This window comes from Callospermophilus lateralis, chromosome 18, assembly GCF_048772815.1.
Source record: "Callospermophilus lateralis isolate mCalLat2 chromosome 18, mCalLat2.hap1, whole genome shotgun sequence".
Classification (NCBI taxonomy): domain Eukaryota; kingdom Metazoa; phylum Chordata; class Mammalia; order Rodentia; family Sciuridae; genus Callospermophilus; species Callospermophilus lateralis.
In genome coordinates, this window is record NC_135322.1 from 12,258,846 (window position 1) to 12,323,955 (window position 65,110).

At 50.4% G+C, this 65,110-nt stretch overlaps 4 protein-coding genes across 7 annotated transcripts; 1 reads left to right on the plus strand and 3 right to left on the minus strand.

Moving 5' to 3' along the window:
- Window positions 1-12,150: 12,150 nt before the first annotated feature.
- Window positions 12,151-30,577, minus strand: Dedd2 (death effector domain containing 2). Of its 3 annotated transcripts, none has more exons than XM_076838414.2 (6): window positions 30,377-30,577; window positions 28,935-29,075; window positions 27,966-28,332; window positions 26,411-26,533; window positions 22,358-22,498; window positions 12,151-13,377 (listed from the first exon to the last, which is right to left on the minus strand). In XM_076838414.2, the coding sequence occupies exons 3-6, from the start codon at window positions 28,291-28,293 to the stop codon at window positions 12,986-12,988; spliced, it is 984 nt and encodes a 327-aa protein (XP_076694529.1). In that variant the 5' UTR covers window positions 28,294-28,332; window positions 28,935-29,075; window positions 30,377-30,577; the 3' UTR covers window positions 12,151-12,985. The 3 variants fall into 3 exon arrangements, with proteins under 3 accessions (XP_076694529.1, XP_076694531.1, XP_076694530.1); XM_076838416.2 differs by lacking the exon at window positions 30,377-30,577 and adding an exon at window positions 29,793-29,871; XM_076838415.2 differs by lacking the exon at window positions 30,377-30,577 and adding an exon at window positions 29,636-29,676.
- A 153-nt stretch (window positions 30,578-30,730) lies between these two features.
- Znf526 (zinc finger protein 526) lies at window positions 30,731-40,089 on the plus strand. Its single transcript, XM_076839440.1, has 3 exons — window positions 30,731-30,814; window positions 32,679-32,775; window positions 32,866-40,089. The coding sequence occupies exon 3, from the start codon at window positions 32,883-32,885 to the stop codon at window positions 34,905-34,907; it is 2,025 nt and encodes a 674-aa protein (XP_076695555.1). The 5' UTR covers window positions 30,731-30,814; window positions 32,679-32,775; window positions 32,866-32,882; the 3' UTR covers window positions 34,908-40,089.
- Window positions 37,712-48,271, minus strand: Gsk3a (glycogen synthase kinase 3 alpha). Of its 2 annotated transcripts, XR_013089309.1 has the most exons (12): window positions 47,588-48,271; window positions 45,777-45,964; window positions 43,451-43,534; window positions 43,167-43,277; window positions 41,376-41,506; window positions 41,176-41,282; window positions 40,146-40,243; window positions 39,969-40,064; window positions 39,382-39,568; window positions 38,947-39,039; window positions 38,210-38,398; window positions 37,712-37,919 (listed from the first exon to the last, which is right to left on the minus strand). XR_013089309.1 is itself a non-coding variant. In XM_076839441.1 (11 exons), the coding sequence occupies exons 1-11, from the start codon at window positions 47,877-47,879 to the stop codon at window positions 38,325-38,327; spliced, it is 1,461 nt and encodes a 486-aa protein (XP_076695556.1). In that variant the 5' UTR covers window positions 47,880-48,271; the 3' UTR covers window positions 37,712-38,324. The 2 variants fall into 2 exon arrangements, 1 of the variants encoding a protein (XP_076695556.1); XM_076839441.1 differs by having other exon boundaries at window positions 37,712-38,398.
- Window positions 48,272-52,612: 4,341 nt separating this feature from the next.
- Erf (ETS2 repressor factor) lies at window positions 52,613-59,550 on the minus strand. The gene is made up of 4 exons (XM_076837998.1): window positions 59,411-59,550; window positions 54,637-54,871; window positions 54,156-54,271; window positions 52,613-54,055 (listed from the first exon to the last, which is right to left on the minus strand). The coding sequence occupies exons 1-4, from the start codon at window positions 59,430-59,432 to the stop codon at window positions 52,776-52,778; spliced, it is 1,653 nt and encodes a 550-aa protein (XP_076694113.1). The 5' UTR covers window positions 59,433-59,550; the 3' UTR covers window positions 52,613-52,775.
- Between the last annotated feature and the right edge of the window lie 5,560 nt (window positions 59,551-65,110).

Consider the following 65,110-nt stretch of genomic DNA (forward strand, 5'->3'; position numbering starts at 1 on the left):
TTTTATGTGTGTGTATGTGTTGTTGTGGATTGAACCCAGAGCCTTGCACATATTAGGCAAGCACTCTACCACTGAACACCCTAAGACCTTTTTTAACAATTTTGAGATAAGATCTTGCTAAGTTGCCAAGCTGGCCTCAAACTTGCTAATCTCCTACCTCAGCCTCCCATTTAGCTAGGAATCCAGGCGTGTGGCACCAGACCTAGCAATGGATACTCTCAATTATGTGTGAGTGCATCTGAACGTATCTCTAGACAGATGCTTATGTTCACCAATGCAACTTGTCTTTTCATGCATCTGTGGCCACCTGTGTGTGTGTGTGTGTGTGTGTGTGTGTGTGTACGTCTTAGTGTCTTGCTCACAAGTTTGGGGTTTCTTTACAACTGGGGTTGAAGGGGGTAAGGTAAGGAAATGGAGGGGCTGGGGTTGCGGCTCAGCAGTAGAGCACTCGCCTAGCATGGGAGATGCCCTGGGTTTGATCCCCAACACTACCTAAAAATAAATAAAGATATTGTGTCCAACTACAACTAAAAAATGTTTAAAAAAAAAAAGATAAGGAAATGGAGGCACACAAAGAGGAAGGGGAGGAAACTGGAAAAAAAGAAAGGAAGTGGTATAGAGAGGAGGGGAAAAAAGAAAAAGCATGGTAACTGGTACCAGTAGTTCCGAGTACTAGGGAGGCAGAGATCAAGGCCAGACTTGCAGCACAGCACTAGCAGTACCCTACCCCACCCCAAGTCGAGAGGTGGTGGGGGGACCTGTAGGGGAAGAAGGCCCTGAGGATGTAGGCAGATGGAGTGAGGGGAGGGGAGAAAAGAGGAGAACAGGGACTGGAGGAGAATGGGCGAGAGAGAAGGGAAAGGAAGCTTGGGGAAGGAGGAAGGTAGATGATTAGGGACTGATAAGAATGGTGAGATGAGGGTGAGGGTGAAGCGGCCTGGGAAGAGTGGACAGGAGGAAGAGTGAGAAAGAAGGAGAAGGCCAAGGGAAAGAATCAGAGACAGAGGATTTTCTATTCTTTATAAAATTCAGAGATTCCCACTCTAAGGACCTCCTTTTGGAAAATGTTTGAGTGGGGGAGGGGCACGAAGGAAGAGGATGAAGGGAATTGAAAAAGAGAAAGGAAAAGAAATCCAGTGGTGAAACAAGCTGGAGTGTGGTGCAAAGGCTGCCAGCATCTCGATATGGGCTTCCTTCTGCCCACTCCAGGTACCGAAGCCCTCCTGGGTCTGCTCTCCCCAGGACATTCAGTTCAGCTCTATTTAAGAAACATGTATGAAGCCAGACCCAGTGGTGCATGCCTGTAATCCCAGCAACTCAAGAGGCTGAGGCAGGAAAATCTCAAGTTTGAAGCCAGCCTCAGCAGTTTAACAAGGCCCTAAAGAGACCCTGTCTCAAAATAAAAAAATAATTTTAAAAAAGGGCTGGGGACATGACTCAGTGGTTAAGCACACCTGGGTTCAATCCCCAGTACCAAAAAAATAAATAAATAAATAAATAAGTGAAGTGAAAGAAGCTAGATGTAGACCTTACTATAGGGCTCCATTTTTATGAAATTCCAGACAGAACAAAACTATTGTGTTAGAAAAGTTCAGTGGTTGAAAGGGCTGGAGTGGGAAGAGGGGACTGGTAGGCAAAGGGACAGGAGGAAGCCTGTCGAGTTAATGGAAATGTTTAATAAAATGATTGTGATGGTGGTTACACCAAACTGTGTATGTGTGTGTGTGTGTGTGTGTGTGTGTGTGTGTGAACTCATCAAACTAAACACTTAAAATTGGTGAATTTTTTTTATCTTTCTTTTAAAAATTTTTTTTGATTGTAGATGAACAATGCCTTTATTTATTTAGCTTTATGTGGTGCTGAGGCTCAAACCCAGTGCGTCACACATGCTAGGCAAGTGCTCTACCGCTGAGCCACAACCTCAGCCCCAAATTGGTGAATTTTATTGTATGTAAATTACACCATAATAAAGCTGACCACAAATAACCAAGCAATCACAAATCAGAACATAAAGAGAGGGAGCTGGGGATGTGGCTCAGTGGCAGAGCACTTGCCTAGCACATACAGGGCTACAGGTTTGATCCCCAGTACCACACACAAAAAAAGGGATGTCATCTATGGGAACCAAGAGAAGATGGAAAAGGCTGAGCATGGTGGTACATGTCGGTAATCCCAGCAACTAGGGAGGTTGAGACAGAAAGATCACAAGTTCAAGGCCAGCCTTGGCAGTTTAGTGAGACCCTCAGCAACTTAGAGAATCCTTAAATAATGGACTAGGGATGTAGCTTAGTGGTAAAATGCCCCTGGTTCAATTCCTACTATCCCCACACACACTGAAAAAAGAGAAAGTGGAGAGGACAGTGAGGGAAGGCCTCTGTGAGGAGGTAAAGACTGAGATTAGACCTGAAGGTTAAAGGGGAGTAAGTAGAGGAAGTGTTTCCATGGAGGAAGGGCTTTCACAAAAAAGCAGATGAGACCTGAAAAAGATTTCAGTATGTTGTGGACACAGATGCAAAGTAGAACTAACAAGAAATGGGAGTAAAGAAAATCAAGGCCCCAAATATGAAACTATGGCTATTGGAAATACCATTTTGAAATAGCCCCATCTGCATACTAAAGGCCCACTGGATAGAAACAGTTCTGGGAATTTCTAATCCATCCCCTTTCTATTCCACAGAAAGAATTTCCTTTTCCTTCCCCTTCCCAGAACTTCTTCCCTACTCCCTTCACTCGGAAATGTTCTCCGCACTAGGAAACGGACTCTGCTATGAACCAATACTTGCCCACATCTTCTCATCTTGTAGCTAGCTGGCCTCAGTGAATTCCTCCTCCCTGGATTCCATGTGGCCACTGCCCCCTGGTGGCTGGAGCAATTCATTACTGGGGATGAAAGGACAGCTTGATCCAAGACCGTCCATCTCCACCCTTCCAGAGCCCAGTCCAGGCCACTTCAATCACTGTCCCTGCTCTCGATCAGCCTACACCTTGCTAAATCTAACAGACACTTCTCGATACCTGACCCTCCTTCTCTGCAGCATATGGCAAACCGATCTAATGAAAAATCCTCTTGGCAACTAAGAAATTTCACTCTTGGTTCAGTTGTCTGCTGCTCTCCCAAGGTGAATCATCCCTTCCTACAATAGCTTTCTTGATGCTGGTAATACTAAATTTGTCTCCAGTTTAGCCCTTTCTCCTAAGTTGCAAACCTGGCAGCCATCTCCTGGAGGTTCCCAAAACACTTCAAAATCAACACACCCAACCCGAACATGTCACTTTCCCCATCCCACTCCCAGACCTGGGTTCCCTCTGCCCATGGTAACATCTCCATCCAATCTGGTATTTAAGTCAGAAAATTGGGCCCCATCCTTCACCTATGTTTCTGCATCATTTCACATCCAGTCAAGATACAAAATTCCATCTAATTCATGTATCTCTTTAACATTAAAATGAATCTTATATTGCAAATCATCAATACTTTTTTTTATTAAAAACAGCAATTCTGGGCTGGGGTTGAAGCTCAGTGGTAGAGCACTTGCCTCACATGTGTGAGGCACTGGGTTCAATTCTAAGCACAATAAATAAATAAATAAATATCCATCATCAACAACAAAAAAACAGGCATTCCATGGAGTTCAGCCTCATACTTTCAAAACCATCTCCTCTTCTCTTAGTTCAGGCCTACACAGCTCCAAGCTGGCCTCCCAGTCTCCAGTCCTGCCTTTCTAGTCCATCTTCCATTAGCCACCAGGGTGATCTTTCTATAATATGGCTCTGATCAAATCACTCTTTTGCTTCAAATTCTTTTTCTCCTGTTGCTGACAGGACAAAAGCCAAACTCCTTAGCCCACTTTCAAGTTGCTTCCTGATATTGGGTCCCCTACCCCTCCAGTCACCACCCACTATGCACCCTATAGTCCAGCCACACCAGACCACTACCACTTCCTTGAATCTGCCTCCTTTTACCTTCTGGCCTTTGCACATGAGGTTCCCTATAACTGGAATGTCCATCCCACTCTTCTCTCCCTGACTAACTTCTATTCAACTTCAAGAACCAGCTCATATATCATACTCTATTGTAAATCTCCAGGTGATAGATTCATCCATTCAATACACGCAGCTTGAGGACCTATGTATGTACAACTTCCATGGAAGGTGCTGAGGACACAAAGGGGAATGGGATCCAGTTCTTGCCATCAAGGGTTCATGGTCCACTAAAAGAGAGAAATACATATAAAAAACACAATCACACAGTCTGCTGGGACACAAAACTAGCCTGGGGGAGTTTTCTTGGGTTTTAAAGGGGAAATGGTCCTCTCAAAGAGCAGAAGAGGGCATTAAAATCAAAGAGGACAGCATGAACAAAAGCATGCACGTGAGGAAGAGTGGGTTGTGTGCAGGCAGGCGGCTGGGGTTGCTAAAGCGTAAACCGTAAACCGTAAGAGAGAGATGCTGCTGGAGAGGCTGGCTGGGGCCTGCTCATTAAGCATCTTTTGATCACAGAAGCCATGGGGAGCCACTGGAGGGTTTTGATCCAGGGAAGCTTTGCATTTTTGAGAGAATGCATTCGAGGGGACAGGAGTGGGGGCAAGAAAAAACTGGGAAGCTGCTGCAATGGCCTAGGTAATGGCCATTGTCAATGTAAAAACTGATTATTTTACCATTGGTTTCAGGGGCATAAAGGAGACAATAGATTTGAAAAAATAGAGGTTTGTCAAATCAGCAGGGCTTGTTTGTTTATGAGGGTGAGGAAGAGGGTGATGTCTAAGAAGATGGCCACAGTTCTCATTTGGATGAATGGATGGATGGAGGTGCCATTCACAGAGGTGGGAGAAAATAGGAGGAGGCACAGAACTTATTCAACCAAGTTCTTTTTTTAACCAATTATGTCTGAGGAGACTATGGACGTACTCTGATCCAGCAAAGAGTTAATTAGATTGATTCTGTAGTCTATATTAGGAAATATTCACATGCAGAATATCTTAAAGAGAAGTCTGAGCTGAGGATTTGGACATCATCAGCATAAAGTTGATAGCTAAAATCATGAGAGTCAATGAAAGCATATATAAAATGTGAAGGACTGTGGGCCAAGGGAGTCCAGAGGAAGACCACATTTCAAAAGTGGTCAAAGGAAAAGGAGTTTTAAAGAAGCTGTCAAGGGGCTGGGGCTATGGCTCAGTGGTAGCGCACTTGTCTGGCCTGTGTGAGGCACTGGGTTTGATTCTCAGCACCATATATAAATAAATTTAAAAAAAATAAAGGTCTATCAACAACTAAATATATATATATATAGTTTATATATATATAAAGAAGCTATCAAGGAGGAAGGGAAAGAACCATAAACATGCTACATCGTGGAAGCTATGGTTAGCAGTCTTTTCTTAGAGGGTTCCTAGTGACCCTGTCTTCTGGATCATTCCTGAGATGAGGTTATATAAAGAGTAAGGGGCCTGGGAATATAGCTCAGTGATAGAACAAATGCCTACCACGCACAAGGACCTAGATTCCATCCCCCAGCACTGCCACAAAAAAAAAAAAAAAAGACTGTGTCTCTCTGTCTCTCCTTCCATCCCTCTTTGTATTAGATCATTTGGTCTGGGGAAAACTATATTTTACTAGTCCCCAATAACTCAAGCCTTCAGAAGAGACAATAACCCTCAGCTAATTTGCTCCTGGGTTCCTGATTCACAAACTATGAATAATAAATGCTTGTTGTTTTGAGATGCTAAGTTTTGGGTTGATTCATTATGCAAAAGTCAAGGAAGGAGGGCTGGGGTTGTAGCTAGGTGGTAGAGCACTTATCTAGCATGTGTGAGAGGCACTGGGTTAGATTCTGAGCACTGCATATATATAAATAAATTAAAGTCCATCAATAACTAAAAAAATATATTTTTAAAAAAATCAAGGAAAGAGGCCAGGTGAGTGGCGCACGCCTGTAATCCCAGCGGCTCAGGAGGCTGAGGCAGGAGGATTGTGAGTTCAAAGCCAGCCTCTGCAATTCAGTGAGACCCTGTCTCTAATAAAATACAAAACAGGGCTAGTGATGTGGCTCAGTGGTTGAGTGCCCCTAAGTTCAATCCCTGGTACAAAAATAAATAAATAAAATAAATCAAGGAAAGAAATATTGCCAACATAATAATACTGGTCAGGAGAATCTAAAACCATGCACAAAAACAGAAATGAGCTGGGTACAGTGACAAATGCCTATAATTCCAGCAACTTGGGAAGCTCAGGCAAGAGGACTGCAAGTTCTGAGACATCTTGGTAACTTAGTAAGACCCTATCTCAAAGTTAAAAATAAAAATAGCTGGGGATGTAGCTCAGTGGTAGAGTACTCCTGGTTTCAAACCCAGTACTTGGAGGAAAAAAAAAAAAAAAAAAAGACAGAAATGCCCTTGGATTTGGCAAGAGGTCATTAACACACCTAATATGAATGGTTTCAGTCAGTTGAGACTCACATGGGAGGTGAAGGCTGTGGCTGGCTGGTGAGAAGAACTCCACTGTTGTGGACATCCATTTTTTTCTGCCTGCCTAGCATCCATTTTCCCCACCATCTATCACAGCTCCCTGACTTTTCTCTGAGTAACCATCATGGCCTACAGAATACATTTCCATGAGATTGTCCATCAAGAAGCCCAGCTGTCCACAGGCCATCTGGAGGCCACATGATTCAAGTTGCACCAATCAGAAGCTCTCCCTGGAATTTGAATTGTGAGCTTACGTGACAGGAGGCCCAAACCTGGCTGGAGCTGATTCATGCTGCAGCCAGGGCCCTAAGGAAACTGCCATTCTTTCCTGCTACTTTGATTCTCACTACTGCCCTGGTTTCAGTCTTTTCTGAGGCCTGGTTCTTCAGTCCCTCACTTTGTTGTGAGTGCCACCCTCATTTCCTTCTAATAAATTTCTTTCCTGTTTAATGTAGCAGGAGCCAGTCTCTGTTGCTTGAAGCTGAAGAACCCTAACTCATACATGTTCTTTCAAAAATTTGGGATGAGATAAGGAGGAAAACAAAGGACAAGCACTAGAGGAGCACAGAGTAGAGGGAGGCAGTTTTTCTTGTTTTTGTTTTTGTTTTTTCCTGTGAGTTTTTAAGATGGTAGAAATTTTATTTGCTGAGAAGGAGGAGGAAGGAGAGAAAAGGGTATAGAAACAGAGAAGGGAAGAATAGGAATAATATTCTGAGGAGTCATGATGGGATGTGCAATGCACAAGTAAAGAGGTGGGACTACAACAGAGCCTGAAAAGCTAAAGCAAACATGGGTGTGGGTACTCGCAGTTTGAATAGGAAGCTGAAGGACATCTCGACTCATTTGCCTCCATTTTATTTGTTGAGATTGAAAGAATAGGGTTGGGAGGGATAATAAGGGACAACAGTGATTGAGATGGGAGCCAACCAAGAAATTAGGGTGAACTCACAGGTGCCACTTTGTCACCATTTTTATCTTTATTTGGTTCTTTCTTTTTTTTTGGGGGGGGGGGGTTCAGGGGGACGGGTACTGGAGATTGAACCAGTTAAAGGCACTTAACCAATGAACCACATCCCCAGCCCATTTTTATTTTTTATTTTGGGACAGGGCCTAAATTGCTGAAGCTGGCTTGGAACTTACAGTCGTCCTGCCTCAGCCTCCTGAGCCCCTGGGATTCAAGCGTGTGCCACTGTATCTGGTGCCATTATTTTTCATTGAGCCAAGTTTACCTCCCTGGATCAGGACTGGGCAATGCTGTCAGATGAGACAGAAGGGTAAATACAGAAGGGAACTGAGAGCGTGTGCTGCTTATTTTCCATTTACCCTCCACCCTTCTCCTCCCATATGGATGGCATCATCTGGGCTCCCTTGCCCTCAAACTTCTAATTAGGTTCTCCCTAAGAGAGGCACTGGCAGGGCATTAGAAAGTGGGAAAAGAAAGCATTCTGGATAAATCTTCTACTCCCAGCTCTGTCTCTTGGTTCTGGCAGTGGCTGTGCACCGCCCTCCCACAATTGCCGCTCTTCTCAGGTGTGTTCCGTGGCTCTCACAGAGCTCAGTAATACCCTTTCTTTTCCTTGCCCCTTCAGACCTAAGGGTGGTCATAGTTTCCTGCTGCCTAACCTCCCTTGTTGGTTCCCTCAACCCTGCCCACACCTCTGCAAATGGTCCCTTCATTAAATTATCTTCAAAATCTCAGCTGTGGTGCCTTCTGTTTCCTGCTGGGACCCTGACTATTAGAATGTCAGTGGGAGAGATCAGATGGTTCACTCCGAGGTTCTGGCTGGGCAGGGAATGGAGAGAAGCCAGGAGGGGTCTGGCAAACTGGCAGACCACAAAGGGATCAATGGAGTGGAACTCCCTATGAGTTGATGCTACAGGTGTGATAGCCATGAGGATCCGTCAGACATGGAAGGCAGGTGCTGGGATCAGAGAGCAGAATACTAGATTTTGAAGGTAGGAAGATGGTACTGGGTTGTAGTTAAAACCAGGGAGATTTAATTTGGGACTCAGAATCCTATCTTAGAACCTTGGCTCTGCTAGTTTACTAAATGTGTCACTTTGGCAAGTGACTTCACCCCGAATGTGTATCCTCTTTTGTAAAATAAGAATAGTGATACCAAACTTGCAGGTTTGTGCAAGGGATAAACACATTATACAATGTCTGGTACAGTGCCTGGCATGTGGTGTAAATACTCAGTAAATGTCCAATAAGTATGCTAGACTCAGTCCAAGGTGTGATCATGGGAGTGGATGGCTGGAATGGGATGAAGGTCACCAGGGATGAGGTGGAAAGAGACTGTGTGGCTAGATAATTGGAAAGATGGATCATCACAAAGAAGTTAAATATCCCAGCAGGACAACACGGGTTTGGGTAGAGAGGGAAACTCTTGGCCATGCTAGCCACTTATAAACTCTCAGGTTCCTCATTCAAGAAAGAGAAAAAATTAATCATTGAGGAGAAGAAATACAAACCACAGTGATACACTACCACACATCCTCCAGATGGTCAAAATTTAAGCATCTGAAAATATCAAGTATTGGTATCAAGCATGAAGCAAAGGCAACACTCATTCATTTTTTAAAGAATATTTTTTAGTTGTGGATGAAAACAATAACTTTATTTATTTAAATATATTTTTTTAGTTAAACATGGGCACAATATCTTTATTTTGTTTATTTTTATGTGGTGCTGAGGATCGAACCCAGTGCTTCACATGTGTGAGGAAAGTGCTCTACCACTGAGCTACAGCCCCAGCCCTCTCATTCAGTTTTGGTACACTGGTACAGTCACTTTAGGAAATTGGTTTAGAGCTGAATCTGGTGACACATGCCTATAATCCCAGTGACCCTTGAGGCTGAGACAGTTCAAGGCCAGCCTCAGCAACTTAACAAGGCCCTAAGCAATTCAGTAAGGCCCTGTCTCAAAATTTAAAAAGGGCTAAGGATGTGGTCTCAGTGGTTAAGAACCCCTGGGTTCAATCCCCAGTACTCCCCACCACCACCAAAAGAGAGAGAGAGAGAGAGAGAGAGAGAGAAAAAAAAAACAAAGAAAGTGTTTTCAGGTGGTGGTGGGGGGGGAGTGGCTGGAGGTTGTGACCAGGAAAGAGCCTATGACCAAAAGGTGGCCAAGGGTTCCCGAGATGCTCAGATGTGTTTCTTGTTGTAGGGGGCACGTGTGTTTTACATTAATATACAGTTAGTCCTCTGCACTTTTAAAAATATTTCATAACTAAAATGTATCTGGGAGGTGTTGATTTCGCAACAGGGAGATTCCCAGCCCAGAAACTCGCCGGGTGACCCTCCTCCACGGGCTCCTCCAGCTCACTCATGGCTCTGACCATTCTGGGCGGTGACCTACTGGGTCCCCTTCTGGCTCAGCACCAGAGAGCTGCACCCAGGCTAGAGTTACCAGAGCCCACAGCGGAGCCCAAATCAGGTCTGGCTCGCGCACCCCCAGGACCATTTGCTGCCAAGCTCCAGTACACCTCCTGTCACCACCCTACATCAACTGTCAGGGTCCACGTCTCCTCTCCCGTTCCTGCTGCCCGCCAAATAAGGGGTGGCTGATTCTGCTCTTCCACTTACCTGTCACTCTGTCCATCTGTCTCTCTACATCCCATTCAGGAACATTCCCCAAGGCCTTCAAAAGGATTCCTCTCGGCCTCGAATGCCCCCTCTGGGCCATTCTTCTGAATTCCTATGCCACCTTCAGGGACCTGCCCTGGGCTCCGCTCCTCTGAGGAACCACGGCCCACCTTCCTCGGAGCCTCCACACGCCCCTATTTTCCATGGCCCCAGCCTATCCCCACCCTGCTCCACAGACTCCTGTTTCTTGATTTCTGAAACTCTTTTGGTCTCTTCATGGCCTAAGGTCGACCCACCCGCGAGGTGCCACTGGCTCTATCAAGCCTAAGTGAGCTCCATGGCGCCCGCGCTCCTGAATGTTCTGGAGGCGCGAGGCGTTGCCTCAAGTTTCCCGCCACTGAGGCACTGCGCCTGCGAGGGTTCCCACCTCACGGTTAGACTTTTCCTGAGCACGTGCTAGCTAAAATTGGTGCGCAGCAGCTGAAAAGGGTGGAGTTGAAGAGATTGGAGTGGGCAGGGCTTAGAGGGTGGAACCTAATCAGGGGGCGGAGCCTGAAATGTGCCCAGCTCGGGGGGCGGGGCCAGTCATTCAAAAGAGAGAGCGGGGAGTCCAGCCTCATGCATTTGAAGGAGAGGTGCATCCTGGACTTCATAAAGCCCCAGAAGTTGGGAACCTGGCAGAGGTTATAGCAAGCAGCTGCTCTGCTCCCACCTCCAAGCAGAGGAGAGCTTCAAATTCTAGAAGATTGTGGAATAATTCCTACACTCCTCTGATCAGAGACCCCATTCCCAGGAGGGAAGGGTGGGAGCAAGGGAATGGCAGTCCAATCTTAGTGCCTTCATTAAGGTAGAAATACTCAATATTTCCGTGTGTATCTATTCCTCAGGCACGTCACTTCCTAAGCCAATTTCTAAAAAATGCATATAAAATCCCCACAAGGTAACTATTAAATAGACCATGAGTGAGCTCCCAGTAGAAATATGCTTCCTCCAAGAGACTATCAAAGCAGGGCCTGAAACTGATCACACAGGAGTTGGCCAGACCAACCCGGATTCCTGGTGAGGACTCAACTCCTAGGCTTGTCACTCCATCCTGTGCATTGACATAAGTCAATGGTTCAGGAAAGGTTTCAAAGTGTCGTCAGGGGTACACTACCCCATGAAAAGTCAGCCCTTAGAAATGCCTACCCACCCTCCCCCTAAGATGACTCACCCAGGGCCTCCTCTCTCTCAAGCTTAGGCAAGGGGATGATTGGCTCCTCAGGGTCCACAACAGAGCCCAGCTCAGGACCTGACACACAACACATATAGGACCATTTGCTGCCAAGCCCCAGGTTCCCTTCCCCTGACAGGAAAACCTGGGTATTGTGTAAACTGGAGTTCCTGAACCCGTTCCATAGGTGATGGGGAAGGCTGGAGGCCACAATCTCAGTTACAGCCACATAGGAGGAAGAAGTCCTTGTCCTCAAAGAGGAAGAGACACCCAGGTTACGAAAAGGTGAATGCCCAGGCATGAAGGATAGAGCCACAGAAGAGATTCTGAGCAGAGAACCCCTGGCTACCTGTCCTTTTATGTTTCTAAACCTTGGGGCTCCACCAGCCTCGAGGGTAGCTGGTTCACCTCACCATGCTAGTTGTGAACTGCTGGGCACAGTGGCACATGCCTGAAATCTCAGCAGCTCAGGAGGCTGAGACAGGAGGATTGAGAGTTCAAAGCCAGCCTCAGCAACTCAATGAGACCTGTCTCTAAACAAAATACAAAATAGGGCTGGGGATATGTGGCTCAGTGGTTGGATGCCCCTGATTTCAATCCCCGGTATCAAAAAAAAAGAAGAAAAAAAAAATCCTGAGAACCCCCCAACAAGGGCATACAGGAACAAAGCATGTGTGAACAGGTGAACAGGGTGGGGAGTTTATGACTCCAAGGCAGTATATTCCCTTCTTTGACAGATGAGGAAACTGAAGTCCATAGAGTGGGTCAAACCTATGGTTGCAGCTGGCAGATAATCCAACAGCCTGGTCATCCTCCAGCCCATACAGTGGGCCAAGAACACTCCTTCTCCCAGTACATCAAGAAAGAGTCCTAGAGAGCCTGATGCCCACCTATGCCCTTTCCAGGGCAGTTTTATTGGTGACATTTGTAAAAGGTCTTCCCATCAGCCCCCAAGTGTTTGCTTTCCCTTTCCAAGAAGGTGACTGATTCTGGCCCTGGCCCCAAAGACAACAGCAGACCTTGATCTGATGCTGCTACAAAACCCAAATGACACTCTGGGTAAGGGTCCAAGGGCGAGTCTGGGCCTAGCTCTGGGGAGCAGGAGAAAGAGAAGAGAGCTGGGTCTGTGTGGGGACACCGGGCAGAGCCCTGGCTGGCTGAAGATGTGTGGGCAAGGTGAGCAGGCCCCATGGGCACCCCAGCTCCAGAGCCCACTAGTGTGACTGAAGCCCAGGTAGGGGCGGTAAAATCAAAAATCCTGAGAAAGAAGCCCTTAGGCCAAAAAAGTATGTGGAGCAGGCCAGGGCAGGGGCCAAGGAAGATTTCCGAGGGGGCAGTGTGTGAGTTTGGATGTGTGTGTGCACTCATGCACATGTGCGCAGACAGCCCAGGGCCACAGACACTATGTGCAAGGGGGGCTTTGGTGAGTGTGCAGCTCTGCCCCCCACCCTTTGGAGCTCTGTAGGCCTGAGCCCTCAGCCTCCCAAGGCTAAGGGAACACACCTGGGGGTGGAGAGTTTGGGAAGGAACTTGGCTGGAAGTGGTTTAGGCCTCAGAACCCACATCCTGTAGGAGAGGCTGTCAAGGGGCCTGCTGTCCCGCTGCAGTCCTTAGAGCTGCTGGAGTGACAGTCTTATAGGGGCAGAGATGGTCATCTTCTCAGGGGGAAAGATGGTCCGGAGACTCGGAGGAGGTGGGATCAGTCCTGCCTGATCCAAGATCAAGAGGCCTCCATTGGGCGTCGTCCCCCCTCCTCTTCCATCAGCAACAAGCGGCGCCGGCCAGCCTCATAGTCAGCCTCGTCCACACTGACCAGCAGGCGGACAGCCTCCCGGCCCACGGCCTCACGCAGGGCCTCAGTCAGGAACACGCCCCGCAGGGCCTGTAGCAGGGCACCACTCAGATAGTCACCCCAGAAGGCGTCCAGATAGGAGAGCTCTGAGAACTTGATGTCACACACCACAGAGCCCAGGTCCCTTGAGCGCAGCACTGCAGTGGCCTGCCCAAACACGTCCAGCTGTCGTGCCAGTGCCTGGGGTCTCCGGGATGCCACGCCTTGCTCCAAGGCAGGCCCATGCTCACAGTACTCTGCTCGAACCCGGAGCCGTATGTCTGTAGGGGAAGGAGGGATCTGTCAGTGGGTGCTCACTGCCCACCACCCTGGCACCCTTCATCCCCTCCCTTCAGCCTCTTCCGGCAGGCCCTCTGCCCTGCCTTCTTCCAGAAGCCATACCTAAGGACTGTGAAGTTATAACCAAAATCACTTTGCTCCTTCCCAGATATAGGGTCCTTGCTACTCCCCAACCACCAGCTTTCTCCAGCTGAGCCCTGCCTCTCCCCAAGCCAGGGGTGCTCTCCCCGCAGAGCTCCCCAGGGCCCCCTCCCCCAATTCCTGCAGTCTTTACTCAAGCATCTTTTTCCCAGTGAGGCTCTCCTGACTGGCCTGTTACACTCCACCCACTGCCCCACCTCCCCAGGCACTGCCCCACCTCCCCAGGCACTGCCCCACCTCCCCAGGCACTGCCCCACCTCCCCAGGCACTGCCCCACCCAGCTCTTTTTCCCCAGGGTGTTTATCACCTTCTAACTTACTCCACAGGCCACTACTGAGCCATCATCCTTCTCCCCTAATGGGAGCTCCCTGAAGGAAGGGATCTGTTGTCTGTTTTGTTCACTGGTATATCTTTGTGGCACACAGTAGGCATTTGGTGTGAGTTGGTGAAGGAACCAATGCATGAACTAACAAACTTGCCTTCAGGCAACCAGCCTTGCACCACTCCTCAGAGAGAGAGTCCCAGGCTGCCCACACCTGCATCCTCTCAGCAGCTCCAGCAGGCAAGGAGCCTGAGCAGGCCTACTGGGAGGTAGGCACTCTGGCCACAGAGGCGAAGATGGTGGTAGGCCTGGAGCTGCTGGGGGCTGCTGTGCCACCAAAGAGGAGACCAAAGCCCACACAGGGCCAAGGATACAGAGGAAGATTCCAGAGTTTGTCATATGGTCAAAGAAGGATCATTAGGCACACTACGCCTAGGTTTTCAGTTACAATCAATTCCCCACCACACACTTTTTTTGGTGGTGCTGGGGATGGAACCCAGGGCCTCACACATGCTAAGTTAACGCTCTGCCACTGAGCTACATCCCCAGCCCTTTCATTTGTTTTTTATTTTGACAGGGTCTCATTAAGTTGGCAAGGCTGGCCTCAAACTGGTGTTGGCAATCCCCCCACCTCAATCTCCAGAGTAGCTGAGTAGCTGGGATCACCAGGCCCCACACCCAGGCACCATCAATTCTCTTTTTTGCTTAAACCAGTTTCAGTTGGACTTCTATCATTTACAAATCTACCTTCATCTGCCCACATGAGGTGATAGGAAATGGGACATGGGACTTCTGAAGCTATCCCTACAAGCGAAAACTTGGGCATATCACCTCTCATGGACATCTGAATCTCCACCTGTGAAGTGGGACTGGTAAACACTGCCAACCCTATACACACCCAGCACAGGGTTACTCCAGGACCAGCTGCATGCTGAAACAGCAGAGGCAGCAAACACTCAAGAGTGCTATCTGCTGGAACTACTCCCAGGGCCTGAATCATAAGATTAATCAGCAAAGGACCCTGGGAGACAGGGCCAATCAGCACCTCAATTTACAGATGAGGAAATGGAGGCCAAGAGAAATGAAGTGACTTGTCCAAGGTCACACTGCCAGGCAATCACAGTGTTTAACAAATAGCATTGAACCTCCTCTGCCCAGGGAGCAGGCTGCTAAGTTGAAGGATCTGATTCCAACCCAGGACCTTTAGGTGCTGCTGTGTGAACTGGGACAAGTCACAACCTCTCAAACCAGGACATAATCTCTTGCTGTGGAGAGCTGTTAAGAGAATTAAAAAGACAGCAACGGACAGAAAGAATAAGCTAGTAACATGCCTGGTGCCCAATGGGTGCTCTAACAATGACAGTTGCCTACTGCTATGCCATCCAAGTGTCTGGCATCTGGAAATACAGCAGTTAGCCCTGCAGGGCAAAGGCTACTGCCAGCCCATCGAACAGATAAGGAAAGCAAAGCTCTGGGAAAGGAAGTCTCCTGCCATGGGCCCCCTTCACCTTTCACACAAGTGTCAGCAGATAGCAGAAGAGTAGAAAGCAGGTCCCCTGCACACCAAGGCAACTTCTCACCCCACCCATTTCCTCCTCCCACCCCAAACCCCTTCCTCTTTCTGCCTCCAGGGGATCTCCATCCTCTCCACTCAAGGCCCAGGGAAGCTTCCCCTGCCCCAATCCCCAGGTCCTCCCATGGCCCTTTAGCCCATCCCCCTTTACCCTGAGGACCAGATAACCCCCCAGGGATTCGTTCTTGACTCTGTAAATGCCTGGCTATGCCTTCAATGTGGGTGAGATCAGGGGGTTTCTAGGAACAGCACCTGCCCAAGGCCACACAGGGCAGGGCAGGAGCAGAGGCAGAGCCAGCTAGCAGAGTCGCACAGACCTGGAGGTGAGTCCCAGCTCTGCCACTCTCTAGCTCTGGGGCCTTGGGTATGTGACCTCACCTCTCTGAGCCTCAGTTTCCCCATCTGAAAAACATAAACAAACAAGAGGTCCCTGCTGCACTGTGGAGTCACGAGGATTAAATGAGGCAACTCACCAGTGACTTGGCCCGTGACACAGGAATGCCCCAAAAACAGGAACTACAATTTCGACACCCACCTCTGTGGCCCCATGGCCCCTGCCCACACCCTCACCTCCCTTGCCTAGGTCCCTAAGCCCACTTCACCCTTCATCAACTCCCTCACTGCTACATTCTCCCATACCCTACCCTCCAGCCAGAGCAAAGCACTCCCAGCACAGCCTCACTTCCTCACAGAACGGCCTGTCCCACCTCCTCTGCCCCCAACACCTCCACTCACTCACCAAGGCTAGTTTTCAGGGACCCCCTTTATCCTGCCCAGCTGATCAACTCCCAGCTCACCCTGCTCAGCCAGAATGTTAATGGCCCCATGTGGAATCTATTCATGCAGAGTGCCTGCCACATGGGGAACAGAGGACAAGGCCAGGGTAGGCTCATGAGTTCTCACTCAAAAGGTATTTACTGAGTACCATACACACAAGGGTAACATGAGGACCCTGCTGCAAGTGGGACAGAGAGATGTGCTGCCCGCAGTTGGGGATCATTCTCCGATGCCAGGCCCTGACGCTGGCTTTTCCCTACCTTAGCCCACCTAATCATCTGGGCACTTTAAACATCCCTTTTTACACATTAAGAAATCCTTCATCAGAACACAGTCCGATGATCTCTGATGTGGAAAACAGGACGACGGTACAACGAGGGAACAGACAGAGGCTCCCCTGGTAGGAAAACACTGCTTTCCTGAGTGGCCACTCCACCCCAGCTTAGCCCTGAATCATGTGCTTTACATACAGCCTTTCCTCGACTCCGTACCAACACAACAACAGATGCCACTTCCATGATGTCTACTATGGGCCGCACATCCTCTCACCCTTTGGATCATACCACAACCTTATGAGGTGATGCTGTTGTTATTTTCTTTTTGCAGCTAGGGATACTGAGGCATAGAGGTTGAGTCAGCTACCTAAGGCCAGAATTCCATCCAAGGGACGTGGCTCCAGAGCCCAAGTTCTTAACTACCCCATCCTGTTCACGGCCTCTCATGCATAATTAAAAGACATCCTAGGGCTGGGTTATAGCTCAGTGGCAGAGCGCTTGCCTACCAAGTGTGAGGCACATAAATATATTAATTAGTTAAAAAAATAAAATATTGTGTCCATCTACAACTAAAAAAATAAAGACATCCTGAGGACCAAGGAAAGAATGATATAGAATGAGTTAAATTTAGACAGGATCATTGTTCCTCTGAAGAAAATGACACCTGAGGGGTTGGGGCTGTGGCTCAGCAGTAGAGCACTTGTCTAGCACGTGTGAGGCTCTGGGTTTGATCCTCAGCACCACATATAAATTAATAAATAAAATAAAGGTATTTAAAAGGATGTAAGCGTAATATATTAAAAAAAAAAAAAGAAAATGACACCTGAAGTAAAACTTATAAGGCGTTTTAGCCAGGAAAAAAGGAAAGAACGGCCTTCTTAGATGGAAGAGAGAAGCATGTACAAATCTGGGGAGGAAAATTCACTTGGGAGGCCCACAGGCCAAGGAGCTGGCGTGGCCAGAACATGGTAGAAGAGCACAACAGGTAGCAGACTCAGAGGTCTGGTCTCTCTCACCAGCGGAACACCATGTTTCTGGAGCCTCTGGAAATGACCACACCTCTCTGTACTTCAGTGGTCTCCTTCCTAAAACAAGGCTCACCCCAGCACCTGTCCTCATGGGGCTACATGGGAATGACACAGCTGCAAAGTACAGCACTGAGTTCAGGTCTGGATGAAGGAAAGACGGCACTGCCCGATGCAGACACCACTCCAGCCACTCTGTAGAAGTGGCAGTTGACAGCAACAGGGCCAGAGCCTCTGATGACTGTCCAGGATGGAAGCAATGGATGTGGAAAAATGTCGATGGACTGGTCCAGGTGTGGCAGTGAGGGGTGAGGCAGGATGAGCATCCATGTGACCTGGGCTGGGGGCTGGCTGGACTATTTCCAAGTTGGCAGCAGTGGGAAATGCTCCTGCCCCAGCAGGTCTAGGGGATCTGCCCTCCTAGAGTGAAGAGTTGCTCCTGCTTTCTGTACCCAGGTGGTCCCCTGCACCTTCTTGGCCCCACCTGGCTCTAGGATCTCTCTTCTGGAGCAGAATGGTAGGCAGAAATGGGAGGGGCACCAGAGCGATCAAGGGAGCACATCCTGGGATAGGTGTTTGGGAACTCCAAAATGACCTTACTTGGGTCCTTTCTCTCAGAGTCCCTAGGGGGGTGGGATGGGAACAAAAAAGACCTGTATTCCCACTGCACTGGTACAGAGGAAACTAGCATCCTTCCATGGAAATCACCTCCACCGCCTCTGCTGCCACCACATGAGGGCCAGCACCATGTGCTTCTGAACAGTGGGACCCCTCCCCACCCTCCTGGCTCTACAGCTGCCTCACTCTGGCTTCTTCCAGAGAAACAGTATCAAACATAAAGTTCTTCTCTACTGAACTAATGAACTGAGGCAATAAGAAGCTGCTGGCTACTTCAAAGATAGAGAAGCAGCCACTGCCTGCTTCCTAACAGAATACCAACACCTAAAAGGAAGTCTGGGAATTAAAACATCAAACCAGAGCAAGCCTCTCAGACCCAACTGCCTACGCCCAGGTCAGTGGACAGGGTCAAATCAGCCCGACCTCAGGATCCAACCAGCCAAATCCAGGCTCAGGAAATACTGCAAGACAAATACCCTCAACAAATGATGCAAGAGGGCAAACAGGAATAGCTGGGGATCCTAGAGATTTGGAGAGACTTCACAGAACCCACATTTATGAGCCAAGTGGAAATTTGAGCACTATTGAGATGTGTGACAGGAAGGAATTATCATTACTGATTTTTTTGGAGTGATAATGTTTTAAGGAATTGTTCTCTTTTATAGAAACAGAACAAAACATCTGCCCATAAAATAAAAAGACAGCTGGAATTGACTCCAAAACAACATGGCTCCTGAGACTTCCAAAAGTCTCCCCTTGACTCCAGTCCCAGTCTTGCCAGCTTCCTTGCTACCCCTTGACTGCCACGGGCACACTTCTATTCGGGTCTCTGTTCCTGCTGTCCTCGCCATCAGGAACACTTCCTGCCATCTAACTTGGGTTTCTCCTCTTGCTAGAACACATCTCAGTGAAGGCAGAGGACTCCCAGCCCTGCTGTGCCTAGCGCATATTAAGCCCTCCATAAATACATGCAGAATAAACAAATTAATAAATCCTAGTTTCAGCCTAGCTATGCCCCTGCCACTCAGACTAGTGACTTCCTTTCTCTTGGCCTGTTTCCTTCTTTGCAAAAGGGATACGGCTCCCTCAGTGCTTGAGAATTCAAGGTCAGGCAGGCAACATGCAAAGCACAGTAGATGAGTCTTGAGAGGCATGAAAGATCAGAGTACCTATTATCTAAGCCTAGGATCCCTAAGTTTCCTTCTCACACTCTCAGAAATTTAGGAGTTTAATCTAGTTCTATTCCTCAGTAGAAGCAGTTCACTGCCGCCAATCCCCACAAGTGTCACAGATTTGAAGAACAAGAATGGCAAACCTCTTCAATCAGGTCAGGAGGGGCTTCCTTCCACCTGTAGCACTGGGCCTTGTGGCCTCATTAAAGGTAAGGCATCCCATCTTTTCAGAGGGGAATCTGGGGCCCACATGGGGACAGCCTCACTCCAACCCCACCCTGCCTGGTGAGTCAGCAATCAGCCCTGCGTGCCCATCCCTGGCAATATCCAACCACACCCTGGTTAATATCCTCCTGGCCTCAGGGAAGAGACCTGAAGCCTGGCCTGGCCTGCTCTTGTACTCCCCAAGGCAGTGACTCCCTCACCCACCCAGCCAGCTGGGTTGCTCTCTCTGGTAATTACTACCTGACTTGGAGGAGAGTCACCAGGCAGTCACCCCCGGAAGCCAGGAACTGTGTGAGGATGCAGGGCTGGCTCTGTTGCTGTTTATGCCTCCATCTAGCCAGGTAATCTGCAGCCTCATCTATGAGGTTTGACATCCACCTGCCTGGAAGGCCACATGGCACTAAGAGGAGCCAGCATGTGTCTTTCGTGGGCTGCAGCCAGCTCTGCAGATGGCAGGAGGAAGGACCCGAAAGGTGAGATCCCTTGTGCATGAACAGCTGCCCTATATCTCCATGTCTACTTCCACCTGACCCAGCCCTGGTTTGAGCAGGCCACCAGCTTCTCCTGAGTTTCCAGATTTCCAGTATCCACATCAGCCTCCTCACCCTAATCCTTTCTCTGGTGCACTGGCTGCTTCCTCTGCCCTCACCCTGCTGTGAGGTTGCCGGGGGCTCCATTCTGGCATCATCTGGTCCCAGTCCCTGCACAGGGGTGCTCTGTCAGGCCCAACAGCATGTATGGCTCTTTGTCCCCTCCCTGGCTTTTCAATTCCTCAGAGCACTTACTACCAGCTGTCATTACATGATACGCTGATGTATTTGCAAGTTATCTGTCTGGCCCATTATCATGTAAAAAACTCCTCAAAGCTAGAAACTTCTCCACCTCTATGCCTAGACCAATGCCTGGCATAGAGATTATGCTCAATAATAAAAACCATGTGAGGTTGGGGATGTGGCTCAAGTGGTAGTGTGCTCGTCTGGCATGCGTGGGGCACTGAGTTCGATCCTCAGCACCACATAAAGATAAAGATATTGTGTCTACCTAAAAAAACTAAAAAATAAATATATTAAAAAAACAGGTGAAGGAGTTAGCAAATGAACGTGTCTGGGGCTCCCATCAACCCCAGAATAAAGTCTAAACCTCCAGAGCCTCACCTACCTCCTTTCTACTGCTCCTATCACAAATCTTTTTTTTTTTTTTTAGATGTTTATAGACCTTTATTTTATTCACTTATTTATATGTATGCTAAGATTTGAACCCAGTGCCTCACATGTCAGGCAAGTGCTGTACCACTGAGCTCCAGCCCCAATCCCTGAATCTTTTCTCCTGGACTCACCCTGTCTACATCCTGCTGTGGATACTTGGTACTTTGGGGTCACTGCCAGGAATGCCCTTCTCAGCTCCTCTCTTCCAGCATCCTTTACCTCGTCCTGCAGGTGGTACCTCCCCAAAGCTGGTCAGAGGGATCCCCTGCACACCCTAGCATCCCTGTACTCACACTATTATGGCACCTGTCACCATCAGCCCGGCTGCCACATCCCTCATCTGTCTCCCCAGGAGCCTGGGAACACAGCTTGTGTGATCTGATCCCCTCTTTTCCCTGGGCTTGTCCAACTAAAAGAAGGGAGTCCCACAAAGAAGGGTAGGGATGGTCCACGGCTACATCTTCTCCATAGGACCAGATAAACTTCTCATGAGCAAGTCATGAGACATGTCTCCACAGCAGCACCTCTCCTTGACATCTCACTCACCTATTATCTGTAGTAGGCCCTATGTCCAAAATATTACCTTGATTCCTTGGCCCACCCCTTCTCACCCTCTCCAACCTGACTACCCCAGGCAGACCTCTGCCCTCCTCCCTAACAGGCTGCAGACCCTGTTCACTCATTTTCCAGCTTCCACATTACTTGATGCACTAAATAGGCACTCAAGAGAGCATGTTCTAGAAGCCCAGTTGTAAGCCCTGTGCACTACAACTCCCTCACTGAATTTCCAGATGAAGTTAAGAGTACCTTGAAAAAAGGCATCAGGTCACATTACTCTCTTGCTTAAAACCCTTTGACAACCCTAGAAGCAAAGACAAAAATCCACACTCCACTTTGCCCTGTGGCCTGTTGGTTCTTCCACCTGTTCCTTTCTCTTCATGGCACCTATCATCCTCTAAAGTGATTCTCAGTTCCACAGGTTTGTCACCTGATTGCAGGATCAACTGCACAAGGGCAGGGCTGCCCTACTGCATTACTGTCCGAAGCCCAGCAACGGCAACACTAAGAGCAACTCCACCAGCACGTGCCTTGGGCCAAGCACTATTCCAAGCAGATTATTCAGTTAGCACATCTTTTCTCATAATTCCAATCAGGATCCTTATTAGCCTTGCTTTATTACAGATGTGCAACCAGGCCCCAAGAGACTCAGGCACCTACCCAGGGTCAGACGGCTTGTTTAAATGTTAAGGCTAGTTTGTGACTCAGGCAGCCTGAACTGGGGTCCTAGTTTTACTATCTCTGCAATATACACCACTGCACAAGATGACCGTCAAAAAAGTAATCCCTATAGGTGTTTGCAGAATAAACAAATGAAACTGGGGCAGAGGGTTGTCATGGAAGGTTTCCTGGAGGAGGTGGCATGTGATTTGATCTCAACTGCAGGCAGGATACAGAAGAGCAAGAAAGGCAACAGAAAAAGCAAAAATTACACTGCTGAATGGTGGCTGAGCTGCTGCCCATCTGCCAGGTGTGTCATGCTCCAGACAAACACCTGTCTGTCCTACCCTCCAACCTCACAGCCTGTTCTGGGCACTGTACATGCATTCCCAAGACTCATGGACACATACCACAGGTCACTTTGCCTTCTGACGTAGACCTGGCTGGCTCCTGCTGCTGCTGGGGGGTGGCTGGACCCCCTCTCCGCCGCCGCCTGGCACCACCACTAGGCCGGCCCCGACTCCGACGCTGCCGCTTGGTTGGAGGGGAGCCTGAGGACAGACAGAGGAAACAACTGCTGAGGGCCAGGATGACAGGCAGGATGCCAAGGTGGGTGCCCAGGGAAAGCTCTATGTCACTGAAGAGCCCCTCTAGAAGTGGCCCTGTCTACAAGATAGAGGTACCACCTATCATCACCTGGAAGGCAGACACCCTTCCACTTAGCAACTCCCCACCACCTAGCAAGCGCTGCCAGGTCTGACCCCAGAGAAGCCCCAGTGCACTCACACCAGGGAACAGACACGACAATGGACACTGGGCATCATTTCACAATCACAAAAGCCTGAAAACAACACTAGGGTTTAATGAGAAAAGGAATGGCTTCTAGGATAGATTGTTGAGGGAATAAAGCAAGGCGCAAAATAAAGGTACAATTTTGCATAAAAAAGTAGAAGAAATAAGCTGGGCAGGCTCACACCTGTAATCCCAGTGACTTGGAGGCTGAGGCAGGAGGAGGTTTGAGGACAGCCTGGGCAACTTGCAAGACCCTGTCTTAAAATAAAATTTTAAAAACGCTTAAAATAAAATTTTTTATTTAAAATACAATTTAAAAGGTAGCCTGATGTGGTGGCACACGCCTGCAATCCCAGCAACTCAGGAGGATCTTAAGTTCAAGGCCAGCCTCAGCAACTTAGGGAGGCTCTGTCTCAAAAAATAAAAAGGCCTGGGGGATGTAATTCAGTGGTAAAATACCCCTCGATTAAATACCCAGTACCATCCCCCCACAGAAAAAAAAAAAAAGAAATAAAAATATATATGTTATATGTATTACTCTTTGCAAGATAAAGCACTGGAAGAACACAATGGAAATAAATCAAATTGGCTATAAACTACTTATGGGAAGCAAGGATAGACATGACTTTTTGAAATATTTAGAATTGAACTCAAGGTACTCTCTCAGACTTTTTTTTTTTTTTTTTTTTGGTAGTGCTAAGGGATTGAACCCAGGGCCTTATGCATAAGAGGCAGGCACTCTACCAACTGAGCTATAGCCCCAGCCCCTCCTGGTTAAATATTGAAGCTGGCTGAACTTATGATCCTTCTGCTTCAGCCTCCTGAGTAGCTGAGAATGCAGGTGTGCACCACCATGCCCACTCTATTATATTTTCTGTGGTAGGCAAGAGCTCTAAAAACCAGCTACATTCTCAGTCCTTTTTTAAATTTTTAAAGAGGATAAATTGTCCAGGCTGGCCTCAGATTTTCAATCCTCCTGCTTCAGCATCTGGGGTTGCTGGGATTACAGGTGGGCACCATCCATCTGGCTAAAAATGATACTTCTAAGGATACTTTTTAAAAACATACTTTAGAGAAAAAAAAAAAAAAACATACTTTAGTTTTTCCTTTCAGCCATGTAACTATCTTACACACTCAAAAAGTTAAAAAGAAACAAGAAGAAACAAACTATAAAATTATGTCAAATTAATTTTCTTCTGTCTCTCTCAAAGAAACAAATGAACCTAATTGTATACATGATTGGTAACATAGGAATACTCAGAGGAAAAATTATTTCAAGAAACTTGGAAGAACTCTGTGGGAAATGATCAAAGAACAAAAAGAATCACAAACAAATCTCCACTCCCTAGTACTGTGGATCAAACCCAGGGATGCGTTACCTCTGAGCTTTACATATATCCCCATCTCTTTTTATTTTTTATTTTGAAACAGGTCTCACTAAATTGCTTAGGGCCTCGTGAAATTGCTGAGGCTGACCTCAAACTTTTGCAATCTTCCTGCCTCAGTCTCCCAAGTTGCTGAATTATAGGCATTTGCAAACAAATCTTACATTTCATTCAGGAAATAAAGACAGCGGTGATATTGATTTTATAATTTTGATGGTACTTTATTATTGAAAATAAAACAAATACACCTATATCTAAATCTGTTAAAAAACAATATTTCCATATTAAAAATTCCTTATAATGTTAATTTCAAATTGAAAAATATTAGAGGGAACTTTTCTATTTTTTATTTATTTTTATGATATTAGAGATTGAACCCAGGACTTCATGCTTGCTAGATAAGCACACCACCATAACCTACATCTCCAGCCATTTCTGTTTTTAAGAAAAGGTCTCTCTAAATTGCTCAGGCGGACCTCAAACTTAGAATCCTCCTGCCTCGGCCTCCCAAGAAGTACATACCTATAATGCTAGTAACAGGCTGAAGCAGAAGGATCACAAGTTTGAAGACAACTTGGGCAACTTAATGAGACCCTGTCTTAAAATTTTAAAAAGGCTGGAGAAGTAGCTCAGGGCAGAGTGCTTGCTTAGCCCCTCACCACACACACGAAAAGAAACCAGGCTCTTTGAAAATCAGCTGATTCTAGGGCCAGGGAAAGGAACATTCAAGGTAAGCCCAGGACATCTTGCAGTGTCACAAGGCTGGAAACATTCAAAGAATGATGGAGACATGGCAAAAGAGGATAGCCAATTTGAACCTTGGGAAGAATGACTAATTGACTATAACAAAGTAAATAAGTGAACAACTCCATACTGATTCTTGAAAAAGAGAGAGAGACAGAAGAAAAACACTCTTGAAAGAATCCATTTAATAGAGAAAAAAAAAAAAGAATTAGAAAATCACCATTTTACAAATACCAACATGAAAACTAGTTTCAGGCAGTTCACCCACAAATACTAAACTCACTGGGGAAATAGCATGTGTGCCAAAGTATCATCTCAGATTATTTAACTGTAAAATAAAAGGAAAGAAATGTTGATTTACAACAAATAAATACAGAAGCTATCACCTTAACCAAGTGATCAAATTTTCCCCACTCACAAAGGGGGACCAGACCTTACATGCCCCAAGATGTACTCCAATATAAAGGAGATAGCATCAACCATGGAAAATTCATGTCAAAATATAACCTGAATCTAACTAAGCCTCCAGACCTAATTCCCACTTCACAGAAAATGGGGGTTAGAGGAACAACTAAATGATAACATCAAGAAATAATCAGACAAATCAAGAAACAAACATTCTACAAAACAATCGGCCTGGTAGGGTTGACAAGTCAGGAAAGAAAAAGGTGGGCTGAGGATGTGCCTTAGCAACTACTCATGCATGAGGCCCTGGTTTCTTCCCCAGCACTAATTAAAATAAAAACTCTGGGCTGGGGATGTCATTCAGTGGTACAAACACTTGTCTAGCATGTGCCAGGCCCTGGGTGCTATCCCCAGTACCACCAAAAAGAAAGGTCTGGGTAAAGAATAAGTTTTTATTCAACAGCAAGAAATTAAAAAGCCCTAACAACTGCACATATAACAACTCAATCATGACTGGATCCTGGAAGCTGAGATGATTTTAATGGATTTGGAAATGAACCATTAGGAGGATATCTGAGAATTAATAATTATTTTCTGAGTTACAATTATGGCCTTCAGGTCAGTATCCTTATTTCGATGCCTGCTGACTTCAGAGTAAACCTACTGATGTAATTTACATTCAAAGAGTTTTACAACAAACTCAGAATTACATATCACACAACTTGGGGGTAGGGATGTTACCACTGAATCTAAATGATGATGTTCAGAACTAACCTTCTGCATGTTTAAAATTTTACATAATAAAAAAAAATCAAGAGGGAAAAGTTCAATTGAATCAATAAATTTGGGCATGGCAAGTAAACCAACTGGAGGCACTAAATGTGAACACATCTCAGAATCACATCCAGCTCCGATAGCCAGGTATAGAATGATACCCACAACATGAAACCATTTAAAATGTGAAACAACTCTGTGTGTAGCTTCAGAATACAAGATCCTTCCTATAGCTATAATAAACAGACACACTTCAAAAACAAGGCAGAACCACCCCTCAGGCCACATCCTTGATGGGCCAGGGTTGGGGAGGCTTATCAGGAAGAAAGGGACACTGCCACTGTGCCCACTCAGAGGGCTCACCTGTGTCCCACTGGCCCTGCTGAGAATCTGAAGAACTGCTTGACTGCCGCCGACGCCGGCAGTTGCCCTCTGTCCTTTTTGAAGAAGAGCTGGAGGTGCCAAAGCTGTAGCGCTCTGGGGACACTGGGGGAAAAGAACAGAAATTAACATTCATAGCCTTCTGTTCTTCCCAGGCCCAGCCCCAATTCCCATCCCTGGAAAAACTCCTGGGCCACAAGGTACCTGAGTATCCCAGAGGTCAGATCCAAACACCCACTCTTTCTCAAACGCCTCCTGCCCACAAGTCATTCAGACACCTTCTGAGACAGAGGACTCATCACCTTCTAAATCTTCAGCAGCTCCAACTGTCATGCAGCCTTGTGATGGTCCCTGACCCCCATCAACTGTCTCTACACCCTGAAGTTCCAAAAAGCAAGCAGAACTCTACAGTTCCTCAAATCATCTTTTCTAGAGCCTGACCCTCATAGTTTTAAAAACAAAACAAAAAAAAACTGTCAATCCTTCCTTAGAGGTGCCTTTCTCCTGGTGATCCCAAACTCACAGGCCCACAATGCCACCCTTCCCAACTCAGCCACTACACCTCTAGTAATCCAACCAAGGGCCCAATAGCCTATTTATGCACATGGCTCCTAGCAGCCTGAAACCTTCCCAGCAACTCACTTGCTTAGAACTGTTCTCCTTTCCTCCCAAGGACCAAAACTCTAAAAAGGGCCAGCCAGGTTTGAATTCTGACTACCACACTTTCTAGTTACGTTATATACTAGCCCCTTTGGGATGTATGTCTTCTCACTGACCTCTCCATCCCTGCTTGGGTGACCTCTCCACTTCTGCCACTAGCTATTGATGATGCCAACCTCTTGCTATCTCAAGGCTTGGATATTTGCCTTTCTCTCTGCCTGAGACTTTCTGCCCTGATAGCTGTGCTTGCTGGAGTGTAGCCTCAGTTCATCATCTCAAAAAGATCTTCTCCAGCACCTAATCTAAGGCAACCTGGCTTCACTGCATGGCACTTCCCACTCTATCCCATTTTCTTGTTTTCATCTATAAATCCATCTGAAAATTCATCACTTGCTTATTTTAGTGTCTGATTCCCCCACTAAATATATACTTCACAGAATAAATACCTTTGCTCTATCATCTTATATCCTCTGCGCCCAGCACACAGGATTCAGTTCTAATATGTGGCAAGCTGCTTAACTTTTCTGAACCTACTGTCTTTCCAGTACAGTGGGGTCAGTTGCAGAACTTCCTCCGGGATTACTGGGAGGATATAAGGTGACAGTTAATATGAAGAGCTTACAACTTCACCTGGCTTGCCCTCCACAAACAGTTGTAATAATCATTATTGATGTACCCAAAATTCACAAGCTCACTCCTCCCTAAGCCATGCCTCCCTCATCTTGTTTCTCATTGATATTCTGGGAAGTGAGGGAGTAGAATAGAACATTCAGTCTGATGTGGTACTATTCATGTCAGGGCACTAACACCGGCCCAGCCCAAGAAGAGCAAGGTCCTTCCCCCACCGGAAGTCTGGCACCTTCCCATTCAACCTTACCTGGCCGGCGCCGCTTGCGCGCCAGGTGCGGAAGCAGGTCCTGTCTGGCCAGCACGCGCAGGAGTTGGCCCAGCAGCCGCAGGTTGCTCTCGTCGCACTGTCCGCGGCGCTCCAGCTCCAGTAGCAGTTCCAGGCCGCTGCGGGCGCGGGCCAGGCCGCCGGCGGCGCCGGGGGCCTCATCCAGCAGAAAGGCCAGGAGCTCCAGTTCGCACTCGGTCAGCTGCCCGCCCACCACCTCGAACATACGGTGAAGGGACAGCATGCCATAGTAGTCCAAGCACTCGTCCTCCTCCCAGCTCGGGGCCAGGGTCGACCCGGACAGCGCCATTCCCGGGGGAGGGATGCGGAACAAGCTCAGAACCAGGGCCTAAAACCCACCGCAGAGAAGACATAGTGATCAGCGACGCGGCGGCCTGGACTTAACACTGGCCAATGCCTGTCTCCCCACACGCTCCCGGACCGGCCGGACAGGGCCATCCCCAACCATCTTAGCGTCCCCCTCCCAGGAAGTGGTATCTTCCGAGGTACCCTAGTAACAGAGAAAGACGCCAGACCTCGGTGGTCCTCGGATCAGTCGGGCCAGCCAAGCCCAAACGCCCCTCCCCAGGTGGTATGTTCCAAAATAGCCTCCCCACCGACCAAAGTAATTAGGCCCAAACAAGCCTCTAGGCCCATGCCAGGGCACCTTGTCTACTGCACTGGGACTCTGAATAGTAAATATCCGGTTGTGGTGCTTGGCTCTATCTAGTGGTACCGTCCAATTAGTCCCACCACTCCACCCAGCAGGTACCGTAGAAAGTGACCCTCTGCACCTACAAGTGGGAGCGACCAAGGCAGTCTTCTGCTTCACCCAGGTAAAACTGTCTGACCCGACCCTCTCCTTTTAAGGGCGGTTCCGCCCTCTCCCCAGCGCCTAAGTGGTTTCGTCTACCCGCCATCAAACGCCCTTAGGCCTCTCTGGATCCTCACCGGATTCCGGCGTCCGATGACTCCAGGGCGACGGCCGCAGCCACTTGTTTTGGATCTTTCTGGCACCTTCTCTATTATTACGCCTGCGTCACCTCGCTCCTCCTCCTTCCCCCAACTCGCGCAGGTGCGACCGCCACGCCCCTTAGGCGCAAGCGCAGAAAGAAACCATCAAGCCCCACCCCTCCTGGGCCACCTGACCCGCCCCCAACCGAAGCTCCACGACATGTTTGTGCTGCGCTTGCGCAGGGCGAGAGCCTGCTGCATCAGGCACTCGGTGGCAAGGTCTCTACTTCCCGTCCTTGACTTCAGCAACCGAGTCCCTGTAGCCTCACATCACGACCTGTTGGAACTACTCATATCATGGGCTATAGTCCCATCTTAATCACGGCCCAGACGCCCACACTCTACGCTCAGCTGCCTGTGGCAAAAGACTATAATAGCGACCGGACGTCCCAGATCCAAGTAGTGCCCAGGCCTCTTACAAGCATGACCTGGACACGTCTTCCATTAGATTGTCTCCAATCCTAATGGCAGCCACGGCCCTACATCTCAACTGTGCTGTCTCATGATCCCAACTGGAAAACTTCCCTCAGCCAGAATCCCCCCTTCATCTATAAATTTCTCCCGCCATGGAGACCATGGTTCCCAATGTCATAATACCTCTTCAAAATCGCAATAGATCTCTCTATCCCTATATGCACCTTCTGAAGGCATCCATCATAAGTCCCTTCCCAAAATAGACTCAGTCATGACCAACATATACACCATCCAGGGTAGGAATGGCCCCTCCACTCCTTCCATCTCTGCGCTCCAGGGTCACGGAGTCACTCAGAGGCCCCCTCCTCAACCTGCACCTACAAAGCAGGTTTATCGGGGAAGTTGGCGAAGTTGGCGAAGTTGGCGTGGAGGCTGCGTGTCTGCGTATCTGCGCGTCCCAGCCGCGGGGCCTTGGGCGTGGTGGCCTCCCCGCCCCCTACTAGGTGACTCAAGGTCAGGGCCAGCACGTGTCTGAAACACGTCTCCTGCTCCAACCGGTTCCCACCCCCGAGATCATCTCTTCTTGGGAGGCAGGAAACCTGGGTCCTGCCTGGCACAGGTTCAGTAATGGCTCTACTTGTGCTGCAGCGAAGAATCCCTTTCTTTCTCTGGGCCTGTTTCCCCACCTATGAATCAGATGGCAATGGTCCCCTACGGATGCACAGTGAGTGCCCTATAACTATCATTAAAGCAAATCAAGTTAGAGAGGTAAAGGAAAGCAATTTTACAAACTGAAAAGGATTATGTCCATGTTAGCTTATAGTGGGCTCCCACGGTGATTCAGATCCTGTGCTGAGAGCTTTTATGTGTATGATATCAAATTCTTTTAACAGTCTTTGGCGTGGATATGATTCAATCTCATCTTACATATGAGCAAAACTGAGGCCCATAGAGAGGGGAAGTACCTCCTCCAGAGTGTCTCGCTCCAAAGCTGTACCCTCAGAGATGATCACTCTTCAGCTATGAAATAACACCATTGTCAGAGTCTCCCGCTGACCAGTTCACTCTATGGGCCCTCGTTCTCTAAGGGTGATCACTTCTCTCCGCTGAACTTTTTCAAATTCTTAGCAGAAAAGGAGCGGCCACAGAGAACTGCGCAGGCGCTTCTCTTCGCCCGGGGCCCCACCCACAGGGCCAGATGTGTGCGTGGAGAAACTCGCCGAGCCCCGCCTGAACACCAACACGCAGGCGCAAGGGCGCGTGCCCTTCGCTGCCGGCTCTGATTGGCTGCCATAGGTAAGGGCGCCGCCCAATGGGAGGTGTGGATAGTGAGGGGTCCCACACGCCTGGAGCCGAGGGTCTGTGTCAAGAGCGGCAGGGGCTACTGGAGACAAGAGAGATGGGTGAGGGCGCCGCGGGGTGGGCGGGGAAGAGAACGCTGGGCATATGGAGAGGGCAGTGGGAGAATGAAGGGGACACCAGGGACTGAAGAGTCTTGGGGCCTGCGCTAGGGCGGGAGCAGAACTGGGTGAAAGGAGAGCGCTCCTTCCTGTGTTCCCTGGAGGCGTTGGTGGAGCGCTTGCAGGGTGCAGGACCCTACCCTTGAGCGAACTCTCACGCCCACCCGCCCCACAGGAAGTTAGTCGATCTAGGAGGTGAGTCCGGTAGGAGAAAAAGGTTGTGTAACAGCAAAGTTAAACTTTCAGGCCCCTCTGGTGGGTTCTTTCTTGGAAGGATTTATGGATCTACTGTTCATAAAGCCCCCATTCCTCCACCCAGTAGTTTACAATCCAAGATTAGGAAAGAGGAATGTAGTCACGGAAAGTGCAAATTTCAGGCGCCCTGGGCCACCTTCTAAAGAGAGATTTGGATGCCTATTTTTTGCGAGCTTTGTAACAGGCTCTGGGCCTAGCTTCAGGGGAGTACTCTGTTCTAACTGGGGTTGTAAACAAGGAAAAATGGAACTCTGCACTCCCTGGTTGACTATTTCCGGGAAGATCCTTTATGAAATGGTGTGTGTACAGGACCCTGGCAACTCAAGTATTTGGAATGTAGAATAGGTAGATATGGAAGGCTTAGCTCTTGGGCATTTACTGAATCATTTATTCAGGGAGCATTTGTTGAGCACCAACTGAATAGCCCTGTGTTGGGCTATGTATTATGGGAATTCATAGTAGAAACGAGAGTGTGAGTCTCCTAGAAGTGAAATATGCGTAGAGATGGTTACACTCCCAGGACCTCACTTCTCTTGGGGAGGCTAATTGACACACTAAATATCTACTGTGTGCCTACTGTTTGCTAGGCATTGTTCTTAGCACTGTAAATACCTCAGTGACGAACAGGCTAAAATCCCTGCCTTCTGGGAGCTTACTGTGAACAACTTTTAATGTGGGGTCTATAAGCCAAACTCCACCTGCCCACTAGCATGAATTGATGAGGTGAAGAAGAGATTTTAAAAGTGAAGATTGTATTCAGGAGATTAGCTCCTAGGCCTGGGAGGAGGGGGGTTATTAGCTGAATAGTCTATGAGTTCTTGTTGTGTAAAGGGACCTGGAGAAAAGAAGATAGGACACATAGAGGCAAATTTGAAAGTTAAAATCTCTGTCTCTGGTCAGTGGCTTTGTTGGTGACTTCTGTCCCTCACCCCCAATGAATCAGACCTACATTGCCTGCAAGCTCTCTATCCTGTGAGGAACTCACAGATACTATCGCAAGTTCTTATTTGTTCTAAGATGCAGCACAGGATACCAAGGGAATCCAGAGTAGACAAGAGTGGCCACCATCCTGAGGATGTAGATATGTCAGTGGAGACTTTACAAAGGAGTTGTGGAGTAGGAGTTTGCTAGACAAGAGAATAAGAGAACTTTCTTTGCAAAAGGAATAGCAGCCTCAAAAACTTAAGAGAGTCCAGAATCAACTTTTCTGGCAAACTTAAAGTAACCGTTCTGGCAAACCTTTATCAAGTACCAGGGACTTTGTGGTCAGTATTACTTTTAGCCTCATTTTATAGGTAAGGAAGATATCAGAGGAAGTAAGTAGTGGAGCTCAGATTCAAGCCAAGTTCCTGGGCCCATGTCTTATACACTGCTGTATCTTGCTGTGCATATGTAAGAGGAGGAGGAAAGGTATTGCACAAAAAGGAAACTGCATAAGCAAAGACTGAAAGACCAGAGAAGATATGGTGTGTTCTAAGCAAGGGTGTCACTAGGCCTCTGGAAAAGGAGGGCAACATCAGAAGCCAAACTGAGTACTGTCTCTCTCCTGCAGATGCTGGGCTACTTTGGACTGCAGTAAGCTTCAGAGTCATAGAATCACCAAAGACTGAGGCATAAACACTGGATTAAGACTTGATTAATAGAGGCTGGTGAGTAATGGGATGAGCAAGGGAATTCCTGAGACATCTCCCCTCCCCTCAATTCCAGCCTGTCACTGGCTCCTGCCCCTCTTTCTCCAGGCACTGTCTTTTCCACAATGGCAGAGGTGGTGGCTGAGGTCGCTGAAATGCCAACACAGTCATCAGGGGCAGTGGAGATATCATCATCCATATCAGGGGAGATGGCTGAGATGGCAACAGAAGTGAATGAAATGACATCTGGGGAGGCCTTGGCCTCATCCCTCTTCTTTCAGCACCACCAGTTCATGTGCTCTGAGTGTGGCAGCCTCTATAACACACTGGAAGAAGTCCTCTCACACCAGGAGCAACATGTACCCAGTATGTCAGAAGAGGAGGCACTGACCACACAGGACACCAGCCTGGAGTCAGATTTGATGCCAGGCTCTGAGGAGGGGCCTTTCCAGTGTGGTGAATGCAACCAGCTCATCCTTTCCCCCAGAGAGCTCCTAGCCCACCAGGATGCCCATCTCCAGGAGTCTGCAAGCCAGATCCAGTACCAGTGTGGGGACTGCCAGGAACTCTTCCCCTCACCTGAACTGTGGGTGGCTCATCGCAAGGCCCAGCACCTTCCTGCTACAGCAGTTGAGTCTCTAGTGCCATCTCCTTTACATGCCCCAACACCACTTCCTCCACCCCCACTGTCACCTGAAGTCAAGATGGAGCCCTATGAGTGTCCTGAGTGTTCTACCCTCTGTGCCACTCCTGAGGAGTTCTTGGAGCATCAGGGTACTCACTTTGACTCCCTGGAGAAAGAAGAGCGAAATGGCTTAGAGGAAGAGGAGGAAGAGGAGGAGGATGAAGATGATGATGATGAAGAAACAGAAAATGAGGAGGAGGCAGCTACAGAGGTTGCTGATGATACTATGGGAGGTGACAAGACCACAGTTGGCCAAGCCCAGGGCTGTGGAGATTGCCCCCAACACTGTATCTCAGGGGCACGCCGGCAACACCGGCGAGCATCTCGAGACCCAGCATCAGCCACCTACCCCTTCCACTGCAGCCAGTGTCAGCGGAGCTTCAGCTCAGCAAACCGGCTACTGGCTCACGGGCGGGCCCATGTGGGTGGTACACACGAGTGTACAACCTGCTCCAAGGTCTTCAAGAAAGCAGCTTCACTTGAGCAGCATCTGCGGCTGCACCGTGGTGAAGCCCGCTACCTCTGTGTGGACTGTGGCCGCGGCTTCGGCACAGAGCTCACATTGGTGGCCCACCGGCGGGCCCACACTGCCAATCCATTGCATCGCTGTCGCTGTGGCAAGACGTTCAGCAACATGACTAAGTTCCTGTACCACCGGCGCACTCATGCTGGAAAAAGCGGAGCCCCCACCACTGCAGCAGCAGCCTCCCCAGCTCCAGCTGAGCCCACACCTCCACCCCCACCCCCACCCCCTGCCCCAGCCCCACCTGCCCAGCTGCCCTGCCCACAGTGCTCCAAATCTTTTGCCTCAGCCTCCCGGCTCTCCCGGCACCGGCGGGCAGTACACGGGCCTCCTGAAAGGCGGCACCGCTGTGGGGTTTGTGGCAAGGGCTTTAAGAAGCTGGTCCACGTGCGCAATCACTTGAGGACGCACACAGGTGAGAGGCCCTTCCAGTGCCACTCGTGTGGCAAAACATTTGCTTCTTTGGCCAACCTTAGCCGTCATCAGCTAACCCATACTGGTGTACGTCCCTACCAGTGCCTGGACTGTGGCAAACGCTTTACACAGAGCTCCAACCTACAGCAGCACCGGCGGCTGCACCTGCGGCCAGTTGCCTTCGCTCGTGCCCCCCGTCTCCCCATCACTGGTCTGTACAATAAGAGCCCCTACTACTGTGGAACATGTGGCCGCTGGTTCCGTGCCATGGCAGGCCTGCGGCTGCATCAGCGAGTCCATGCCCGAGCCCGTTCTTTGTCACTGCAGCCTCCCAGATCACCATCTCCCACCCTCCCCCCAGCCCCTGAGCCTCAGCAAACTATCATGTGCACAGAGCTTGGGGAGACCATTGCTATCATTGAGACATCCCAGCCACTGGCACTTGAGGACACGCTGCAGCTGTGCCAAGCTGCACTGGGGGCCAGTGAAGCAAGTGGGCTGTTACAGTTGGACACAGCCTTTGTGTGACACAGCCAGAATGCAGCAATAAAGGGGTTTGCTTGCAACAATGAGCATGGGTATCTCTGGGGAGAAGAGAACCACCCCTCTGACAAGCCAGTCTGGCACCCAGCCATATTCTAGGATCCACCCTGGCCTCTTCTACCACCAACTCCTCAGAATAGTCCTGCCAGGTTTCTTTCCTCTACCTGAGGGGAAGCTGAAGCTCTAAGATGTGATGTGATCTGTCCCAGGTCACCCTGCTATGCTGCAAAATGAGGTTTGCCAAGGTTCTTTGCACTGCATCATGCTGGTGCCCAGCAACATCAGGTAACCTTTACTGAGCACCAACTGTGTGCCAGGTCTGTACTGGGCACTCATATACTCTCTTCCAATTCTGTGCTTGTTACCCCAGCCCTAGCCTTCCCTGGACTTTGGGCACCCAGGTCTTGGCTCTGCCTGGTGCAAGATGCTTGACTTCTCTGGGCTTTCTTCATCTCAATTTTGACAGTGTGGAAAGGAATCTGTAGGTACCTGGGTACTCAGCTCGGACTGAGTAATGCAGGGGACCCAGCAATGAGTCAGACTTGGGCTCTCCCCTCTGGAGGCATGCTTGGTCTGCTAGGAGGAACATTAGTACAGACAGTTTGCTCATTAAGTGTGTCTCATTGGTTCATTCAGCCTGTCTTCTAAGGCCTACCTCCCATGGCTCCTCCTGGGCAGTGCTGAGGGCCAGAGACAACTTCAGACCTAAGAATTCCCTGGGGTGTGATGGAACATCGGGAGGTACAGGGACAGTAGTATCCCAGAGTAGAGAACCTCCAAGGGAGTAGATCAAAAGTGAGAGACTTCTAGAGGAAGTGGTCCCTGAAGAAAAAGTAGGAGTCTCTCTGTCAATAGAAGAGGAACAGGAACATTCCAGGCAGATGGCACTATAAGAGGAGGGTGAGTTCTTGGTATATTTGGAAACTGTCCAATTATTCACAACTATAGTAACTGAACACTTGACTGCCTGGCCATGGTAAGTGTCATACTTAGCACTGTATGTGTACCATGACCCCTGTGGGCCTGAGAGGTGTCTCAACCCCATCCTTGTTACACACATAAAGAAAACAGGACAGAGACTTGCCCATGGTCTCATATCTAGGGAGAAGTATTGTGAGACTGGAGCCCAGGCAGTTCCTTTAAGCAGTTTATGACCAGTATCATTTTGAGGGATTGAGACGTGAAACTCCCACAAGGCCAAGGCATAGGGTCAGTGGATTCATTCTAATTGGAGGAAAAATAATCTAGTGACAGAGAACAGTTGGGATTTGAGACCTTGAAAGATCAAAAGTCTTGGGAGCAGCTGGGTGTAATCCCAGCGGCTTGGGAGGCTGAGACAGGAAGATACCAAGTTCAAAGCCAACCTCAGCAACAGCAAGGCGCTAAGATCCTGTCTCTAAATAAAATACAAAATAGGGCTGGGGATGTGGCTCAGTGGTTAAGTACTCCTGAGTTCAATCCCTGGTACCAAAAAAAAAAAAAAAAGTATTGGGAGCAGAAAAGAATCTCCACTGTTTTACAAAAACTGGAATAACAGTCCTTTGCTCCCTAAGCAGATGGGGGTGTTGTATGGCAGGTCGATAGGGCAGGCTCCCCCAGGCCTCTGTAGACCAAGGTGCTGGGAAGAAGGAAAATGTATCTGGGGCTCACAGTTGACCCACAGGGATTCCTAAGTAGGCCCTGGAAATTGGGCTCAGTAGTTCAGGGTGGTATGTATGGTGGAGGAAAAGGTGTCATAACAGGGTGTCAGGTCTCCCTGGGATCAGAGTGAGGTTAGTGGGAGGGTGGCAACAGTCTAGCAAGAAGATGGGGCAGAGCTGGGCAGAGGCTGTCAGGGAGGAGAGTGAGGGATACCCTCTGACCTCATGGCCAGCCACTGGGGATGAAGGGGTCCCCAGGAAGCTGAGGCCTCCCCTTTGATCATGTAACGGTCTATGTATCCAATTTACAAACAGATGGTGTTGAGCACGGGTGATACAAAGTCTGTCCTGGGCAATATAAAGATGCAGGTGTACACAGCTTGGAGAGCCCAGAGCCCTCAGGAACCATCCTGGCACTCCTGGGACATGTCCAAACCTTTTCCTTTTGTTCACAAGTGGATTCCAGCAGAGGACCCCTTCCCCCTCTGGAGCCTGCTGCCCACACTCATCACTTGGCATGATGTGAAGGAGATAACATTTCCTTCTGCTCATGGCCCCCACCATCTGGCCACAGCATATATTAAAAGAGGAAAAGCCAAGCTCTCCACCCCAACCTTCCCAGGGTTGTCATTTTCCAATTTCTCTGAGAGGTGGAACAGTTAGGTATAACCTGCTGAAAACATGGAAACAAAACCTTGGGCTTGGGTTCTGGCCCTGTCCATAATCATGCCACCAAGAGTCTACAGGCAGGCTGTTTTGTCTTGAGTGACTACTCATCCAGTGTCCCTCCAGTCCCTAAAGCAGCAAGCAGCTTGGGCTGAAACTTATTTAATTCTTGACTTTGCCACTTGAGTTCTGTGGCCTTGACCTCTGAGAGGGATCCCCAGTTCTTGACTGGTCACTGGGGATGCTAATCCCTCCCTCCCTCAACAAAAGCAGATGATTTGTGCTGAGTCAGGAGGCAAGGCTCCTCCCAGGAGCATGTGCAGAGGGAAGCACTAAGGTGCAGGAAGGTTGAGTACCTGAGCTAGGGACTCAGGCCTCAGGCCTCCTAATGATCCCCTGCCTTAGACACAGCATACTCCTGATCTCAAATGGCTGTCCATGTACCCCCCTCACCTTGGCAGAAACAGGTAGCCAGGCAGGAAGCAGGTTTTCATGCCAATAATTTATTGAACGGAGGTCTGTACACAGGCAAACCTTACTGTGGAAACTAAGACATCAGGAGCTCTCTCCACTCCCCTGGCCCTCCAGGGTGGGGAGAAGAGGGAGAAGACCTTGGGAGCAGAGGACAGGAGGGGAGATACAGCTGTAGGAAGGGGCGGGGCCAAGTTGGATGGTGCGAATCGACGTTTTTCTTTAAGAAAAAAATTATAACAATCTATTTACACCCAGGGGCCAGGGAAGGGAAGAGGAGATGGGTTGGGCTGGTTCTATTTACAAGGGACACAGGAGGGGAGAGGGATTTGGAAGAGGTGGAGGCTTGGGGATAGGGCCAAGGGGGTAGGAGGTCCTCATGCCCCCAACCCCCTGTCCTTCCTTCCTTCTCTTCCCTCCCCGCTACCAGTTAAAATCCTCTTAAAAAGCCCACCACAGGGGTGAGGCTGGTGAGGGAGGGACTAGAGGTGGGGATAGGGACTCATTTACCTCTGCCCTCTAGTCTAGATCCCCAGCCAGGGCAGGAGCTTGATGGGCTATGGCCCCCCTTCCCAGCCCCACTTGGAGCTCCCAGATGGACGTGGAAGGGTAGTTGGTGGGGCCCTCAGGAAGAGTTAGTGAGGGTAGGTGTGGCATCAGGCGCCTGCCAGTCTGGGCCGGTCTGAGTCTCAGTTAAAGCTGAAGGAAGGGGAAGGAAGGAATTAGGCTTTGCCTTTGAGGACCACCCTCCCAAGAGTAGGAACTCAATGTAAGATGCTACATTAAAAGCTGCCACTTTAGGTCCATGGTTGCAAACTCAAATACCAAAAGGCCAGCTGGATAAATGAGTGCCTCACACCAGAGAGCTAGGCTCCCCACAAGAAGGGGCAACTGGATGCAGCTATGAGGACAGGCAGGTCCTGCTGCTTCTGATTTTCTATTCCAGGGGGAAAAGGAAACCTGGATTTTAACCCAAAATTTCCCATTTTCAAACATGAGCAATAACTGTTTGCTTGCTTAGACCAAATGCATTTCTTTGGTTCTCCAGTGAGGATTTAAACACAAATGCAGGTAACAGTTCTTTATATAGAGTTGTTGACATGTTGTGAAATGCTCTTTCTATGGCATCAAAATGTCACTAACTTAAAAATACCTGCAGGACACTCAAGTACTGTGAGTATAGTCCTGTCCCACCCCCGGGCTCACAAGTGCTATTTTAGCCCTCAGCAGATGGCCTCCCAACTTACCTTGTGAGGATGGGGTGAGGGTAGTAGTGCCCGACGGGGACCTCAAGTGAGGAGGGATGAGAATGGCATTGAGAGACGGTTGGATGGAGAGTTCTAAAGACAGGAATTGACAAACCTAGTCAGGGAGGAGGCAAGGGCAGGACTTCTGGAAACGCAGTTAGGTTTATGACTGGGCACCAAGCAAGGAAATCAGTTTGTGGACACTTTTAGTCACAAATTTCTTTAAACACAAAACTGGAAAAAGCTACCAAAAGACAGATGGTGGAGTGCTACTGAGGCAACTATGGCTCTCCCTCAATTAGGGAGACATCTTCCCAAGCCCAAAGCCTGCCTCATACCCCCTTATAGAGCCCCATTCCTGTCTTCAACACAAAGTTCTTCTCCACATATCTGGCTGCCCCTCCAGCTCCACAGGTTCCCAAGCTGTGCCCTCACCACCAGGACTGAAGTTGAAGAGGGGGGGAAGCGGGCGATTGTTGGGGAGCTGGGTTCCGAGACATCGCAGTTCATCAAAGAAGCTGTGGGCGCAGGCCTCTAGTGGGGAGAGCCTCGAGGATGGCGTGTACTCCAGCAGGCTTGAGCAGAGTGCAATGGCCTCGGGTGGTGTCCGAGATTTGAACACCTGAGGGTAGGGTCTTGGAGTCATGAGGGTGAGAGGTGCCCCAGGCACCGGAGAACCATGCACCTCGCACCACCTGCCTCCCACAGACCCAAACTTCCAAATATGAAAACTGAGGCACAACCACGAAGAGGAAGTCTGTTTTGAGTGGGCAGCGAGCCCAGGTCCTGTGACTCCATGAGACCTGCTGTGAGCCTCAGTTTCCCTGCCATAAAAATGGGACTCTTGAATTTACCTGTGGGTCCTCAACTTTTAAAATACCATAAACTTTGAAATCTAATGAAAGTTATTGACTGACTCCCTGGATAACTTCAAATCCTCCCAATGATTCTGAAGCAAGGTCCCCAGACCAGTTGGCCTCCAAGGGGACCCCCCCCTTCAGCCATGCTACCGGAGTCCCTACCTTTGTCCAGGGGTGAGCTTTAATCTGGGGGAACTTAAACTCCGTGTAGTTGGGGTTCATCTCTCGAATTTGTTCCCGGGTTGGTGTTCCCAGTACCTGCAGGGAAAAGGAGAAAGCTGAGACAAGGGCCCCTTATCCCTACCCCCCACCCCCAACCCTCCCTGACCCTGCCCTCACCTTGATGATTTCCACCAGCTGGTCCACCCCACTGTCCCCAGGGAATATGGGCTGGCCGAGAAGGAGCTCAGCCAGTACGCAGCCGGCTGACCACACATCTGAAAGGGAATAGGGGAGATTCAAGGCTAGGCAGGCAGGGCCACCAAGGCCATCCCCTTGCAAACATGGCCACACTTCAAGGTGTCAAAGAGTTTCACGTTCTCAGGTCAAAGAAGTGAAGTACCTGGCCCAAGGTCACACAACTTAGGAACATTTAATCCAGACCTTGACTCTCCAGGTCTACCCAATTTAGCTGCACTTTCCAGTCTAGGTGTGCTTCCAGTCCTCATTTCCTCGGCTCAGTAACCCCAAGGAGCCCTTTCTCTGCCTCTAGCCTAAGTCTATAAAAAGGTCTTAAATTTAAAAGGCTTAAACCCTGAACTGCCTTTTTTACCGCCCATCTCTCTGTTCCTCGTGGGAAGGGCTGCAGTATGGTCCTCTTACCCTTCCCTGGTCTGTACCTTGATCCTACCACCCCAATTCACATCTGAGGACCACATAATCCCTCCTATATTTTGATGTTCTTTCAAACCTCTTCATGCTAATTCCCTCATTTCAGCTTTCCTCTCATGCCTGGTAGGTGGCATTGCCATCCCCACCAACAGAGAAGGACACAGAGACCCTGGGAGCAGGCTGCACCCTAAAGGTGGCAAAGCCTTGCCTGCCAGTTTCCTCCAAGGTCACTGACAGCCCCTCCCCTCCAGCTGAGAACAGAGGGCTAACTGGGAAGTTCCAAAGCTGGGATGGACTCTGGAGTCGGGTCAGTTTTCAAATCCTAGCCTTGCCCAGTCCCAGCAATGCAACTGCAGGCAGGTGGCCTCACACCTCCCAGCCTTAGATTGCTTGTCAGGTATGAGGACTGATTGAGGACTAAGATTGAGGACTGGGTAAAAGAACAGAGGTTAAGCTTTTATCACCAAGTCTGGCAAACAGAACACAGAACTCAAAACTTACAAGACACATTCCCCAGCCACACCCTCCTATAACTAACCAATGGACGAGGTATAATCAGTGGCTCCAAAGATGAGCTCCGGGGCCCGATAGTAGCGAGAACAGATGTAGGAAACATTGGGCTCCCCCCGGACCAACTGCTTTGCACTGTGGGAAGAGATGGACAAGAGTAAACAAAAGCTGAAGGATGAGGCCCCCTCTTATCCTTTGAGCCACCCAGCACACCAAGGTCAGGCCCACCTGCCAAAATCACAGAGCTTGAGGACAGCAGTGTCAGGGTCCACCAGCAGGTTCTGGGGCTTGATGTCACGGTGACACACACCCTGGGAGTGGATGTAGGCCAAGCTCCGGAAGAGCTGGTACATGTATACCTGGGGCAGACAGAGGACAGCTGAACTCCAGCCCAGATCTTCACCACATAGCACACCACTGGCCCACTGTCTCAGCATGAAGAGCCCTTCCACACCATTCTCCCTCCTGGCCAATCAACAGCCTCAGGAAACTAATGTTTGAAACCTCTGGTTTTCAAACTGTGGTGTGCAGCACAATCACATGAAAGACTTGTTAAAACAAACTGCTGGGCTATGCTCCTAGAACTTAGATTCTGTGACCTCAGGATGGGGCAACTGCAACAAGCCCTCTAGTGCTGATGCTGGTCCCTGGACCACACTCTGAGAACTACTGAGGTAATCGCACCGCTTAGCAGAAGCCTGATGAGTAAGACAGACACATCAGAAGGCCTTGTCATAAAGTAGGCTGGGGAGCTATACACTCAGCTTCCCCCTCACCAAAAACCATTGGTTCTCTAAGGGCTCAGCCTCCTCCATCCGACAGTCAAAACCACCCACGAGCCAACCCCCTCTCCAGCTCAATTTTCCTGCCTCTCTCCACCCACTGACTAGAACCTAAGTGCCAAGAGAACAGGGACCTTTAAGTTTCAATCACTCTGCTTTCCCCAGACCTAGGCCACTACCTGGTGTGTACTAACTGCTCAATTTCTTCACCACATGTAACCATTTTGAGTCCCCTCCTCTTTTATCCCAGAGATACCACAGATGCTGCTGCTTCTCCCTGCACCAGATCTCCTTCCAGAAGTCCTCCTTGACCCTTCTCAGTCCCAAGCCATGTTGGGCTAGGGCATACCTGTTTCCAGAATTCCCTGTGCTCCCTCTAGTATAGGAGCAGCTGGTTTTACTGTTTCTGGACAGTGTCCGTCATCCCCACCAAATAGAGAGCTCTTCAAGGGCAAGGCCAGGGTCTCAGTCAGCTGTGCTTCTGGAGTTGCTCACTTCTGGGCCCAGTATTCAGACAGCATCAGCAAAACTTCACCCAACCAGAAAATTGCCCTCCCAAGTGAAGTCCAATAGCAGCAACCATGGGTACTACTGACACTGGCTCAACTAGGTATAGAGTGCTTAAAGCTAGTGGGAGAAGCAGCTGGGCCTGAGTGACCACTAGCAAAGGAATCTACCCACCTCACAATGTAGCAGCCTGTTCTCCATATCAACCCTCATTAACTAGTTTATTGATTCATTCATTCAGAGGATCCATAAACACTCAGGGTACAGTGCCACACATGCAAATAATCCCACAGAAGATACAGACAGTTGCATGCCTGTCTCTGTGGTAGACACTAGACTTCCTACAATCACAATCCTAAATCCTTTCTAGCTGCCCCCAGATCAGACTCCAAAGGCTTAGACTCTGACCTCAGAGGCTCCCCCTCTACATTCTTGGCCCCCACTAACCCCAATACTACTGGGGTTACTGGGCTCCCAGTGTGTGTTACACCTTGTAGCCTCCTCAGCTCCCTGGTCAGGTTGCTTTCCTGATTCAGTCAGCCCTTGCCTTGGCCCACCCCTGTGTTTGGTGAACTCCAGCTGGGGGAAATGGGGACAGAGGTAGGGAACATGGGGACTCAAGAGACCAACATAAACTTGGAAGATGAGGGAATACAAAAAAAAAAACCCAGGAAGCTCCAGAGTCCCTGGTTTTGTGGGCCTAGGCCCTAGCAACCTGCAGTCTTCCTACCTTGACATAGATGATAGGGATGGTCAACTTGGCCTTGGTGAAATGGCGAGCCACCCGGTACACTGTCTCGGGCACATATTCCAGCACCAGATTTAGGTAAAGCTCATCTTTCTGTACAGAGAAAAGGAGATTTCGTGAGGCACTGTGAGGTTAAGAGTGAGGAAGGCAGAAGGCAAAGTGTATAGGGAACAGCAAGGGAAGGACTGGCCCTCATGAAAAAGGCAGGCAGGACAATAGAGTCAAAGCACGGCCACACACTCACCCCTAGCATCCCAAGGTCTCACCTTCTCCCCACTGGAGTAGAAAAAGTACCGCAGCCTCACAATATTGCAGTGGTCCAGCTTACGCATAATCTGCAGCTCTCGGTTCTTGGGGGAAAAGGGAGAGAATCTCAATACAACCAACCCCTGTCTCCCTTGCCTCATACCATCATCACCTAAGCTCTACTCCCACTCCTGCCAGCACAGCAGGAAGCTGCTCCCTGGGTCACATCAAGTTTCAAGGCCCCTTGGAAAGGGCATCCTTTAATTCCTTATCCCCAACCCCTTCCCCTCACACATAAGCTGAAAGTCTGTGGGTTAATCCCAGACTACTTAGTTCGAGGCCAGTCTCAGCAATTTAGCAAGCCCCTAAGCAACTTAATGAGACCCTATCTAAAAATAAAAGAGGGTTAGGGTGTAGCTCAGTGGTAAAGCACCCCTGGGTTCAATTCCCAGTACAAAAAAAAAAGTCCTTAAGGGTCTAAAGATATAGCTCGGTGGTAGAGTGCTTGCCTAGCAAGTACAAGAATGCCATGAGTTCCATCCTTAGCACTATAAATAAACAAATGTATGTACGTACGTATGTATGTATGTATCTCAAACTCCTGTACTTATAAAAAGCTAGTTCTCCATCTTCCCTGAAAAATTAGATAAGGTGGCCACATGGCAATACCACATATGGCAGAAGCAACTATAGATCAGTGGTCATCCAGTCACCCTGGTCCCCACACTCCCAAATGCTTCCCCTTGGAAGCACTGGGAATCTTGAATGCTAGCTTGGATCCTGAAGCCCAGAACCCAAACATCTAATCCTCATCTTCTGATCCATATCTCAACCTCTTCCCAAAATGCCCAATCACAGTATTTTCCCCAATTCTTCTATTTTTCTCTGGGGCCTCAGAGCTTCCTACACCTAGATCCCTCCCACTTATGGAACCCAATTCTAATTAAGTTATGTCTAACACCCTTGAGCTCCTCCTGCCAGAAAGTTCTCATTGCTGAGACCCAGGCCCTGATTGAGGCTCAGTTCTCTCCCATCCGGGCTTAGCCTAGGCCAGTCATCCAAACAATTATCCCTCTACTTCCATTGCCTCTTAGTGTCCTGGGCCTCTGCTAGCTCCTGCATTCATGAAAAAGGGCATTCTTTCCTCAGATGCCACAAAGTTCCACACCAAAACAAGTGGTTTAGTGAGCACAGCACTGCAAAACACCTGGGCAGAGGGCAACCTTCAGAACCACCAGGATCAGCTTGATAGTTTCCTTTTACCTCTGGGAAGAAGTATAATCAACTGGTTAAAGTGGAGGGCTTGAGAGTCTGATCAGATGCTACTCTTGACTCGGATACTTACAAGTTTCATTTCTGCTTACTTAGAATGGGAATAACAATACCCAGGTACAGTGGTGCATGCCTATAACCCCAGCTACTTGGAAAACTGAGGCAGGAGGCTAGCAAGTTTGAGGCCAGTCCCAGCAACTTAGCAAGACCCTATCTCAAAATAAAAAGGTCTAGGGCTGGGGATGTGGCTCAAGCGGTAGCGCGCTCGCCTGGCATGCATGCGGCCCGGGTTCGATCCTCAGCACCACATACAAACAAAGATGTTGTATCCGCCGAGAACTAAAAAATTCTCTCTCTCTCTCCTTCCCCCACTCTCTCTTTAAAAAATAAATAAATAAATAAAAAGGTCTAGGGCTGGGGTTGTGGTTCAGTGGTAGAGTGCTTGCCTAGCATGTGTGAGGCCCTGGGTTTGATTCTCAGCACCACATATAAATAAATAAAATAAAGGTCCACTGACAACTAAAAAAAATATTAAGAAAAATAATTTCTTAAGATAAAAAATAAAAAGGTCTAGCTGGGCATGGTCGTGCACATCCATAATCCCAGTGACCCAGGAGGCTGAGGCAGTGGGATTACAAGTTCAAAGCCAGCCTCAGCAACTTCACAAGGCCCTAAGCAACTTAGGGAGATACTGTCTCAAAATTTAAAAAAATTAAAGGGCTGAGGATGTAGCTCAGTGTTTAAGTGCCACTGGGTTCAATCCCTGGTGTCAAAAATAAATGAATGGGTTCTATCCCCAGTACTGCAAAAAAAAAAGAAAGAAAAGAATAATAGCATCTATCCTCAAAGAATCTTGTCAAGCACTTATACTAAACAAATGTCCAATAAATGTCATCTATCTGCTCTCCTGGAATCCATGATTCCCATCTTCCACACAACTTGTTCCTTTCCTTCCCCTTCTTCTCTGGTCCATGCTCAAGTCCCCCTCAAAACTCCAGGCTCCAGCACTGTTGCTGGGTACTCTCACCAGTCATGCCCAGTCCCCAAACCACAACTCCGTTCCCCCCAAGCTACCTTGAACCTCTTGTCCTGAAGAACCTTCTTTATGGCCACCAGTTCCCTTGTATCTGCCAGCCGTGCCTGGTACACAACCCCAAATGAGCCATTGCCAATCACTTTGATGTCTGTGTAAGCCACCTCTTGGGAGCGCTCTGGGCCTTGGCCTACAGTGGCTACCACTGTAGTCACCTTCCCGCTGTCACCTGGGGAACAAAGGGGACACACAATCCATAGACCTTTCCCCTCTTGTACCATTCAATCGGAGAGCTGTGGGAGGGAAGGAAATCTGCAAAAAGTTCACTGGGGCTTCTTTGTCCCTTTTTACTCTCTGAGGAAAGGTGGCTGTTAGGATGCCCTCCCCCACCTGCCGGCTGACCTTTCCCATTTTCCTTTCAAGGATTCCTAAATCCTGTCTCCTCCCATGTGAGAGGACAATGACACCTAAACCTCTTTGCTGTTCAAGGGTTGGCATCCTTTAATTTCTATTTCTAGGAAGCAGCAAATCATGGTATTGGGAGACACAAACATCCCCAGATGTTGAATCCAACTATTGTGAGCCCACTGTCCTCCAGCCCCTCCTGTAATCATGACCTAACATCTTCCACTAAAGGGAGCAGAAACCCTAAAGTACTCTTACTTGGGGAAAGCACTGACCATTTTCAGAGCCTGGAGGACAGTGAGCTTTAAATCCTCCCTGGAGGAGCTGGTTCTTGGTGACAAAAATGAATGTACTCTCCTGGCACTAGTGCAGGGCACTTTGGGGGATAGATATCCTTGCCAAATACTTTGTAGTACAACAGGCACTGACCTGATCTCTTCATCTGTGTGATCCAGAGTAGAACCAAATGTGAGAATGGTGAACCTGATCTCTCTTTTTAGAGGGGCTAATCTGGCCTCAGGCCTCTGAAGGAAAGCTCTGCTTCCCAATTCCGGTTTTCTTAATGGCAACACAATTTGGTACCATTCCTAGGGGATAGTTACCCCTTTCCTATGGAAAATTGATGAACCAAATCCATTTTGAGGGGCCAGTGGCACATTCTCTTGGAAGGAGATAACCCTACCTTGCTGTTTGGTTCAGAACTAATGACACCATACTCCAGAATGATTACAGTTATCATCTTAGATCCATATTTCATGGGGAGTTGTGACCAACCCTAATTCAATTTTTTTTTAAAGAATACTAACAATAGATTTGGTGTAAAAGGTATGATTATTCTCAATCTGTCCTTACTGCTAAGCAAAAGTAACAACTGTTAATTGCCACCATTGGCATAAAGCTCTATATATTTTCAGTGGATAATAATGTCAGGCCTTGTTTTAAACCTGGCCCTATTCTTTGGGGACAAGTAACCACAAATCCCTAATTCTAAGAGATATTCAGTCCAAATCCCCATCCTCTGAAAGAGAAAATGCAGATCCCCTTTTTGTGGTGGTGGTGGTGGTGGGGTGCTGATGGTGATCTTATTCTTGTTTTCTTAGGGGAGAAAATCCTAGATCCCCATTTGCAAGTGACTATGACCTCTGATCCTGTTCTCTAATGGATGGCAACGTCAGATCTGTTTTTAAGGCTCAAGGATCCAAGACCTTGTTACTGGAAGAATAAGAACTTGTGATCTCTGTTTCTCTGAGTGTTAGTAATTCTGATCCTAAACTCTAAGTGATGGCAACCCCTAAACCCCTTTCTCTGGGAGAGAGAGAATTCAAATCCCAGGTTGGAGAAGCACAGTGACCTAGAGCTCCTATGTGGGCATGTGAAAGAACCCGAACGATGTTTAGAGAGCTAGGGAAACAGATCACCATCCCACACGGGGTCCCCTAGTACTCACGGCCCAGCTTCACTCCGGGCGGCGGGAAGCTAGTGCCTGCGCCGGGGCCACCAGGGCCGCCGCTGCCTGTTCCGCCGCTGCCGCTGGGGCCACCCCCGGAGCTCGAGGCTCCCACGCCCCCACCCATGGCACCGACCGACGCCTTCCCACCGCCGGTGCCGCCTGGGCCAGAGGCCGAGCCCCCGGGGCCACCGCCACCGCCACCGCCTCCGCCGCCTGGCTCCGCGAACGAGCTGGTCCGCGCCCGGCCCGAGCCCCCAGGGCCTCCTCCCGAAGGCCCGCCGCCGCTCATGGCGCCGAGCGCAGGCCCAGGTCGCGGGGCTCGGGCTGCCCGGGCTGTCCCCGCCGCCGCCGCTGCCGCCGCCTCCCCGGGGCTCCGGCCTCTTCCAGGCCGCGCCGCTCGGGCTCCGGCTCCGGCCCAGCGCCCGCCGCGGGGCACGCCGGGAGATGAAGTCCGCCTGCCGACCGCGCCGCCGTCGCCGCCCTCGGCAGGCACAGAAGCCCGCGTGGCACGCCGGGAAATGGAGTCTGCAAAGGCCTCAGAGTACACGGCGGGGGTGACGGGTCGCGCAGCACGTCGGGAAATAAAATCCTGGAAAATCTGTCAGTCGGCTGTGCCAAAGTCGGACCCTCTAGTTTTTAGGAAATAGAACCGCGCACTCGCTCCACTGCGGCAACAGGAAGCCTCGAAGAGTACCTCAGAAATGTAGTCGCAGCCGCTTTGAGTTGTGCAGTCCTGAAGCACGCCGGGAAACGGAGTCCAGTCGTTCACTTAAGTCTTTTGGCTGCGTGTCTCGCGGAGCCAGGTGCCCTCTGGGAAATCGAGTCAGCGTCGGTAAACCTGCAGACCTCCGGCCGTAAGGCAAGCTGGGAAATGGAGTCTTCACCACGCCCTCACCGCATTGCAGGTGTAAAGCGAATTCCAAAGCACCACGGGAAATGGAGTCCCAGGTGGTCCTCAAATCCCAAGAGGATATCGCAGTTCCACAGAGAGGCCAGAAGCAGGGTAGGCATCGCGCTCCGCATGCCAGGTACGCTGAGCCGCATTCCTTGCTGGGAAATGTAATCGGCGGTGAAATGTAGTCTAAGGTTTCAGGGCAGTTGTTACAGCAAACCCCGGTGCCTTCTGGGCAATGGAGTTCAAGGCAGCCTCCCCTTGAACCGAGGGGGCGTGATCGACCATGCGCCCGAAGCCTGCTGGGAACTGTCCACAGCGGATCCTCACTCTTTGTGAGGCTAGATTCAGAGGCTTGCTGGGAAGTGAAGTCCACTGGGTACCATCGGGATAGTGTGGGTAAAAGGTTAAGGACGGCAGATCTCCAGGGAGACCGGGAAGTGCCTTATGCTTTCTTCCTCGCCCCCAAGTACTAAGAATGAGTCCAAGTCGGTCAGTGACTGCTGGAAAAAGGTTCAAGCACCTCTTTAGTTCCACGTGCACACATATAAGGAAGGGAAAAACCCCCTCCCCGTCCCCAGGAAGGGCTTGGGAAACAGTTTTTTCTCCAGAGCACTTGTCTTCGGATACAGTGTAGCTTTTTTCTAGCAATGTGGAAGCGGAGCCGAGCATAAAAGAGACGGAACCTCTTGTCTTGAACCCCCATTCGGTTTTGTTTTTGTTTTTGCGTTCTCGCGCTTCCTAAATTAAAGGATTCTGGATAGCCCAAACCAAGGAAGACAGCTGAAAGAAGTAGCTTTGGGTTTTGAGAGCGCGTTCACTCGCTCCATTTATTAATACCCGGAAGAAGAGCATCCCCAAAGGGCGCTGGGAAATAGAGTTCTTGTGTCTGTCCCCTCACCCTTCCCTCTCCCGGAAATGCTTGGAACTAGAATGAAAGCGCTCTCCATCCCTCCCACCTAGAGAATGGTGGGAAATGGAGTCTCTGAACTTCACTTTAATCCAAGCCTGGGTTCATACTGCCTTGGTCTTTCTAAAGCCTTAAAAATAAGTCCTGTTCGCTAGGTCTGTTCCTGACTGCAATTCCCAGAGGACACAGAATGGCGACAGATGGTAACGCTAAAGCCTTTTCAGACTACGTTATCCAGAAAGCAAAGTACGGACACGCTCCTGCTCCCTTTGCAAAGCCTGCAGGCGAATCACGCACAGATCCAAGTGGGTGTTTCTGGGACCTGTAGTTGCCCAGCCAAACAGTGGTTGCTGCCCTCTGATGGCAGTTCCAAGTCGAAAAAGTTAAATTTTGAGTTAAGCCCTACGGCCTAGGGAATCCCAGAAAGGACCCAGCAGGGCGGCGGTGCATGGCAAGATAGCGACGTTACTTAACCGCCAGAACCCGTGGGACATGCGTAGTGGGCCGCACGTGGGCAACCGCCACAAAAGGATTGGGGTCCGTAGGAGTTTGAAGGCGATCGATGGAAATCTAATAGGATGTCTGTAGGGAATGCGAACATTCTCAGAGAGGTGCTGGGTGGGGGGGGGGGGGGGTTGTAAGTGTGTAAAAGGGGCCGTGATGTGTGGAGGGACTGACGGTGGTGGTGAAGAGGTGCTCTTTGATGGGCTATGGAGAACAACTATTGGGAGTCAGTGGAAGATTCTGAGGGGATTTAGGATTTCTGTGAAAGATCTGTGGAAGACTGAGAAATTACTGATCACTGAGATCTCTGACAGGGCAAAAGATGACTGAAAAACATCAGGGGCTTTGGGGATCTATGTAGGTGCCAAGGGGCTATAGGTGCAAAGGGGGTCTATGTCATGGTTCCTCTGTTAAGTGTCCCTGAGATCTGTGCAGGGCTTTCTGCTTGAAAGCCAGGATCTCAAGAGTATGGGCTGGACCAAGAAGTCTTCTGTAGGAACAGTTCAGGCCTGCAAATGGATTTTGATAAAACCATTTAAAGATTGAGGGAGCCACTGGAGATTTTAAAGCCTCATGCTACCTATGCCATCCCACACAGCGGGGGCAGCAACTTTGGTGAGACCACATTCTGACCTGGAAAGTAGTCCTGGAGCTGAGCCTTTAGGAATCATGGTTAAAAGTGTTTTGAAGTCACTGGGGTCAGGTTAAGGTTAACCAGGGTCCTGCTACCCTCCCTCCAGTGACGACATCCACCTTTCTCCATCACTGCACCACCAGTTTAGCTGCATCTATGTTGCCAGGAGATATGCCTCATCCCAACTTCCAGAAATAGCCCAGCGGCCCCCACCCTAGGGAGTGACTTACATCACCCAGGAGAGGGAGCAGTTGCCCGTAGGCCGGAATAGAAGCCTCTCTTTCTTGCCAGTACCCCAGCCCTGGATCCTCTCCTGCCAACCAGCAACGTCATCTGGGACCACACACCCTAGACTGCCAAGGTTTAAGCTCAAGTGGGTAGCAGTTACCAATGTTCTGTCCCCTCTTAAGGTTGCACAGGGTGGGGTTTCACTGTGAAGCCAGTTCAGCAGACCCTAACCCTCAATTCCCACTCCATCTCTTAGCAGTTGTGACCTTAGGGAAACCCCTTCCCTTTCACCTGCAATATTCACTTGCATTATCCAGGTTGGGCTTGTCTCTACAGGCAATTCCAGCCTGAAGTCCTCTTGACTCAACTCCCCAGTCTGGGATCCTAGCTTTATGAGCTCATCTCTCACATTCTGTGATTCCCAGAGACCCTGATTTAGATCCAACAATCTTGGCTTTAGGGAGGAAAATTCAGGAGTTGTCCAAAGAACATGGCCCAGAATTAGGGTCCTAGGCAAGTCATTTAACTGAGCCAGTTGCTCTTCCTTGTGTGATGAACTAAAGCATTGCAGATTCTAATTAGGTCTACGGTCCATAGGAAGCTAATCAGTGCTGACTAATGAGCCAGACCCTTGTCAAGCAGCTTGGCTAGTGTTAGTTAGGCTGGTAAAACTCAACAGTCAGTTACCTTGCAAGGTTTACATTTTAAGAAACACTGCAGGCCTTGTCTCCAAAGGACTCCCAGCATAACCCAAAGCACCTTATGGGCACTGATGTGGGCAGGGTGTACAAACAGTGCAAAAAGGAGCTCTTGGCCTTCACTGGGGACCTAGGGATATGGCTAGGAAATCAAAGTTGGAAAGCGTTTTAGGAAAAGGACCAAGGTCAATAGGGTGGTGGTGAAGGTAAGGAGTTTCCAAGGACAAGCAGATTCCCATAGAACAGGACCAAATATAGGTCCTAATCATCAATTTCTGGAGTTTGTGACACCCAAGGTCAGGCAATCATTCCCCAAGCCTGGGTTCGACCCATTCAGAGGGACTAGGCCCTCTGGCCATAGAACTACCAGGGTCCAGCCTTGCCTTGTCCTTCCCAATCAGGCAGAGACCATCATCCTGCAGCGGCTGCACCTAGCACCTAGGACAGATCACCGCATGCAAAGGTCCAAAGTTTTATTGTTTTGAATACATTCTCCAGCAGCCCCCTACTTCCCTCCCCCGCCCTCCTTCCCAATACAGAGTAAGGCTTGACCCAGTCCCCCACCACCCCAGGGGCCCCAGCTGGGAGGCAGAGGGGGCTTCCAGTTTGGTTTCAGGGTACCCCCTTTCCATCCTCTCACCCGCCTGCCCATGGGCCAGTCCTAGGAGCAGCTGGGGGTAAAGGGATTGGACCTACGCTGGGGTGGGGAGGGAGAGCAGGCACTTGTAGTTTTGTGGCCCATGGGCGGCACCCCTCACCCTCCTCCACCCCAATCCCCCACACCATGGAATTTTTGGTTCATCAAAAAATTGTCCCTCCCTCCCCTGTTGCAACCTTGTGGGATATGAGAAACCCAGGCACTCACGGCCCCTGGAGGGGCAAGGAAGGCAGGGTTGGGGCTGAGGGTGGTCGTGGGGCAGAGAGGGAGAGGTACAAGAGGCAGAGAACAGGGAGGGAGACAAGGCTTTACTTCCTAAGCGATTGTAATAAAAAAATTTCCTGGGTTTTAAGGCCAAAGCCTCAATTCAAATATAAATTCCCCAGAATGGAGGTGGCCCCCTTAATGCCCCCCTCCCTCCCCCAACCACCACTTTGCCCAGAACTTAGAAAACAGGACAGCCCCTAGCCCTGGGCACCCACCCACCCCCACCATTAAAAAAAAAAAAAATTAAAGTTTTATACAAAATGTGGGGAGGGGAGGGGAGAGGGAGGAGGCAGGGAGGAGACTAGAGAGCTGCCCTCACCTCCAGGACTTTGGGGGGGTTAAGGCAGCAAAAGCATGGGGAGTGGGGGGAACCTCAGCCCCCTGCCCACAGCCCTCAGGAATCTCGATGCTCCAGTGAGAGCTGGGCTGTTGCATGCTGGAGGTCAGAACTCACCCGCCTTGGAGTGAGGGGACCCCCTGCCTCCCCAGGCCCATCCCCACGCACCTTCTTGTCCTCACCCTCATCCTCAAGGCCCCCAGCAGGGCCTCCACCCCCCTCTAGGCGACAGTCTTCACTCCAGCGCCGCTTAAAGCGCAGCTTGAGGGGCATGCACTGGGCTGCCCCAGGTGCCTCGCCAGGCTCGGGCTTGGGGGGTGCAGGTGGGGCACGGGGCGTCTTGAACACCTCCCCATCTTCCTCATCCTCATCGCTGATATCAGTCACCTCCACCTCCTCTGATTCACCTTCTGAGATAGGTTCCACCTTGATCTGTGGTGGTGGTGGTGGTGGTGGGGCCAGTGTCCCCGGCCCCTCAGCCAGCCCGCCAGTGCTGCTGCCACCACTCTGGTCAGCACCTCCTGAAGCCTTCTCCCCAGCTGCCCGCTGACGGCGTCCTAGTGGGGGCGGCTGGAGCTTAAACTTGAATGGGGAAGAGGAGGAGGAAGAGGATGACGAGGCTGAGGAAGGGACCGGTGGGGTCTCAGGTGCCATGGGCGGCAGTGGGCACTTGTCAGGACGCTGTGGCTGGGGCACCACCAGCCCAGGGTAGTGCAGAAAGGCGCGGGGGCTGAGGTGGTAGTTGTAGACGCTTTGGGTGTGGGCCTGCAGGTACCGTTTCATGTCCTCAGGGCTAAAGGAAAAGTGGGAGCCTCCACCTGAGCCACTGGGGCCGCCACCACCACTGGGGTACATAGGGCTCAAGGTGGGAGAGGGTGTGTAGGCCAGGTGAGTAGGTGTCATGGGCAAAGCCGGTGAGAGCTGAGGGGGTAGCAGGGAGCCAGGCCCAGCCAGAGGTGATACGGGAAAGGGACTAAGGGGTTCAGGGCCACCCCGGGGCCGGGGATAGACTCGGAAGACACCAGGGTCATGGGGCAGGCGGGCCAGAGGGGGCCCTCGGAAAGCACCCAGCTCTGGAGGGCCAGGTGGTCGTGCCCGGGGGTCCTCGCCCAGTGGTTCTTCCAGCTCTGATGTGCCATCACTACAGTCACTGACTGAGCCTCGGCCCAGACGGCGGGCCACCACAGCTGAGAAGAGTGAGGAGGAGGATGAAGAGCAGGCCGGTGGTGAGCGGGGGTCCTCGGTGGGGGAGAGCACCTCGGAGGGCGTTGAGGGAGGGAAGCGGAAGTGGCTGCCGCCCGATGGCACTGGAGGGGCACTCTGTGGCACCGCACCCCCTGACAGAGTGGGGATACTTGGTGTCAAGGCCCCTGGCCTAGCCTGGACAGACAAACCAACCCTCTCCTCCCTCCAAGGCCATGCATCCCTGGTACTCACCAGCCAACCCCACATCGATGAAAGGATAATTAACCAGCACCAGTTTGTTGAAGTTGAACTTGTAAGTGAACCGTTTCCCCTTGGTCTTGTGCAGAATGCGCTTATTATAATAATATCTGTGGGTGTAGAGACACCATGACATCATTGATCAGTCAGTACTTATTGGGACTCAGTTCTAGACTCCATACCTTGATGCATGCTTGTGTGCTGCTCACAAAGTTACGGTAACCAAGAAACAGGAGCCATTTAAAGAAGTTAAGTACCCAGAAGATGGGGCCCAGATTAGAGGCCTTGTGGGTGATGCCATTCTCTCCCCCAACCCCTTTGTTACCAATGGACTCAGAAAAGTGCTAGGACTTGTCCAAGGTCACACAGCTAGGATCTGGCAGAGCCAGGTGCCAAACCTGTTCCCATGGGTCAGGAGCTTCCTAACCAGTGGGAACTGACCACATGTGCTCCAGGGCCCACAGTCCCTCCTTACCGCAGGGCCCGGCTCAGCTTGTCATAGTTCATCTGGGGCTTGCACTTGCGAACACCCCAGAGCCGAGCTACCTCGTCGGGGTCCTTGATGACGAACTCCCCATAGTCGCCCTGCCAGGCAATGACACCCTGGTACTCCTCCTTCCTTAGCAGCTCCAGAATAAAGTGCCACAGCTGAATTTGCCTTGAGCCAGGGGATGATTCCGGCTTGTAGGCCCAATCCGGGAAGGCAAACCCTGGGGATGGGAAGCAGGGAGGGAGCGGCCTGGGGTCAGGATGCCAAGTCTGGGATCTGGGTCATTTCCCAGGATCCACCTTCTACCCCACCCTCATGGTAGGGAAATCCCTTTTCTCTTAGCCAAGTGAAGACCTGAGTTAGGAAGACTGTGTGTCTGTTTGAGGGGGCTAGACAGGAGCTGGGGGGAGGGGAAGCTGGAGCCTGCTCCAGGGACACCGGGAGAAACAGGAAACCGTCGGCGGCGGGTCCCGGGGCCAGTGCCAGGGGGCCAGGCACCAAGCCAGGCCGACGGGCAGAGCTGCCAGTGGGGGAGGGGCAGGAAAGGGCACACGTGGCCAGTCCAGTTGAGGCACAGTCCCCCAGTCCACCCCCATATCCATCCAAAGCCAAATTGCACCCCCGAGGTCCTCTGGTCCCCTCTTTAGGAACATACACTATCTTCCCCAACAAGACCTAAAAGAAGCCCCTACTCCCACCTCAAGACCCAGAGGATTTTTTTTTCTTCTTAAAAGGACCAGGAGGGGTGGGGTGGCTGGATGACGATGAGGTCAGCACTTGCACACACAGAGGCTTCTGTCTTCCCTGGAGAGTGAAACCCAGACTGTCTGAGAGGCCCCCCCCAACCCGCACCAAGCCCTGGACCCTCTAAGTTGCACTGCCCTCCCCAGACCCAGAGGCATCCAGGCCAGACCTGGCTAGAGGGCCCCTGTTCAGGGCAAAGACCAAGCAAGCACAGTGGCACTGTCACCCTCTTCCCACTTCTGCCTTCTCATCCTCAGCTTCTTCCCTGCCCACCTGCCTGCCCGCCCCCAGCATTAACCTTGGGTAGAGGTTGGTGGTGGGCTGGCTGGTCCCTGGAGGGGGTGGGCAGCCTGGAGTGGGGGGGCTGCGGTTGTTGTCATTTCCCAAACCCCCGGGTAATCAGGGACCATCAATAATTCAGCACTAGGCAGCCGGTAATGGAGGGGTGGGAGGAGGGAAAGGAGAGGAAGAGAAGGAGGGGGAAGGCAGGGCAGGGGCCCTGGTGCCACTAGTGAAGAGAAGGCCAAGGTGGATGGTGGATGGATAAAGATGGATGGCGGTAGATGGGTGTGGTGGTACACAGATTTTGTCCCATTAGTGGGGAGCCTGCAGTGGGAAAACTGAGCTCAGGAGTTTGTGACCAGCCCAGGCAACACAGCAAGACCTCCTCAAAAAAAAAAAAAAAAAAAAAAAAAAGATGGGTGGGGTTCCAAAACCTGGTCTGCAAGTCTGAAGGGGTCAGTCTCCCTCTCTTGGCCCTAGCTCAAGCAGGTACCAACCAGGCCTCTGGGCAAAATTGAGCCTCCCCAAAGACTCCACCCCAGTCTGGAATTCAACCCAGGATCCTTCCTCTTGGGAACACCAGGGATCAACAGTACCTGCTCACACTGGGACCCCCCCCCCTTCAAATCCAAAGCTCACTGACTCCCACAGGGACCCAAGTGCCCAACTCCTGATAGACTGTCATGGCCAGTACTGCACTCCCTACCTGGTCTCTACCCTATTCAGAAATCCCAGCCTCAAACCAGCCCCTCAGGGCTCCAGGAATATGATCTCCAGCTGGTCAGGCCCAGAGTCCTGGACCAGCAACCCTGCTCCATTTAGTAGGGATAGTCCCTGAAAACCTCTCCCAAGGACCCCAGCATCCAAAGCCCCATGCCTCTCTTGGGAATTCAGTTGCTCACCCCATTATCCTCATCCTGCTAGACAGCAGAGGTCCCAAGGTCTCCCTGTGCCCTGAGGTTTTTGGGAACCCAGGTGACCAAACCACCAAGGTACAAACGCGAAGTACCCTGAGAGCCTTCTCAAAAAAGCTCCTGGCCCTCTCAGGGTACCAAGCTCCATGCTGCTCCCACTTCAGCCCCAATTTGGCTCCCAGACCTAGGAGGGGGGCTGAAGCCCCTGAGACATCGGTCTGGGGGTTTGAGGGTAGAGGAGTATATTGACTTCCACCCTCCCCCCCCAAATTAAAGCCACCCTTCCCAGCCCACCCGCCCCAGCCTCCATGTCCCGGTAACCAGGCAACGTGTGTGCAGCGACAGTCCTGGGAGCGGGGGAGCAGGAGGCTAAAAATAAACTTTGCAGAAGAGAGGGAGTGAGAGAGACTACATGCAACACAAAGGGAACTCGCAAAGGAGGTGGGGGGGCTCTGGAAAGGCCTCAAGCCGCATTCTGAGAGCTGTCCCAGGCCCCCTAGTTAACCTCCTTCCCTGAGACACCCCCCCCAGGGCCTAGACCCTGGCTGCCACTCCTGGCAGAGACCCTTCCCCACACCCAGGCCCACCCCAACACTAGTTTTCCTCATCGGACACAGCATACATGAGGGCCTGTTCCCAGCTTTGGGGGGGCAGAATGAAAGGGGGTGACGTCAGGGAGTCTCAATGGGGCTCTGTTCCCCAAGCCTTGGAGCCAGGAGCCAGGCACGGGCAAGGGGAGCATGTGTGAGTATATGCTGTAAGTGGGTCCACGTGCTTAAATCAGGGAAACACCAGCCTCTGCACCAAGAAAGCTTGGGGGGTACAGTACTTCTGGAGCATGGGGGACCAGTGAGGCAGGGAGATGGAGAAAGCAGTTGCACTCAAAGAGAGGTTCAAGAAACACAGATCCGGGTGTAAAGGTGGCAGCAGACAGGAAGGGCTGAGATGGGTGGGTCCCAGAAAGTACACCTGGATCTCAGAGGTAGGGTAGGGATTCTCCCAGACTACAAGACTGGGTGGGGGCAGAATTCCTGGGCACCCCCCAACTTCGTGTGGCTGCCCAAACTTTTTCAAGAGACTACGGGGGTCGGAAGGGAGGGGTGATGGTAGAGGAAGAGCCCGCCGGCCTCCAGGGGGGCCCCACCACCTCCCCCACTCCAGGCAGCCCTCGATGGCGCCAGAGCCGGGAAGAAAACAGGAAGTGGGAAACAGCCGCGGCAGAAGAGAGGGGCTGGGATGGAGGATCAGATGGAGGGGCTCACAGCCGCCGGCACACGTAAAGATCGACTGATCCGGAGGCCATTCCAGGCGCCCCCTTACCAGCTCCCACTCCCCGAAGCAGAGAACCTACACACGACTCGAACCCTAACCAGGGTTGTAAAGCTGCCCAGCAGGTCCCAATGGATCAAGGCCCCTGGTAAAGAGGAAAGGCAGGCGGAGTTGTTTGGGCGCCTCGGTCCCCTCCCCGAGTGAGGAGAGGCTCTCGCTGCCCCCAAGGCCCAGCGGCCCGGAGCCTGTGGGAGCCAGGGAGTAAGTGGGACGCACGTGACTGACCCTACAGCACTCCGCACCCCTGCCCCACCCTCAGCCCCCCTCCCAGGCCCCAATCCCCGGGCGCCGTAGTCCTGCTCCGAGCCCTTTAAGAGCCGCCCCCACCCGCCGAGCAGGGGGTGGGGTGGGTGGGCCGGTCGGGGCACACACCCGCACACTGGAGTCCTAGCCGCGGCCGCCGCCGGGGAAAGGAAACAAGTTTGAACAGCGGCGCCCGGCCCCCTTCCCCCTCCCCCGTCCCCGCCCCGGGCCGGATTCCGACAGGGTAGACGGGCAGGGGGCGGCTAGGACCCCTCCCCCCGCGCACCCGGGCGCAAAGTCCAGCCCGCGCGAGCCCGGGGGCGGCGGGGGAAGGGAGGGGGGGAAAGTCCGAGCGGGAGGGGGGTTAATCCCGATGCCCCCCGCCCGCCGGCCGAGGGGGGAGGGGAACCCAGGCCCCTTAAGGAGGAGCAAGTTGGCGGGGAAGAGAGGCGGAGGGGAAGACGGCCCGCTGAAAGAGAAGAGCTGGATCGGGGAGGGAGAAAGAGGGGGGAGCGTCTGCGTCCCCCCCCACCTTCCCCACCCTTCTCAACCCCGGGCCTCCGACGGCGCGGGAGGAGGGTACCCAGGTCTTCCCCCAAGCCACCTTAAAGCAGCGCGTTCTAAGGTCGGAAACAAAAAGTTCCTTTTTCGAACGTTCGGGCTGCGCTTTGGAACTTTGCGACTCGGTGCGGGCGGGGGAGCGAGGAGCCGGCGGAGACGGGCGGGGGAGGGGCAGCGCAGCCCGGACCCCGAGTCCCGGGCTCCCCACTCAAGCCCTCCTGGAGGCCATCCGTGTCCCCCACTAACCCGATGCGGGGCACGCGCAGCTGTGAAGGTCACGGGCCGGACCGCGCAGCGCAGAACCGGGGATAGCGGGCCCCGTGGACCAACCTCCCCCCGCCCCGCACACGTCCCGGCCCCCAGAGTGCAACGTGACAGAACGGCAGGGAGGGACCCCGCCACCCCCGTGATCCAAGGAGTGGGGGAGAGCCCAGCTTGTGAGGTTCGGGCATGAGGAGAAGATTAGGACCCGCAACACCCACACCACTCCGACCAGAGCCCAAAATTGGGGGTCCCAGGCAGCACCCCCTTTCGCTCCGCAAGAAGCAACAGGTCTTGAGTGCTTGGGGGTCCCCCAGAACTAGGAATCACTGGGGCTCCCCCGGACCCCTTCAGCCCCCCCAAAGTTTTCTGCCTGGTTTCCCGGGGCAACAAGTCTCCCCCACACGTGCTGCCCCCGCCCCCACCTGTGTCCGCCGGGGTCTTCATGCTGGGGGGCCCGGGGCAAGGCACCCCGACTCCGGGCCGTGGCTCCGGCGCCCGCGCTGCCCCGTCCCGTCCCGCGCCCGTCGGGCCGCCCTCGCCGCCTCACCCGGCCTCGCCTCTCTGAGCCTCTCCCCTCCCCGCCGCCGCCTCCCGGGTTAATATCGCACTCCGGGGCCGGGACGCCCACGCCCCCCGGCCGGCGACGTCACCGCCGCGTCGCCATGGAGACACTGCGCCCGCCCCCTCCCCGCGCACTCACACACACGCTTGCCGGCGCGCAGCCACTGAGGACCGGCCGGCTCTGGGCTTAAAGGGGCCGCGCGGCGCGGGAGGGAGGAAGAAGAGGGCGGGTAGAGGATGGGGTCCTAGGGGTCATGACCCGTCATGGAGGCGCCCAGTCTGCTGATAACTAAAGTCCTCGGCGCTTGCTACCTGCAGCGCCTCCTCCTCTCCTGCCCTCTGCGGCCTGCAGAGTTTCTTGGGGGAACCAGAGGATAGGGGAGTACCCTATAAGTGGGGTCAAAAACTTTTGTGGGGAGGGACATGGACCTTTGGGGAGGAGGCACAGTCTTCTCTGCAGGAGGACAGAGTCAGGGCTTGGAGAATAATCATCCAGACCACTGCATTTTCAAGCCTGGCCTTACCCAGCCCCCCAACCCTGAGCCTGAATGGGGCAGCTGTCCAGGGGTGGGGTAGAATGGGTGGGAAGCATTTCCCAGCATCGGAAATGGAGAGGCGGTGTGCCCTCCGCTCCTGTGGGGATGGGGTCTTGGCCTTCCTGTTAGCCCCCAGTCCAGCTGGGGAGGAAGTGATCAGAGAATGAATTCTGGAACCTGCAGCTGTCCTGGAGACACGACTGGCGCCGGAGGTACCTCCACCTCCTTCATTAGGGCAGGGGGTTCCGTAGGTGGGGCCAGGATGTGAGGAGGCGATCCAAATCTGAACAAATGTGCTCCCAAGGGGAACTGAGGGTCGCCAGGAGAGAGGAAGACAAGGCTTAAGACCTAAGGCTGGAGCGTAGGGGAAGTGTTAAGCTTGTTGTCCGCAGCAGCTGGGAGGGATGGATGGAGCCTGAGGCTCGGGAAACAGGAAATCAGAGTGCAGATCGGATGGACTGAGGCAGGGAGCCAGAAGCAGGGTAGAGGGCAAATAGATGCAATATTCACAGACAGATCCTAGACACAGTCTCAAAAATGACTCTTAAGGGGCTGAAGCTGTAGCTCAGTGGTAAAGTGCTTGCCTCATATGTGTGAGGCACTGGGTTCAATCCTCAGCACCACATAAAAATAAATATACTGTGTGTTCATCTACAACTAAATAAACATTTTAAAAAATGACTCCTGAGTTACCAAAGGAGGAGAGTATGGGGACAAAGGGACAAGACGGAAATCTAAAAGTTGGATCAAGACAAGCCAGAAGGAGAAAAAGCCATCAGACAGGGGCCACGCTCTGAGTATTTAGGGCTTCAAACACAGCCTCCTCCTTTCCTGGGTTCCTAGTCTGCCTCAGACTAGCTCCTCAGCGGGCCCTCAGACAAGTCTCAGGCCTCCTCCTTGGGGAAACCAACGTCTCCAGGGAAGCATTCACCCCCTTGGGAAATTATGTAACCTTGCCTACGGACACTACAGCTCCCCCACGGATATTGTAACCCTCTGGGAGCAGTGTGGTCCAGCAATAATAATAATCATCATTGTTAGAATAACAGCTCCTGATTCTGAGCGCTCACAGTGTGCCAGGCACTGGGCCAAGCATTGTCAGAAGCATCTTCTTGTTTAATCCTCACAAAATCCTAGTGAGGGGAGTTACAGTTGTTATCCCAATTTGCAGGTTATGAAAATGAGGCTCTGAAAGAGGAAATTAGTCTGACAAAGTTCTTTATGGAGGAAGTGCTGGGATTAGGGTTCAAACCCAGATCTATACCCTTAACCATTATACCACCTCCCCAATACAGAGTTTCATAGATATAAGACCAGTAACAGCCCCAGTGACTCCCCCGCACTCCCTTCAGTAAGGAAGAGACCTGAGTTACAACCCCTGTAACTGTGTCTGTGAAAAAGGGCAAGCGACCTTCTCTCTTTGAGCCTCAGATTCTACATCCATAGTGGAGCAGGGTAGTGCACGCCTGTAATCCCAGCAATTCAGGAGGCTGAAGCAAGAAGATCCCAAGTTTGAGGTCAGCCTGGGCAACTTATTGAAGCCCTAAGCAACTTAGTGAGACTCTGTTTCAAAATAAAAAATAACTAAATAAAAAGGACTGGAGATGTGGTTCAGTGGTTTGGCGCCCCAGGTTCAATTCCCAGTACTAAAAAAAAGAAAAGAAATATTCATCTGTAAAATGGGGTGCTTTTTTTTTTTTTTGGTACTGGGGATTGAACTCAGGGGTACTGGACCACTGAACCACATCCCAAGCCCTATTTTGTATTTTAGTTAGATATAGGGTCTCAGTTGCTTAGCACCTCGAAGTTGCTGAGGCTGGCTTTGAACTTGTAATTCTCCTATCTCAGCCTCCCAAACAGCTGAGTTACAGGCGTGCACCACCGCTCCCAGCTGGGGGATATTTTTTAAAAATTGTTTATTAGTTATTGATGGACCTTTATTTATTTATTTGGTTTTTGAGAATCAAACTCAGTGCCTCATACATGCTAGCAAGTGCTCTACAACTGAGCCACAACCCCAGCCTCCAAATGGGGCTATTAATAGATCCTACACAATCGTTTTATTATGAGAAATCAGGAAAGTGAAGTACACAATAAATATTGGGCTGGGCATGTAGCTTAGTGATAGAGCTTGTGCTTGGCATGTGGTTTGATCCCTAGCACGAAAACATAAATAAGTAAAAATAAACACTGGTAATAATTATTAGCAGAGGAAAAAACATATTATTAGATATTATTAGCAGAAGTAACTATATACCCCATAGATAATGTGAGCACCCTTTTCCTATAGCCTACAGACTCTAACTATAAACTAAATAAACACACAGCACTGACAGTGTGAAATTGCCTATTAATGTCATAATCCCACCCTAACCCAGTTGGCCAGTTCATTGCCACTGTTTCTTTCTTTTTTTTTTTTTTTTTTTTTTTTTGGTAGCAGAGATTGAACTCAGGGTCGCTTAACCACAGAACCATATCCCCAGCCATGGGCATTGTGTCTTTGGTGGTTTATGCAAACTTCTCCACAGGTATTATAATCTGTCAGGAGTCCATGAAACATGGATCCTGTGGAATAGTTCAGTTGACTCAGAGATGCTGAGACCCATCCTCAAAGATGATAGCAATGGTGATCCTGACCATTAATGAGATAACCTGGATAGTGTGAATGTGTGATCAGAACTATTCCTCAGCTGGGCATGATATAATACCAGTGAGTTGGAAGGTTGAAGCAGGAGAATCACAAATTCAAGTTCAGACTCAGCAATTTAGTGAGTCCTGTTTCAAAATAAAAACCCAGGGTCTGGGTTTGTGGCTCAGTGGTAGAACTCTTGCCTCACATGTGTAAGGCACTCGATTCGATTCTCAGCACCACATACAAATAAATAAATAAATTTTTTACAAGCCCATCAACAACTAAAAAAATATTTAAAAAATAAAATAAAAACCCAGAAAGCCTGGGCATGGTAGATCACATCTGCAATCCTAGAAACTCAGGAGGCTGAAGCAGGAAGATTGCAGGTTCTAGGTCAGCCTCAGCAACTTAGTGAGGCCCTAAGCAACTTATCCAGACCCTGTCCAAAATAAAAAATAAAGGACTGGGATGTGACTCAGTGGTTAAGCCCTTTGACCCCCACACTCCCACCCTGGTTCAATCCCTGGTATCAAAAAAAAGGGGTGGCCTGGGAAGTAAAGTAAAGTGCCCCTTGGTTCAATTGTCAGTACCAAAACCAAAAAAAAATGTTCACCACTGTTCAGTCCTTGAAGAGAGGCCATGCAGTGCAACCATTGGTGATTCAGCTCCAATAAACAAGAGGTCACCCCTACCCTCATTTCACTATGGAAAACCTTCACATACCCAGTGAAAAGTGTAGCCTCTTCTGTACTCAGGACACACTTGCAATGAAAGGTATAAACAACTCTGTCCAGACAGTGAGGACACCCCTCCTCCCATAGCCCTGATAGTCCTTGTTCCAGTTTGCCACCCTAGCACAGATAATATTTAACCTGCTGTTGTCAGGCAGAGGCATTGACAGGACCTCTCCCTACAGAAGACTCAATTTTTTTTTTTTTTTTTTTTTTTTTTGCACTGGGGATTGAACCCAGGGATATTTTACCACTGAGCCATATCTCCAGTCTGTTTTATTTTTTTTATTTTGAGACAGGGTCTTGCTAAACTGTTGATGGCCTCACTAAGTTACAGAGGCTGGACTTGAACTTGTGATTCTCCTGCCTCAGCTTCCTGAGCCACTGAGAGTATATGTGTGTGCCGTGATGCATAGCGAGTCCCAACATTTCAGACTCGTCACCACACTTCTGAAAAGGAAACTATGTGGACAACCCACTCTTCAGCCATATGAGCAACAATGAACCATCAAGATCTCAAGACCCTAAGAATAAAGAGTAGGAGTAGTAGCCTACTGATAGAGCACTTGGCCTAGCATGCACAAAATCCTGGGTTCAGTCCCCAGCATGAGGGGGAATGGGGGAGACAGACCATTAAAGCATTGTACTTCCCTTAACAGCAGTATGACCCACCCAACAGTAGACATAGTAGACACCACGAATGGTGGGCTATTCCTAAGCAGAGGATGTAACTTCCCTATAGTATCATCCATTCTCCTCTCCCTGATTCAGATGTGGGAGGCCTCAGGCTCCATCTCAGGCCCTCTACTCCCCCATTTACACACATCATTTACACTCATTCCTCCATGGCTCCATCCTGTGGGAGATACACTATGTCTAGCTGACTACTGCCACATTTTTAAAAAAATAATTACTTTTTAGTTATAAGTGGACACAATACCTTTATTTTTTTTTTTTAATGTGGTGCTGAGGATCAATCCCAGTGCCTCACACATGCTAGGTGAGTGCTCTACCACTGAGCCACAAACCCAACCCTGATTACTGCCACATTTTTATCTCTAGCTAGAGACTCTTCCCTGAACTCCAACCCTATACATCTCTCAGGAATGTGCAATTCCATTTTGCTGGTTGCTCAGAATGAATATTTTGGAATCATCATTGTGTCTTTTCTCTCATCCAACATCCAAAGTGAAAGGAATTTCCGGAAGTTCTATCTTCAGCTATTCCAGAATCGGCTCCCTTTTTCCCCTTTTCTGTTCCTTTTTTTGACAACAGGTCTCCTGATGTTGCTCAGGCTGGCCTTGAACTCCTGCACTCAAGTGATCTTCCCACCTAACCCTCCAGAGGAGCTAAAACAGGTGTGTACCTACTTCCACTAAAATTGCTACTCCATTGATCACCACCACCCTCTCCCTGGTCTGGGATATTCTCACCGTACTTCCTGCTGCCACTGGCCTCTAGTCTACACTCCACCCATAGACAGAGGGATCCCAAAAAATCAGATCACATTTCTTTGCTGCCCCAAACCTCCCAGTGGCCCCTCTACTCATTGGGAGTAAAAGTCATGCAATGGTCTTGCAAAGACTTGCAATGGTCTATGAGGCCCATCTGGACCTCATCTCCCAGCATTCCCCATTATTTCCACTTCAGTTCCACTTTGTC

Excerpts from the sequence above, each read along its gene's own strand:
- Dedd2 (XM_076838414.2), bottom strand. The coding sequence starts at position 28,293 with ATGGCGCTGTCCGGGTCGACCCTGGCCCCGAGCTGGGAGGAGGACGAG. Across the intron at positions 26,534-27,965 it reads GCGCAAGCGGCGCCGGCCAG|TGTCCCCAGAGCGCTACAGC; the intron begins GTAAGGTTGAAT and ends CTTTTCCCCCAG. Across the intron at positions 22,499-26,410 it reads GCAGGGCCAGTGGGACACAG|GCTCCCCTCCAACCAAGCGG; the intron begins GTGAGCCCTCTG and ends GTCTGTCCTCAG.
- Znf526 (XM_076839440.1), top strand. The coding sequence starts at position 32,883 with ATGGCAGAGGTGGTGGCTGAGGTCGCTGAAATGCCAACACAGTCATCA.
- Gsk3a (XM_076839441.1), bottom strand. The coding sequence starts at position 47,879 with ATGAGCGGCGGCGGGCCTTCGGGAGGAGGCCCTGGGGGCTCGGGCCGG. Across the intron at positions 41,283-41,375 it reads AAGCTCTGTGATTTTGGCAG|TGCAAAGCAGTTGGTCCGGG; the intron begins GTGGGCCTGACC and ends CTCTTCCCACAG. Across the intron at positions 38,399-38,946 it reads CCTCACCCCATCCTCACAAG|CTTTAACTGAGACTCAGACC; the intron begins GTAAGTTGGGAG and ends CCCTTCCTTCAG.
- Erf (XM_076837998.1), bottom strand. The coding sequence starts at position 59,432 with ATGAAGACCCCGGCGGACACAG. Across the intron at positions 54,872-59,410 it reads GAAGACCCCGGCGGACACAG|GGTTTGCCTTCCCGGATTGG; the intron begins GTGGGGGCGGGG and ends TCCCATCCCCAG. Across the intron at positions 54,056-54,155 it reads CATCGATGTGGGGTTGGCTG|GGGGTGCGGTGCCACAGAGT; the intron begins GTGAGTACCAGG and ends CCACTCTGTCAG.